Source organism: Chelonoidis abingdonii, chromosome 11, assembly GCF_003597395.2.
Source record: "Chelonoidis abingdonii isolate Lonesome George chromosome 11, CheloAbing_2.0, whole genome shotgun sequence".
Classification (NCBI taxonomy): Eukaryota; Metazoa; Chordata; order Testudines; family Testudinidae; genus Chelonoidis; species Chelonoidis abingdonii.
The window spans coordinates 49,362,816-49,433,912 of NC_133779.1; the positions used below are offsets into that span (position 1 = coordinate 49,362,816).

Here is a 71,097-nt window from a genome sequence, read left to right on the forward strand (position 1 = left end):
ATCAACAATATGCTTTCTGCATCTCTTTCTTCCTTGCTTATAGGAGAAAAAGCTCCATGGCTTATAGGCTGTTTGTTTATGTTTGCGTATTGAGTGGGTGTTTTGTATGTCTGTGTGCGCGTGTGCTTTGTAAGTGGGTGTGCAAGGTGCGTTTTGTGAGTGGGAGTGTTGTGGGCGGGTCTGGATGTCTGTGTGTGTGTGTTTTATGAGTGGGGTTGTTGGGTGTGACTGTGTTTTGTGAGTGGGGTTGTTGGGTGTGACTATGTGTGTGTGTTTTGTGAGTGGACGTGGATGTCTGTGTGTGTTTTGTGAGTGGGCATGTTGTGGGTGGGTGTGGATGTCTGTGTGTGTTTTGTGAGTGGGAGTGTTGTGGGTGGGTGTCTGAGTGAGTGGGTTTGGCGAGGGGGGAGCGTTGCGTGTCTGTGTTGAACCTGTTTTGTGAGGAGGGGGTTGCTATGGGTCTGTGAGTGTGTTTTGTGAGTGGGCGAGTCTGTGTGTGAGTGGGTGGGATGTGTTTGTGTGAATGTATTTTGTAAGTGGGTGGACTGTGCCTCTCTCCAGGTGTGTGTGTGTGTAAGCAAAGGGGTGCCGTGTGTAGGAGCCATGGATGGGACGCTAACTCAGCTGCTTCAGTGGCAGGACCCAGGCAAATGTGACACCTGGTCATAATTCGGGTCGTTGAAACCTTGGAATTTTGCCCGAGATCACAGATTCTCCCCGGGGCCACTCACAACTAGAGATGGTCCCAAACCAACCCCCTGAACCCGACTCCTTGCAACTTCAGGGAGTCAAAGTCCAGATCGAAGAGAGATGCTGGGCCGGGGTTGTCTGGGAAAGCAAAGTACTGGACTCCATGATCCATGCGGTCCTTGCCAGTCCTATGCTCCTTCAGAGCTGTGGTTCGGGCTCATGTCTCTGTGCTGAGCTCCTAAATCTCAACTTTGCAGCAAAAGCTGTGCCTAGGTTAATAGACCCTTCTGGTTTTACAATCTGTTAGATCATCTAGTCTGGCCTCCTGGATAACATAGGCCAGAGAATGTCACCTAATTACCCTGGGCCCTGTGAAGAGCCCAATACTTGTGTTTGACTAGAGCATCTTCCAGAGACGTGTCCACTCTGGAATTCATCCACACTTCCGTCCTTTCTGTGTGTTGGGGCCGGTAACCCCACTGAGTTATAGAAATCATATAAATGTACGCCTCGAAAGGACCTTAAGAGATCTTCTAGTCCAGTCCTCTGCCCTGAGCCCAAGCTAAGTATTATCTAGAGCAGTGGTTCTCAACCAGGGGTCTGGGACCCCCAGGGTGGTCACAAACAGGTTTCAGGGGGGCTGCCAAGCAGGGCTGACATTAGACTAGCTGGGGACCAGGGTAGAAAGCTGAAGCCCCACCACATGGGGCCGAAGCCAAAGTCTGAGCAATGTACCTTCGTGAGGGCCCCTGTGGCATGGGGCCCCTGGCAATTGCCCTGCTTGCTACTCCCTAATGCCAGCCCTGGCTTTTATATGCAGAAAACCAGTTATTGTTGCACAGGTGGGGAGTGGAGTTTTTACAGCATGTTGGGGGTGGGGGGAGCTCAGAAAGAAAAAGATTGAGAACCCCTGATCAAGACCATCCCTGACATGAGTTTGTCTGTTCTTAAAAACCTTCAGTGGAGATTTCCCACAACCTCTTTACCTAATTTGTTCCAGTGCTTAACTACCCTGACAGTTAGGAAGTTTTTCCTAATGTCCAACCTAAACCGCCCTTGCTGCAATTTAAGCCCGTTACTTCTTGTCCTGTCCTCAGTGGTTAAGGAGAACAATTGATCACCCTCTTCTTTATAACAACTTTGGACGTACTTGAAGGCTGTTAGTATGTCACCCATCAGTCTTTTCTCCAGACTAAACAAATCCAATTTTTTCAATCTGTCCTAGGAGGCCATGTTTTCTGGACCTCTAATCCTTTTTGTTGCTCTCCTCGGCACTCTCTCCAATTTGTTCATGTTTCCTTAAGTGGGGTGCCCAGAATTGGACACAATCCTCCCGTTGAAGCCTTGTCAATGCTGAGCAGAGTAGAAGAGTTACTTCTTGGATTGTTGGGTCTCAGTTCAATTCCGAATCCCCATGGTCATGCTATGTTGCATCCAGCAGAAGGCACTAGCAGGCCCACACACTAGGCAAGATACTAACCTCAGGTGTAGGTCAAGACTACCTAGTTGGACTGTATATGTCTGTATGCGGATAGTCTACCACCTTGGATATGGCAGGTGGTGCCTCATGGGAATTGTTGGTCATGGTGCATCATGGGAGATGTGGTTTGGCCCCTAGGGGACATGAGGCAATGGAACTACAATTCTCATGAGGCACTGCAGCCACATTTCCAAATCAAATTATGCAGCTTTTAAGGCATTTGATGTCTGATGAAAAATCAGAATTTCCTGTAAGAAGCTGACACCTTTCCGTGAACATTTTAATTTGATCAAAAACCCAATTCCCCATTAAAAAGCAGTTTCTGTGGAAAATTTCCAACCAGTCCTAGTCAGCTTTCATTTAAAAAAAAATAGGAGTACATTTCTAGCCCTTGTGTTTGCAGAGAAAAGCCCGAAAATGGAGCCTCTCAAGGTGACAACACCAGGAGACAGAGAAAAAGATCTCCAAATTACTATTATTATTTTTTAAAAAATCTCCTGATCTTTAAGCCAATCTCATGATTTTGGCAGCAACACTGAATAAAGGCGATGCCAGCTAATCCCCCTCTTCTGGGGAAGGTTCTGCTGAGGTGTCCCTGGACACCCACAGACCAAACCTAGCGTAAGCTTCATCTAGGCCCTGATCCAGAGCTCAAGGAAGTTTGTCGGTCCCAGATCTATTGAGGCTCCAAATTGCCATTCATGCATAATCACCCCCTGAGGATCTGGTCTGTTGTGACTTGGTTCTCACTGTTTTTTCCACATTCTCTCTCATGCGCTCCTTCTCTGGTTCCTCCCCCTGATCTAAGCTTCCCCCGGCCCTGACTTTCCAGATTTAGAAACTCCCTCTCAGTGCCCCCAATATATTCCTGGCCCCACACACATAGTGGCTGCTGTTGCTCAAGGGGGACGTCGGCATTTAAATTCATTCAAAGATCTGAGCCTAGGAGCCTTTCTCTTTATTTCTAGCTAGGTTTTTAGGATTTGGATCAGGCCCTTAGGACTTAGAGGAAAGCCCTTAATGTCCTTTGCTCAGCCAGACTCTGCTGCTCTCTCTCCAGGGACTGCTTCACCCTTAGCTCATCGGAGCAAACACTGCCAGGCCCCAGTGCACCTGGAGTTCTTCCTCCTGCCTCTTTGTCTCTCTCTGCTGAACGCTGGAAATGCAACAGGTGTGAACGGCAGCCAGTGTTGCCTCTCCCCTTGTAGCTGCAGTGTGCGGATGGGATTTCAGCTGGGGATCTAGTGAGCTAGGGCTGTGAAGTTCTGGCTGGCAGGGGTCTGGGGGTTTGTTATTGTAGGGTGGCTCGTGTGCTGTGCCAGCACCCAGCAGGGCACAGTCAGTGCAGTCGTCCCAGGAAGCCCAGCCAGACCAGTGCCCGTTCTCACTGTTGCAGAGGCAGGTCTGGATGACACCCGCTGCTGCAGATGCAGAGGGGCTAAGTGCAGCTGGGATAGCACGGGAGCTTGGAGCATCAGCAGGAAGGGAAGCACTGATGGTGACCTGCCCCAGGCAGAGCTGGTAAGTGTGAGGAGGAAAGCCCCATGGCAGGGGGCAGCTGTAAGAGGGGTGGGGGCTGGGAATGGCCATGCAGGGATGGTTCTGCTTTTACCTCTTGCTCTGGGCCCTGTAAAACTTGACTGCAGACCTGGGTTGCACCTACAGGTTTGTTGTTGTAGCTGGGGCTCCATCCTCTGGATTGTTGTTGTAGGGTTGCTTGCGTGCACTGGGCGTTGTGCTCTGGATTGTTGCTCTGGGCGCTGGGGCTGCATGCGCTGGTTTGCGCTGGGCGAGCCACTCATATCGGTTTGTGGTTGTACAGTTGGCGTGGAGGTGAAGTTTTCCAACCTGGTTTGTTGTAGCATCGCTCATGAGCCCTGGGGCTGCTTGTGAATTCTGACCTGTTCTGTGGCCCATGGCAAATCTCTTCCTTGCCATGTGCCTCAGTTTCCCCTTCTACCTTTTATCTATATTACCTGTTTAGACTGTAAGCTCTTTGCGGGGACTCTGTCTCGCTATGTATCTATGCATCAGCTGTCTGTGTGGACCTCTTGGCTTTACGGTGATACAAATACATCTGTAGAGAAATGGGAGAGGGTTCAGAGAAGAGCCAGGAGATTGATTAAAGGATTAGAAAACCTGCCTTAGAATGAGAGACTCCAGGAGCTCAGTCTGTTCAGTTTAGCAAAGAGAAGGTTCAGAGATGGTTTGATCACAGTCTATAAGTATGTCCATGAGGAAGTGAAGGATAATAATAGAGGGCTCTTCAATCTCGCAGACAAAGGTCTAACGAGACCGTATGGAAGGTGAAGCTAGACAAACTCAGACTTGGAAATAAGATGCAAATTTTTAACAGGAAGGATAGTTAACTCCTGGGACAACTGATCCAGGATTGTGGTTGAGTCTCCATCAGTGAAGTTTTTTAATCAAGACTTGATGCTTTTCTAAGAGATCTTCTGTAGTGGAACCCTAGCTATTGGGCTTGAAGCAGGAATTAATTCAAAAGTTGTATTCATTCTGCAAAAAATCAGACTGGATGATCATAATGGACCCTCCCGGCCTTAGCCACCTATTAATCTGTGAGGATAAAAATTCCTTGCACCTCCCTAAGCTCCTGTCTTAGTGAGTAACTCAGTCAGGAAACTGATTTCTCCCCCCGATCTGATTTCCTTTTTCGTCTTGATGGCATCTCGTTAAGGTGTGCGAGCGATCTGGATCCAGGAAAACATTGATGGGAAAACATACAGTGTTAAATAATCTGTGGCAATGTTATAAGAATTAAATGGTCACTCCCAATTATGACTGAGTTAAAATAAAAGGTACACTAATGGATTTAAAGCTGCCTCAAATTGATGTTGGAAATGTTGTCACGTCTGTATTTACTGGATTAAGTGTTGCTTTAAAATCCACTGAATTCCTGACTTAATGACTAGAATAAAACCTTAAGTAACCTGGAATTTTGGAAGGGCTTTTACGGAATTATATGTTTTCCCTCTGCTGTAAACAACATGCAGGAGGAACTAGTGACAAAAAGAAGTGAGATGCTCAGAGCGCTCACAGAGTGGGGTCAATACGTTTCTAAGGCCTCATCTACACTTGAAAATTAATTTGGCTGTGAATTTAAAGTGAATTTAGCTATTCCAGAATAACTCGGTGTGTGGAATCTAATTCTGCAGTAAAAGTGTCTTGGACACAGTTAGTTTAATCCATTGTCAAAGAGTAGCTCCATAGGTAGATGTTACCTACTGGTGAGCGTGTGGGAGTCTCCTGTGCCGGTCTGCAGAAGGTATGAGTTGTTACATCCAGGGCCGGTGCAAGGATGTTTCACACTCGAGGCGAAAGTTCCACCTTGCGCCCTCCCCCATCCACAAGCCCCCACCCTGAGGTGCCCCCCGCCAGCAGCAGCTCCCCCCCTCCACCCTGAGGCACCCCTCCCGCCCCAGCTCACCCCTGCTCTGCCTCCACCCCGAGCACACCGTCACTGCTTCACTTCTCCCACCTCTCAGGCTTGCGGTGCCAATCAGCTTAGGCACCACAAGTCTGGGAGGCGGGAGACGTGAAGCAGCCACGGCGTGCTCAGGAAGGAGGTGGGACAGGGGTGAGCTGGGGCTGGAAGTTCCCCTGCGTGCCGGCCTCCCCCTTACTTACTGCAGGCGGCCTTCCCCGCTCTCCCCTGCCCCAGCTCCCTCTGCCTAAATGCTGGCGGCGACTGGGGCGGGCCGAAGATCTGGCCACCACGGTCACTGCCAAAGAAAATGGCGACCCCCAAATCCTAGCTCCCTAGACGATTGCCTAGGTCGCCTAAATGGTTGCACCAGCCCTGGTTACATCCCTTTAACTACAGAGTTTTGATTCTTTGTCTCAAGCTATGGTAGCTCATGCTTTGAGCTCTTCACATACTAGTCCTCCAAAGTACACAGATTTTTCCATTTTTCTAGTCCTTTGTCTCTGAGATTGAGCTTTACCTCTTCCTTTTGTCCTCCAATCGCTGTAATTTTTTTGTCTTCTCCGTGCTAATCTTCACTCATAACGTTCTGCTTTCCCAGCCATTATTGCTTCTGGGACCAAGCTGAACCAATCTGGTGACTGTGTGCGTCTTTGTCTCACTCCTGCAGGCATCCTGAGCCATCTTGTCGGCTTCTTCTCCACTCTCAGGGCACTCATCAATGTGCTGCCAATATTTTCTATCAGCTTGATCAGGTTTTTGGGAATGCCATACCGTCTCGCAGCTTGCCACAATCCTTTCTGCCGAATGCTATCAAAAGCCTGTTTGACGGCTGTAAAGTGGTGGGTTATGTTCTGTGTACTTCTCCGATATCTGTCTTATTAAAAATAAACCTGATCTATTGTCCTTCGTCCTCATCTAGATCTGGCCTGTTCCTTCACAAATCCTGCTTCCCCAGCATGCTCAGTAAGCTGCATCCTCAGGAGTTCTTTCTCATCTCCTTTTTCGTAGATCGATACTATTAGTGTTTTCCCCCGATTCGCTCGGCACTTGCTCTTGTTTCTAAATCTGGTCAAATGGCTTGTGCATCCCCTTGGACATGCGGTCCTGGCCCGCTTGCAGCAGCTCTGCAGTGACATTGTTACTTCCCGGTGCCTTGTTCCTTTTTAAACTTTCAGTTGAAATTTTTACATCTTCTGCTACAAATCCCGCCATTGCCTCTCCCTCGTTGGTTGCCGGAAAGCTTCTCTGGACCTGTTTCCTCGCCTGTGTTCTGCACAATGTACAGCTCTTCAAAATAGCCTTTCCAGCTCCTACTCTTTCTTTTTCATCTTCAATCATCTGTGCCACTCAGTTCTATTATCTTGCCAAGGAACCCCCTGTGTTGCACTGTTCTGCTTCTTTACATTATTTACTTATCCAGTTGTTTCTGTCTCTCTTCACTTTATCTCTCCAGTCAGCCTATTCCCCAGTTTGTAGACTTACGTCTTCCTTTTTATTCCCCTTCAGCTTCCACACTTGTCATGCAGCTACAGCACTTCATCCGTTATCCACCTTGACATCTTCGCTGTGGCCTTGTAGCTGCCACTTGTTCAGTCTCTCTCATAATCTCATTTTTTAACACCGTTCCCTGCCTCTTCAACATTCATTTCTTCTTCCCTCAGAGACATGGCGTTTTCCCACATGGCTTCTTTGTAGTCTTTGCTGATATCTGGCTCTTTTAGGGCAACCAGATGTCCCGATTTTATAGGGACAGTCCCGATTTTTGGGTCTTTTTCTTATATCGGCTCCTCTTAACCACCCACCCCATTCCCTACCCCTTGTCCTGATTTTTCACATTTGCGGTCTGGTCACCCTGGGCTCTTTCAGTTTGTCATGTCCTAGATATTAGTTCTTAGTACTTTTTCTCAGTTGCGCTCAGGCTCAACATTACTAACTTATAATCTGCATGACAACACCTTTGATTTCCACCTGCGATTCACAAGCATAAAGTCTGTCATTCTCTTTGTTTGCCTATTAGGTTAAATCCATGTCCACTTCCTCTGCTGAAATAGCGTGTTTGTTATCACCAGGTTGTTGTTTAGGCTACTAAATTTCTGACTTTCTCCTCCTTTGTTTTCTTCATCTGGTCCAAATTTGCCTATTGCTCCAGCCCAGGAATGCCAGTCCAGTCGTACTATTGCGTTAAAATCTTCCATCGCTCAATAGCACCTCTTGCCATGAAACATCTCATATCGTTCTCTGTAAAGAGTTATAAAATTCAGCCATTTCTTCCTTGGGTGCTACTGGCATATGCTGTTGTAACTCCACTGGATTTGAATCTGGATTTGGGTCGGGCTCAGACCCACTGTCCAGGCAGATCCTATGATCCAGATCCTGAGTGCTTCCAGAAATGAGTTGGACAGGTTTGTACATGTACGGGGGGTGGGGGGGGAGGTGAAGGGGGCTGAGTTCAAACCTGAATCCAAGCCTGGATTTACAATGCAGTGTAAATATTCCCCCACTGGCCTGCTGGGTCACCGTGGGCGAGTCACGTCCCTCCTCTGTGCCTCAGTTTCCCTATCTGTAAAACGGGGATGGTGATACGGACTTTCATTGTAAAGTACTTTGAGGTTGAATGATTAAAATGCTCTATATAAGAGCTAGGGATTATTACTGATATTGCAGAATCACCTAGAGCTCGCAGCTGAAATCAGGGCCCAGTGCACTGGGCACTAGATATAGGGTGACCAGATGTCCTGATTGTTATCAGGACCATCACGATATTAGGGGCTTTGCTTTATATATGCAAATGTACCCCCCACCCCAGGAAAAAGGTGTCCTGATCTTTCACACTTGCTCTCTGGTCAACCTAAGTGGATAGACCCATGTAAGGCCTGGTCTTGTATTCAAAGTCGCATTCGTTTAACGTTTATTGTTGCTATCATTATTATTATTAATTATTATTATTTATTTATTCATTTGTACTGCGGTACCACCTAGAAACTCTAGTCAGGGCCCAGCATCCATTGTGTTAGGGGCTGTACAGACAAAGCACAACAAAAAATGTCCCCTGCCTGAAAAAATGTACAATCCAAGTATCAGCTTCAAAACTGACTTAGCTAAATGAGTGCAAAGCTCTGTGTAGACCAGTGGCTCCCAAACTTGTTCTGCCGCTTGTATAGGGAAAGCCCCTGGCGGGCCGGGCCGATTTGTTTACCTGCCACATCCACAGGTTCGGCTAATCGTGGCTCCCGCTGGCTGCGGTTCACTGTTCCAGGCCAATGGGAGCTGCGGGAAGCGGTGACCAGTACCTCCCTTGCAGGAGCACCGGCAGCCTTTTTGGCGCCCTAGGTGGTGGAAGATCCCGCCCCTGAAATACCACCAATGACTGTGGCGGCCGGATGTTCGGCCGCCGCGGTCGCCGTCCCCCAAATGTCAGCGCCGTAGGTGACCGCCTAGGTTGCCTAATGGGTTGCTCCGGCCCTGGTCCCTCGACCCGTGCGGCTTTCAGCAGTTCCATTGGCCTGGAGTAGCGAACCGCAGCCCACGCCACTTTCTGCAGCCCCCATTGGCCTGGAGCAGCGAATCGCAGCCATTGAGAGCCGCGATCGGCTGAACCTGCAGACGCGGCAGGTAAACAAACCAGCCCAGCCCGCCAGGAGCTTTCCCTGCACAAGTGGCGGAACACGTCTGGAAACAACTGCTGTAGACACTTTGAATTCAATTTAAAATCAGCTTTATCTGATATCGATAGACGTTAACTGGATCCTTTTTGTCCAAGGGCCCCACCTTGGGGCCTGATCCCACCCCCTAATTCTTGACGGGGGGTAGGCCACTACTGAAGAGATTCCCCCTCGTAAATCACACAACCTTATGCCTGAGTGAGATGGATAATGCAGCTTTAACACACACTTATTTGTCACCTAAGCAACTGGGGAAATCAAATCAAGGCTTTTTAAGCTCCTTCAAATTGCACCCGTTTATTATTATCTCTCTCTCTCCCCGCTTCCCTTCTCTTCCTTTCTGATGTCCTGAAGATGTGCTAATTACGAGCTCAGGTTAGTCTATTATCGTTTGGCGCTGTGAGCCAGCTCCGTAAAAGCATGACAGCGAACATTAGAACTAAGGGATGCAAAGTTTTGCTTGAGCTGACAACACCACGGGGAGAGTTTCGTTGCTTTTAGACGAGGCACCAGGGAGCTGACAATTCAAAATAGCCCCAGGTGGATAGCGAAAGACGACAATTTTACACTTTTTCTGGACATATTATCGACTATTAAGAAAGAAAAGGATGTATTTTTATGTGCACTAAAGGGGCGGGGGAAAGGGATCTGTATTTTACTAATAGGCGCTTGAATATTTAAAAAAAGTAGCATTCTTTTTATTTATTTTTAATTCCTTTTCTATTTGGTTCCCCATTTTGTTTTGAAGGCCATCTCTCCGCTCCACTCTTTGACATTGATTGACAGCTGTACTGATTATTTGAAATGATGCACTCGTTGAAGTAACTTTTTTTTTATTCAATATATAGAATAATTATTTTAAAGACTCTTTTATGCACAGCCACCCCTTGATGGAAAGAAAGTTCTGATTTTAAATGGCAGGCACAGATAAATGCAAGAATAGGTAAATACGAAAACAGAAAACTCAGTAATAATGGGGAATTTCAGCTATCCCCAAAGTGACTCGGAACATGTCACCTCTGGACAGGATGCAGAGATGAAATTTCTAGACGACTCCTTGGAACAACTATTCCTGGAACCCTCATGGGGGAGAGACAATTCTTGATTCAGTCCTAAGTGGAGCACAGAATCTGGTCCAAGAAGTGAATATAGCTGACCTGCTCGGTAACAGTGACCATAACATGGCACATTGAAACATCCCTGTAAGAGGCAAAAATACCAAAGAAACCCACCACTGTAGCACATAATTTTGGAAAGAGGAATGATACAAAGATGAGGAGGCTAATTAAATGGAATTGGCAAAGAACAGTCACAAGTGTGAAATGCCTGCAAGCTGCATGGAAACTTTTTAAAAAGACTATAATAGAGACTGAAACTATATGTATATCCCAAATAATAAATAAAAGCAGTAAGAAGACCAAAAAAAAAATATATGCCGCCATGGCTAAACAGAGTAGTCAGTCGGGGACAAAAAGACATCTTTTTAAAATTGGAAGGAAAATCCTACCGAGGAAAATCGAATGGAACATAAGCTCTGGCAAGTCAAATATAAAAGTGTAATTTGGCAGGCCAAAAAGGAATTTGAAAAGCAACTAGCAAAAGACAGAGCAAAAATGTTTAGAGGCACCAGAAGCAGGAAGCCTGTCAAACAGTCAGGGGGCCACTGGACGATCAAGTGGTGCTAAAGGAAGATAAGGCCATTGCGGAGAAGTTAAATGGATTCTTTGCATTGGTCTTCACTGCCGAGGATGTGAGGGAGATTCCCACACCTGACCCATTCTTTTTTGTGACAAATCTGAGGAGCTGTCCGAGGTTGAGGTCAATAGGGGAGGTTTGGGAACAAACCTTGGTAAATTCAATTGTAATAAGACGCCAGGGCCAGATGGAATTCACCCAAGAGTTCTGAAGGAACTCAAATGTGAAATTGCAGAACTAACTGTGGTATGTAACCTATCGTTGAAATCAGGCTCTGTACCAGATGACTGGAGGATTGCTAATGTAATACTGATTTCTAAAAAAGGCGCAAGAGGTGATCCTTGCAGTTTCAGACCAGTAAGCCTAACTTCAGTACAGGCAAATTGGTTAAAACTATAGAAAAGAACACAACGATCAGACACACAGATGAACACAATATGTTGGGGAAGAGTCAACAAGGCTTTCGTAAAGGGAAATCATGCCTCACCAATCTATTAGAATTCTTTGGGGATGTCTGCAAACATGTGGACAAGGGTGATGTAGTGGACACAATGTACTTGAACTTCCAGAAAGCCTTTGACGAGGTCCCTCACCAAAGGCTCTTAAGCAAAGTAAGCAGCCATGAGATAAGAGGGAAGGTTCTCTCATGGATCAGTGACTGGTTAAAAGACAGGAAACAAAGGGTAGAAATAAATGGTCAGTTTTCACAGTGGAGAAAGGTAAATAGCAGGGATCTGTACTGGGACCAGTCCTGTTCAACATTTTCATAAATGATCTGGGAAAAGGGGTAAATAGTGAAGTGGCAAAGTTTACAGATGATAGAAAATTATTCAAGGTAGTAAAGTCCAAAGCAGACTGTGAAGAGTTACAAAGGGAATCTCACAAAACCGTGTGACAGGGTAACAAAATGGCAGATGAAATTCAGTCTTGATAAATCCAAAGTAAGGCACATGGGGAAAATATAATCCCAACTCTCCATACAAAATGATGGGGTCTAATTAGCACTCAGGAAAGAGTCATTGTGGATAGTTCTCTGCAAACATCTGCTCAGTGTGCAGCAGCAGTCAGGAAAGCTAACAGGATGTCGGGAACCATTAGGAAAGGGATAGGTAGGTAATAAGACATTAAATACCAGAATGCCTCTATGTAAAGCCACGGGACACCCACGCCTTGAATACTGCAGGCAGTTCTGGTCATGCCAGCTCAAAAATATATATTAGAATCTGAAAAAACACAGAAAAAGGCAACAAAAATTATTAGGGGTGTGGAACAGCTTCCATACAAGGAGAGAGTAAAAAGACGGGGGCTGGTCAGCTTAGAAAAGAAACAACTAAGGGGAGAGATGACAGAGATCTGTCAAATCATGAATGGCGTGGGGAAAGTGACTAGGGAAATGTTATTTACCCCTGCAGGTAACACAAGAATTATGGATCACCCAATGAGATTGATAGGCAGCAGGTTGAAAGCAAACAGAAGGAAGTACTTCTTCACACAGCACAGTCAACTTGTGGACAGAGGCGGATTAAGTTTTTGTGAGCCCCTGAGCCAGAGCAAGTGGGGACCACTCCCCACCCCTTCTGCCTGCAGTCCCTCTGCCCCGCCACCATACTTCTGTTGGGGGAATGAGGTCAGGGTGTGGGGGCTTCCCCTGTCCACCCAGCGATCCTGCCAGGGGCCCCCAACCCTGCTCCCTGGTAGGAATGCTGGGTGGGTGGAGCAGGTCGGGCCATGGGGGTGCCCACTTTTCTAGGGCCCCCCCAATTGCCCCTTCTGGTGGAACTCATTGCCAGGGGATGTTGTGAAGGCCAAAAGTATAACTGGGTTTAAAAAAAGAATTAGCTAAGTTCATTGAGGAAGATCCATCAATGGCTATTAACCAAGAGAGACAGGGACACAACCCCTTGCTATGGGTGTTTCTAAACCTCTTGACTGCCAGAAGCAGGGACCAGGCGACGGGATGGATCACTTGATAAATTGCCCCGGTCTGTTCATTCCCTCTGAAGCACCTGGCACTGGCCACTCTTAGAAGACAGGATGCTGGGCTAGATGGACCATTGGTCTGACCCAATATGACCGTTCTTATGGCTTAAGTTCTTAAGTCATTATTGGAACTAGGTAGAAACTTTCTAGCTCTTGATTCTTTGGGTCTGTTGCTCATTTACACTAAGACCTCCTCTGCACGACTCTGGTAGCATGAAGGGGCCTTTGAGTGGGCGTATATAGCCAGAGAGGTGTAAGATCCTGAGTGTGAAGCCTTTATCTTTAATACAGATAGGTTTGATTATTGAGTATTGTCTCCCCCAGTGATAACTTTTCCCAGTGGCCTTTCCAGATTGTCCTTGAATTAATTCCAGAGGACGCCCTCCTGTTGATGCGTGTGACGTGTGTAATTCACCCTCTCGAATGTTTGTTTAAAATATTTCCCCTAGACGTTATTTATAGAAGGGTCACGCGAAGCCGTGCCAATGTCCTTTGGTTTGAAAAGGCCATTTTTGACTTTTCTCTAATGGGCTTTTAAAAACCTGTAATAAAACATCGCCGCCTTCTGTGTGGCGATTCCCCCCCGCTCCTCCCAGACTTTGATTTCTAAGAAGGCTGTGGGTCTTTTCTGCTCGAAACATAGTCTGGGCAGAGATGCTGCGGACGGGAAGGATGGTCTAGTGGTTATCGCCTATTGGAGACAGTGAAAGCTTAAGCTAAGCCAAAGCTATCCATACTTGTAATGCAGGGAGTGCCAGACTGGCTCAGAACCAGGGTCCATTTGACACTGTGTCCCATCTCCACCATCTGCTTCAGAGAATGGTACGTTAGCCTTTGCAGTGAAGGGATAATCTGCGCCCAGGGGATGTTTTCTTCCTGACCCCATCAATATGAGGTTGTTTTTGTGCCCTGAAGCATGAGGGTTTACAGCCTTTGGGGCCTTTTTAAATCCCTGTTATCATACCCCTGGATATTCTTGTGTGTCCTATCACTGTCCCATCACTCTGGAGTTCAGGCTGCTCGGCATCTTGCTAAAGTAGGTCCTAACAGAACAGCCCAAGGCCTATATTGGCTAATTGTTCTTTGGTGGTGCGTGTGTGTCATCATTTCTGTGGCTCTCAGTCCAGCCAGTACCTAGTAGCACAGTAGGGCTGAATTACTGCCAGAGAAGACACCTGTGACGCGTCGTCCACGTCTGTGGAACTGGCCACGAGAGCATTGGCTGAGTACAAGGGTTGCAGTTGATTGCACGGACAAAGCAATCTGTTGGTGTTATGGAATGCAAATAGCCCTGCATCTGCTGACTTGCATCCTCTGCTTGGCAAAGGTTTTGCACTGAATCCAACCACTACACTGTTCTCTCTTCTCTTCTCTCTGGGTTCTTGTACCGCCCCTAAGCACCATCCTATCTCAGCCCCTTCCAGTCGCACATTAAACAACAGGTCTAACTAACATTGATCTTGGGTCGTTCATCCTCTCATTCTCACACCAGCGGGAGAGTTTTGCTTGCGTAGTAGGGTGATTTATTTTGGTAGGGTCTCCTTTTTTTGGAATGCACTGCTGTGTGTTTATATTAGAAAAGGCAGGTCAGAGACACACACTGTGCGCTTAGATCAGCCCTCATCCCATGACTTGCGGTTCTTAGAGATATGCAGGATGACCCTGGGCACGTATGGGACAGGCCACTGGGTGATCCCAGGACTGGTCTCGTGCACAGCAGACAAGATTTCTGAATCTCCCTTGGCTAAAGCAGCTTCTCTGTTACGGTGCATCTCCCCTGCATCTCACCCAGACATCCCCAGGCTTACTGGCTCCGGACACCTGTGTTCCGGCTGCCCCACCAGCGAGTGCCCGAATCGTGCTCTGGGGAGGTTTTTTAAGCCGCCTTCAAGCGATCAGGAGACGGAGAATAACAGATAAACAAACAATTAGGCTATTGTGGCTCCCGGCTGACAACAGGCACGAGGGGTGGAAGATTGCTGCGTTCAGCTTGATTGTTCCCAGTGGAGCCTGCCCCTGGCAGCAGTTGCTGAACAGATGGATAATAAGATGATGAGTTCCTAATGGGATACGCTTGGTACAGAGAGAAGTGTTTGCAAACCCTACATTGTTCCCCTATTAGGAACTCAAAATGGAGGCCCCGGGCTGTCAGTTTTGCAGCCCCCAGAGGTGATGGATTCAGCCTGGGATGCACCGCTGCAGCATCATTGGGAGGGGCAGCATGGCCTTGTGGTTACAGCGCTAGACAGGGACCTGTCCCATAGCTCTTGATCTTGTTTAGTGGAGTGAAATATGCAGGGAAGACAGCATGGTTTAGTAGGTAGGAGACTCAGCACATCTGGGTTCTATTCTTGACTTGCGCGGTGACCTTGAGCAAAGCACATCCCTCCTCCGTGCCTCAGTTTCCCTGCTCACCTTTTGTCTACTTAGCTTGTAAGCTTTTCAGGGCAGGATCTGCCTCTCACTCTCTGTCTCGGCAGAGCCTAGCACAATGGACCCTGATCTCGCTTTCTAGATGCTATAATAATATTTCTTTTTTTTAAGTTTCTGTATCACTGTCCCACTCCATGGGGTTGGCTAATTGGGGTCTGTCATTTGCATAATGGGACACCTGGCCCAGGAGTTGACGACACCACTCATTGTTATATGCTCAGCATTGAACCCTGTAACCAAGGCATTGAATGAAAGATCCCCAGATCAGAGCCACAAAACAGCCAGATCTGGGGTTCTGGTTCAGGCCACTCTACAGAAAAGATCCAGTGATGCAGTTGAGACCCAAACCTCCCCAGGGGTCAGTGGCGTTTGGAGCTACGGAGTTAGTCTGAGTACATCTCGGTGTCAGATCTTGCCCCCGACTAGGGTGACCAGACAGCAGATGTGAAAAATCGGGATGGGGTGGGGCGGGGTACTAGGAGCCTATATAAGAAAAAGACCCAAAAAACAGGACTATCCGTATAAAATTAGGACATCTAGTCACCCTAGCCCCCGCTATGGTCCAGGTTCAGTAAAGCATCCGCATGCAGGATTCGGGAATGACACTTCCATGCTGGCTTAAAGTTAAGCACCCCTGGAATAAGTCTCCCTCCCTGAACCTGCATCACCGGCCCTGCTTCCTTTACATCCTTTCTACCAAGGTAACATGTAACAGTCGCGGCTGGGCTAGATTTTCCCCAAGACACGTGCTCCATCCCACTAGGTGGGACCATCTGTCTCCGCCGCGGTGGCTGGCGAACAGACAGCTCAGCTTCCCAAATGCGCAGAGCCCCAGGGCACTCCAGCAAGAAGAAGAAAACCTGGAATGAATTCAGCAATCATCAGTTTTAATTATAACGCCAGCTCCACCAAAAAAAAAGAAGTGGTGGGTTTTTTTTGGTTTTGTTTTGTTTTGTTTGTTTCCAAAGAGAAATCCACAATCCACAGCAAAATATCTTTACAAAGGAGAAGGGGAAAATTAAAAAACAAAAGGAGACGGGGGGGATATACACTTTCATGTTCAAGGGGAGAACAGAAGAATTCAGGATATAATATAGGTTTATTTTATTTATAAATAGTCCATGCCTCAGGCCTCTTTTATTCCAAGGGAACTGGTAAACTTCACCCGTCCCCATCCCACCACACACACGCGCGCGCGCACACACAGGCAATGAGATTGCAGGCTCAGCTTTGTGTGTGTCTTACCAAGCCCGGACACCCCCCGACTCCCCCTTTTTTTTTGACAACCCTCCTGCCCCCACCAAAAAGGGAGAGAGCAATTTGTCGCATGATCAAGGCCACTCCGGTAATGAGTCCTCAGTTCTCAGCTGCCGGACACCAAATATAGTCAAAAGCCAGAGACAGGCTCGCGAGGGCTCAGCTGCCCAGCTGCCAGGCAGTGGCAAGTCGTTGGGCGCTTGGAAGTCCCACGGATGGGGTGCAGGTTGTCCCTGGTTTGCAGAGTCCCCTCGCAGGCTGGGGTAGGAGGAAGGTACAGATTTTTCCGTGCGTACAGGTCAAACAGAAGCAAATGGGTGCAGGGAGCTGCATGATTAAATGTGGTTATGTCTGTGTCACGCTGGTAGATTAGATCGGGGCTGGGGGGACAAGTGGGAATTCCTGCCCCATTGGAAATGGAACAGGAAGGGCCTTTTGAGAATCGATCCCCTCAAGAATCAGTTCCACTCCCCTTTGTTCTCCAGAGCCCAGACGCTGGGCCTCACGCCCCACGCCCCAGTGCCGGGGACCGTCAACTCCCGCCCTCCAACGTGCCGGCGGTGAGTCCTGCCCATTCCTCCAAAGCAGGGAGGGGTCACAGCATCCTTCCTGCTCCGGATGGAATCCAGGGGCGCGTCTCCGCTGCCCCACAAACCCCAGCTCCTCCTGCCGCCCTCCTCACTGCATGGGGATGTAGGGCCAGTTGAAGCTAGATCCCGACAGCAGCATGTCCCGGATTAAGGTCTCAATGGGCGTCTTGCCCACCAGGCGGACGAAGAAGAGCTGCTCGATGACGGGTGCGGAGACGATGCGCAGGGAGGGCATGCGGAGCAGCAGCCGGCCGAAGCGACTGGGCTGGTTGGGGTACTGATTCCGGACGTACTCCTCCAGGGCGCACTGCGACTTCTCCTGGATGCTCTCCACGGGGCCCAGATCCGAGAGGCCCACTGCATCTGCAAGAAGAACAAGGGAGGTGGTGGGTGAGGGAACACAGCTCTCGGTAGCAGCCTGTACAGGGCAGTTCTGCAGGGCATGGTCAGGGTTAATCTGTGGAACTCCCTGCCGCAGGTCACAGTTGGGGATAACTTGTAGGACTCCCTGGCACAGTAAAGGTTAACCTGTGGGTCTCCCTGGCACAGCAAATTAACCTGCAGGACTCCTTGGCAATGGGGATCAAATCAATGACCAGAAGCTCGTTAGGCACATTACAGGGTGACCAAACAAACTCAGTGCTTGTCTCCAAGCAGTTCCCAACCCAGTTATGTACATGATGCAACAGGTGAGTATCAAAGAACAGAGAGGGACTGGATGTGGAGAGGCAAGAGAACCTGGGAAACTGAGGCACTGATAAGTCAATTGACTGTCACAAGATCACAAGTGGAAATAGAACCTAGAGACGCCTGAATTTCAGTGCCCCTTGTTCTAGCCACTTGACTGTTCTCCCTCCCAGGAACCCTGGCTCCCACTCCCCAATTTTAGCTGCACCCTTATTTTGGTAAATGAGCAGGTTTTACAGTTTGTATAATTCCTGAACCAAACCACTAGCCACCTGGGCTCGTTAAAGTTCTGAGACCTTCGGCCGAGTAAGGGAGCTTGCGTCAGAGTCTTGTTTAAACTGCAATATGCTACATAAGACCTTGCCAAAAGTTCTTCCCCCTCCACCCCCAAACATCAGCGGATACCAGCACTAAGTGAAAGATTCTAAATGAAAACTCTTCGGAGGCATAAAAATGGCCATTTTTGCAATAACGGAAAATCCATGGCTAGAGACTCTCAGCTTTTCTTTCTCTGTGGCACGTTTTTACCAAAATCATTCTCAAAAGCCAGATTTTTTCATAAAGGAAAATCTTCAATCGTGATTTCAATTGTTAAACAATCCTGGGAAAAATCATTTTCCGGGTGAGAAATGGATCTGTTTCAAACCCAGCCGAAAAGAAAGAACTGGCACTTCGGTTTGAAGTTTTCAACCCGCTGTGCTGCATATGCTAGTTTTCCCTTCCGGCCCTAAAATGTGCGCAGCGTTTTTGTGCGCTGTTCCAAAGCTGCTGCGTCCCACCCCAGCAGTGGCTGCATCGTAGCAGCGGCTGCTGCAATTTCCCCAGGGCTTTTCAAGACCCTTTGGGATGGAAGGTGCCGATAAACATCTCCATGATCAAAGAGAAAGCGACCGTTCCATTCCTCGCCCTTCCAAACTGCTTCGCTCAGTGCAGCCTCGTCCCCAATCCCCAAACGCCTCTCTGCCTTGCCCTCTAAATATCCCAGCAGCCTATTCTCTCTAGAGCAACGCTTACCCCCAGGTTCCTTCCAGACACATCTCCCCAACCCCAGCCATTCATCCTCGAAGCGGGAGCGGTTCCCCTAGGGCCCGACGTGCAAGGAGCAGGGTGAAGGTCGGTGTTTCCCAGCCTGCAATAAAGGACACCCCCGGCCCAGCCGAGTTTGCTCAATTCACGGCCTGAATTGAGGCAAAGGAGAAGGGGCTCCTTTCATAGCCCTGAATGAGCTCTCACCATTCAGTCGGGGGCCGTGACCACCATTGACAGCTCTGAAAGGGGGCTCGGCGCTAACACATTCACACCCGCAGCCTTTCAGATGCGGCCCCGCTATTACACAGACATTTAGCCCGGGCTGAAAGAACAACTCCAACGCCGCCAACAATAGCTGGCTCCTAAAAACTCTCATCAAGCCACCCTTCCTCCAAAGACCACCAAGGGGCCTGGTGGATGGGGTGCCCCTAGACGGTGCAGTGCGGGGGGCGGGGAAAGGACAGGCTGTTTGTGCCTCACTCCCTTGGGTGCCTTAGGGGTGCCTTGCAAAAATCTCTCCAGTGTTGTGGCTTCGTTGTTGTTATGGCAGGTCCTAGAGATCCCAGCTGAAATCAGGTCCCTGCGGTGCCGGGTGCTGCACATCCAGCCTCTGCTCTGCAGAGCTTAGTCTCAATAGACAAAACCGACCAAGCATGGGAGTGGGAGCAGAGGCATAGAGACCCTTCCCCCAACTGAGATCATGGCCCCATTGTGCCAGATGCTGTACATACATGTAGCAAGAGGCAGACCCTATCCCCAAGAACTTGTCATTGAAATGGATCAGATTGACAAAGAGTGGTTGAGGAAACTGAAGCAGAAAGGGGCAAAGTGACTTACCCAAGATCACACAGCAGGTCAGTGGCAGAGCCAGGATTAAAAGCTAGGTCTCGTGAGAGCCTCGCCAGACCTTAGGCACTAGTCCATGCTGCCTTCCTCTTATTGGTGTGAGCAACCGGGTTACTCATGCTGTTTGGCTCTGTCCATGCACCTTAGTCCTGTTCTGCGTCCCGCCCTGCTTCCTCCCAGAGCTCTGATGATGGCCCTTAGTGCTTCTGCTATTCCAGCCCTAGGACCCCCACTACCTACAGTTCTGCCCATGCACCTCACTCCTGACCCACACCCCATCCTGCTCTAGCAGTCTTGATGTTCCCCTGATGCCCCTCAGTTGCAACGTGCAGCCCCACCCGCTATTCCAGCCCTAGTCCCACCCCCAGCTTGGCTGATTCCCCTCAATTCTGACCTGCTTGCTCTTCTCTTCCAGGGCTCTCTGAATCTAGCACAGAGACAGCCAGTCCAATGGACTAGCAGCAACAGTTTTACAAAGGCAGGGGGAGAAGGACCTTAGCTATGATCCCCAAGCTTGCTGGCCCTGAGATATAAACAAAACAAAAAATCTGAGGCTCTTTTTTGATTTCCCTTCCACTGGGAGTCACATTTTCAAGCTTTTCTGTGCTCCTACAGGGGCCAGAAACTTTGTGGTTTTGGTAACTGAAAGCCGAGATTTACACATCGTCACATGACTCCAGGAGCAGGGGCTTTAAAAAAATGGAGTGAAATAGCAGGAGACTCGCGATAAAGCCACAAGAGCTAGCAGCACTGGAGGAGACCTCACTGTGTGTGTGTCAGGAAGGGAGGTGTCCCAGAAAATGAATTCCACGCTAGGAATTCCTTGACAGTGAAAATGTATTTGGGGGGAAAGTGGGGAAGCCTGGAAAATTTTCCTTCTAAAAATCTGTCCACTTTCTGGTTCTAAATGGTCAGGGGAATTAATCTGGTTTGAGTAAGACTGGCTGGCTCAGGGGATGGAGAAAGGGGTACATGCAGCTCGGCCTAGATGGAGTCGAGACCAAATATCACTGGTCAGTGGCCTGGAAACTGAGCTCTCTTCTCGGCTCGTCTGCCAGTCAAGGCTGGCAGCGTGCTGGGGCCGAGGGCAGTGTCCAGCTGCTGCGGTAGCTTGCTCTGCTGCACACATGGCCTTGACCGGAAAAAGGGGGTGCTTCTCCATGGGCCCTGCGTGGTGCTATCTAGCAGGCTGGCACTTGGCCCTGGCATGAGCGGCTGGAACAAATGACAAGTCGGATCAGGCTGTGTATAGAAGACACAGGAGATGGGATCTGTGAAGTGGCACACAGACGGATCACTGAGAGTTGCCTGGAGCAGCAAAACGCATGGTCACTCAGGCTGGGAGGCAGAGGCCAGTAAAAGCAGTGTGGTCCAGTGGTGAGGGAAGTGGTCTAGGACCCCTGGATTCTATTGCTGGTTTTGCTGGGTGGCCTTGGGCAAATCATTTCTCCATCCCCTCCAGTGAGTTATAAGCTCCTTGGGGCAGGACCGTTTGCTAGGCATGGTACAACACCCAGCACCATAGAGGAGCAAGGTCAGCTGGGGCCTCTGGGAAGCCAGCATGAAAGGCTGACAGGGCCCCCTATGAAGCAAACCTGCCCATATTCCACACTGAGATCAGCCTGATCGATGCCGTTTGATGTCAAAGTCTGAGGCCCTCTTTAGCTGCCTTCCCAGACAATTGCCATGAGGGCCATGCGGTCAGGCACGGTGGGATCCCTTGCGTAAGGGGCACACGCATGGCTATTCCCGGATGGAGGGGAAACCCTGCCAGACCTGAGCTGCAGCTCTCATCACGGCGTCGCCAGGCCTCTTGCGACAGCAGCTGATTTTCCTTAAAGCGGCAGCTCCCGGCATCAGGGGATGATCGGAGAATCTCAGCTTTCCTTCTTACTTCTGCTTGTTAATTATTTTTTTTAAAGTACCTTTCTCGCCCTGCTGGTTGCAGCTAGAAGCTGGAAAACGTGAAGCTCACATTTGCTATTGAAAAAGAAATCGTCTCCCGAAAAGCGGGGAGAGGTGAGGGGGGAAATGTTCATTTCTGTTTTTTCTTTGCCGGGTTTTTGACTTCCCTGATTCAGTGAACCTCCTTAGTGACACGGTCTGTTTTTAATCAGCTTCCCTTTCTCCTGAACTCACAAAATGCTGGCGATCTGTCAGGTCTCCAGCACTGCAAGAGAATTGTATAAAAACCCTTGTGGTTTTGAGCCAATCTTGTGATTTAGGCAGAGGGGGCTGGACTCAGCATTTTCAGTGACTCCTATCTGTCGGTAATAGAACAGGCCTACAGGTCACTAATCCATCCAGGCATTCCCTGGCCAGTACAATATCATCCCTTCCTGACTAGGATCAGATGGGGGATTTTAACCTTAATTGAGAAGTGCTGATTTTTCACCAGGTTTCCGCTTTAAAACCCCATCCGTCAGTGATCAGGGGTCAATCTATTCGCTGACTGGAATGCCGCAGCAGCGAAACAGCCGACTTGGAAATACAGGCCTGAACTGAGTGCAAATGTCTAGACTTTTTTAAAGACATCTGATCTCAGATTAATTTCCATGTGTGGCTAGGAATACCAGACTTGCCAAGAGATGAACAGACTATTGATCCATTGATCCTGCTTTTTGCCAGACCGGAACAAATGTCTAAGCTATCCAGTCTGTGGGTCACCTGCCTACCGTGTCCTCAGAGACTTATGATCCTGCTGGAATAGACCAATAACCCATTCATATTTCTCCACCTACAACCAATGCTGGATGACCCAACTTAAGTATATGCCTTGCTGCGCGGTTCAGCATGAAGGGAGTATATGCTAGATTCCACCCAGACCCCAGCTAGCACTTCCATGTGGATTTTCCGGCACCAGAGTGAGTGTGGAAAATCAGAACAAGGAAACACCCCCACCCATCACTGCCCTCTTGTGCTGCTGTGGGTAGTGGCTTTTTCTAACAACCGCTCTTCTTTGCACCCCACCTCCCAGTTCTGCTGTGCAGCGTTACGGTGAAGTCAGACCCCCCCAGTGCTTGTGACATCAGAACCTACTGCCCCGGCAACGGCTGATGTCACAAGTCCAACACAATGACTTTGCTGCAGGCACCCCAAGGGGCAAACCATCGATTTCAAGGAGAGCCACATAGCAAAGAGGAAACCAGAGCTAAGCCCCAGATTCCTGTGTGGACCGAGGCCCCTGAGAAACATTCAGCAGTGCAAAGTGAGTGTAAGATGCTCCCAGATCAGAACGGTAGTGGGGTGCACTCACTGTGCACCAGTCTAAATAACTGAGCAAGATGCAGGACAAATAGAGAATCCACAAAGTCTCCATGCAAGCCACGGTATTATCTGTAATGGATCCTCTTCTCACAGCTGGGCCACAAAGAGTTTTCCTGATCCATGAAAATTTTTGAGCTATTATCAAAAAATTTCCCACCCTGAATCAGGATGTAAAATCGAAATCTCAAAAATTTTTGCAAATCAAAATTATGGGGGGCAGGAAAATTGGGTCAGGTCGATTTGAAACATTTTGCTTTGATCATTTGTAAACGTTTTATTTCAATGTCAACCTTTTGATTAAAACACCCCATTTTTTTAAGCCTAAATTTACCAACATTTCAAAACAAACAATTGTTTCATCTCAGGAAACAGACTCTTTTTGGTTTTGCAAATGTCAGAAATGAAACATTTTGACAGTCTCATAACTTTCTTTCCCCAGTAATTGTTTGAGTTGGGAGGTTCATCAAAACTGACTCTGTTTTGAGAACAATTTGGGTTTGGGTGAATTTTCAGCAAAAAAAAAATTGTGTCTCTCAAAATTCCACCTGATGAATGTTAATTAAGCCAGAAACTACCAAGGGGCAGATTTTCAAACAGACTCAGCAACCAGCAGCGTCTACTGAGAATTATAATCCAGTAGTTTCCATAGAGAACAATGCAAGCTGCTGGGTGCTCAGCACAGTCTTGAAAATCTGGCCCCTTTGTTGGTGTTTAGGTGCCTAAAAGAGAGCTGCTGGATGTTAAATTCTTCTGAAAATCCAGAGGAAGGATTGAGAGAAATGAACTAAATCTGATTTCACTGCTGGATGCAGCTCATGGCCTGATCCATGGAGATGGGACTCTGAATGCACAAATCAGGGTTTAACTTTTTTCTTTAACTTTTTTTTGCTTTGAAGTTCACCTTCAGAAAGACCTTTAGAACCTCCTGTGTTCAAAAACCACTTGTCAGATCCCGCCCCCCATCATGCAATTGGCTTTAAAATGACTAAAGAAAAAATTTAAAGAGAAATTCATTTGGGTTTCTTTGCATTCACCGTCTGTGCTTCTGTTTTTGTATTTGGGGGCTTTTTACCCTTTCAGGGTCATGGCTTCAAAGCTTTTTTTCTGCTATGACAAAAGAAAAGCAGAGAAAGAATAAAGTTAAGAGTCCCACGTAGTCACATGAGTCCAGGAGCTGGGGCTTCAAGAAAACTAGCAAACGTTGTGAGACTCACGATAAAATCAATGAGTGTTGGCAACGCCGTGCTGTCAATTTAGCCCCGACATCCCCAAATTAGGGTTTTGTTTTAAAAACGAGGCACTTTAACAAAACCCGATATTAACGGAAACATTTCATGATTTTTTTTTATGCAATTCTCTTGTGATGTTGAAAACCCTAAAGAGTACCAGCATTTTGCTCTAGCAGGTGAAAGTGAACCTGACCAACAAAAAAAAAAAAAGCAGAACGTGAAACAAACATAAAATCCTGACACTAAAAACAGAAATGAACATTTTTTCCACCTCCCCTGCTGCCCACCCCCTTCTCTCCCCGGAGGCCAAGGGACAGAGGAGCTACCCCTCAAAACCAAAAGGCTTTAGATCCCACTAAGAAAATGTCAAACGAGGTGGAAAATTTGGGCTGAAAGCCACAATTTGTAACCAGCCCTAAGGATGGGGAGGAGGCAGCTACAAACAGGAGACAGCCCTGCCCCATCCCCCAGCACAACTCACCTGGCGTGCTCAAGACAATGGCTTTCAAAGACACCAGTCACCTGCTCTAGCTCCGCCCCTGCCCCTTGCTGCAACTCACCTGGTGCAAACAAAGGGAGGGGCTTGAGACAGGAATCACCAGTGGGGGGGGAGAGATCTGCCCTAGCCACGCCCCTGAGCACCACTCACCTGGCGTGAACAGAGCGATGGCCTTGAGGCAGGAGTACTCCGCCGAGTCGACGTGCAGGGCCTTGAGCTTCTCCACCTGCTCCTGGAAGACCCGGATGTGGTCCATGAAGGCCACCACCCGGTCGGCCGACATGGGCGAGGCGTGGAGGCCGGCGGCCGCCAGCAGTGGGGCTACATGCAGCGGCATGGAGCACTGGGCGGCGTTGAGCACAAACAGCTCGCTCCAGGTCATGCGCAGCAGGGACACCTGGTCGGAGAGCTGGAAGTCGGGGAAGAAGGGGATGTTCTTGGCCCACTCGATGGCACTGAAGAGCAGGCGGGCGGCCAGCTCACAGATGTTCTCGATGCCCATGATGTTGGACTGCAGGCACTGGGCCCCATAGCGGGAGGTTGGATAGGGCTCCGCCCGCAGCAGCAGGGAGATGAAGCCAGTCAAGTAGGAGTGGCCATTGTACGGGTCTCCGTTGTTCAGCAGGTACTGGCCCGGGCTGGTCTGCGTGTGGGCCATGCGTCCCCGTTGCACGGCTGCGGTGAGTGGGAGAGAAGAGAAGAGACGGGATCACCACAGGAATAGCTGCAGCGAAAGCTGGGGGCTAGCAGAGATGCTCTGGCTCTGTCGGTAACCGTCTGGCCTGAGGCTCGGGTAACCTGGTTCTAATCCCAGTCCTGCCCTTGATCTGAGCCAGATCATCTTCCCTTCTCCGGGGTCTTGCAAGACACCCAGGCTGCAATGACGTCCCATCAAAGCTTGCAATTAGAATTGGACCTTGGGACAGTCCTGGCCCAGGCAAATTGCTTCTCCGTTCTGTGCCTCTGTTTCCCCCACCCACCCTTTGACCACCTGGCCTATCTGGATCGGAAGCTCTTTGAGGGCAGAAGCGTCTAGCTGGGATTCTGAGCTTAGCCGGGGCCTCTACTCTAATATCAAGAAAGAAAGAAAGAATCACTAGGTTGCAGGGGAATTAAATGGGCTAGAACGAAGAGCGACTGGGGGAGGGGACTGAGATGCAGATGACACTTTGGGCAGGGCTGGCTGGAAAACTAGACCAGGAACTCAGGCCTTGCTCTCCCACATCTCCGATGAGCTCCCTCCCCACCTGGCTACCTGGGGTGGGTCCCACTCATGGAATTTTCGTATTTATTCCCCCACCCCAAAAAATAATAATCAAAACAGCAAGGTAAAGGACTGGGCTGCGACGGGGAGGGGGCAGGGAGAGGGAAGGCGAGTGACATCTTGGTTTCCATTTACGGGGGATCAACCAAAGCTTCCTAAAAGACTAAATCTTCTCCGCTTTGTCCGAGGTCTCTTTCGTCCAGCATGTTCCCCGCTTTTTAGCTGCAGGGTCGGCCGAGTCGCAGCGCCAAGCCTCTATCCTTAGAGCAGTGGGCTTTTCTTCCCTTGGCATTTCCCAATGAGAATTGTTTGGTTGGAAAGTTCCCAACCTGCTCTGGTTTAGGATTCGGGTCTGAGGCTGAACTGAGAGTTGGGTTAAGTGGGAAAGTTTGTGAGATTTGGGCCCAAGCTGCCAAGGGCAGATAATAATGAGGTGGCTGAAACCCTATGTGATCAGAGGCCTGTTCCTACAACCTTCGCAATGTCTCAGGCGTACGTGTCATGAGATTTCAGCGACCTCTGAATCCTCTGTGCCCTGAAGGGTGAGATTTAATCACCCTGGCACAGATACGACACGTCTTTCTGAAACAGGCCAGGCCTCCGATCAAAAGAGAGAGGAGTCAGGGAGGAATCAACCATATGAGTCTAGAGGGAGAAAAGAAATAAGGTCACAAAGATGGTAAGAACCACAGTGGGGGAAAATATCTGACTGCTGAGGTGGACAGATTTATACCTAGTTTAGATGGTGTTAAATTTATAAGGGCTATAAACTCTTCTGCTTCAGGGCGTGAGCTAGCCACTCCCTGATGAGGTCAGGAAGGAACTTCCTCCAGGGGTAGGTTATTCCACCGGTGTCCACTAGGCGGTGTCCTCTGAGGCATCTAGCCCCAGATGCTTTCGGAGACAGGTTACCAGATCAGATTCCTGCGTTTAAGGCCTGAGATTTTTCAAGAATGCTGAGCACGCACAGTCCCTGCCATGGCCATTGATCTTTATTGCCCAAGCTCTGAGTTCAGGGCGCCACCACACTCTAGCATTCCCTGCTGACGCCCCTAGGAAAATGAGAAAGGCTGAGTCTGTTCACAGCAGTCTACCTCTGTGGGCTTCCATGGAGTCGCTCCAGATTGACACCGGCCTGTGGGGAGAGCCGGGTCCAGACTGGGGCGTTAATTAGAAAAGCAAAAAGCAAATCTTGTCTGATTAGGAACACCAGCATTGCCAGATGGCAGCAGACCCTAGGTCCAGCTAGCCCAGTGGCCTGTCTCCTGCAGCGCCCAGCATCAGCTGCTTTAGAGGAAAGCGTAGAACCCTGTAGAAGGCAGAAGTGGGAAAATCTGCCCCCATGAAGGTCCCATCCTGATTCTTAATAGTTAGAGCTTCATTTGAACCCTGAAGCCTGGGGTTTAATCATTATTATTATTATCATCCCTAGCTGTTCTTCAGCACTTTTCATCCAGAGGTCTCAAAGCGCTTCATAAAGGAAGGTCAATATCATTACTCCCATTTTACAGATGGGGAAACTGAGGCACCGAGCGAGGCAGTGACTTGCCCACCGTCACCCACCCAGGCCAGTTTCAGAGCTAGGAACAGAACCCGGTACTGCTGAGGACCCTGTCTTCCATATACTCAGCCACACTGCCGTCTAGATGGTTTGCTAGAAATAAACATTTAAAACTCGGATTCTCCACTGCCCTGCGCCTTGTGCTGTCATTGCCGCTGGTGCAAAGTGCTACCACACCAGAATGGCAGAGTTTCACACTGGCGTTGCACTAGTGTAAATGACTGCACAAGGTGTGGGGCAAATGGAGAACCAGGCTCCTTCTACAGGAATAAAAAAAATCTTTTGTTGACTAAGCCCTGAGATGATTCAGACTGAAAGAACTTTTAAAATTAAATTTACTTTTCACCATTGATCCTGTTTTATTTGCTTGCATTTCTCCCAGCTCTCACAGGAACATTATACCATGAGGGGAGGGTGGGGGGTGGGTGGGAAATCTGGCTATGGAATGAATTCCCTGGGGAGATCAGTCAAATCCAGAGGCTGACTGTCTTAGCGCTTCCTCTTCACACTTGCAACACTGACACCCCCTCTACCTTTGAACCCCAAAACAGGCTTCCCATCTACCCCCTAATACTGCCACCCCGTCTGTCCCTTACTCCCAATGCAGACATTGTATCTACCCCTGAACCAACACTGGCACCCTGTCTGCACCCAAACACCTACAACCCCCCACCCAAAAAGGAAATTAATAAAATCTAAAAAATCCCAACCCCTAAAAGCACCCTGCCCCAAGCAGAGTTTTGACCCCCTAAAAGGGAAAAGTGCCAGAGACGCCATGAAATCCCCTAGGGATTTTGCTCGTGCTCTAGATTTTAAATGGAATGTGCCCAGATATTGCGATGGTGAGTGGCCATGTAAAACCCTGAGCTAGATAGAGTGACACTGGTCAATTTAACTTGTTTGTTACTAGTAGGTTTCACTCTCAAATGCCCCCGCAGGAGCCCAAGGATCTTGGCTTTGAGATTCCAGATCGAGCTGTGTATAACAGGTCTTTTGGTTTGCTGGCAGGTCTGAAAAGCTGTGGGGAGGGGAATTGTTTTCGGTGGACACGCAAACGAAATTTTTCAGCATTTTCAGCAAATCGAAAAAAAATATTTTCAGGTTGAACAAAATGTTCAACCCGACCCAAAATGTTTCCTTTCGACTTCCACCTTTTTAAAAATGGTTTTGCCTTTTTAAGTCAAAATCTGAAAAAATGGGAACAGTTTGTTACCAAAATGTCAAAAAATGAAACCTTTTGACTTGTTCACAATTTTGTTTTAACCGAAACAATTCAACGAAATTGACCCAGACCCGTGAATCAGTCGGCCAAAATCTGCACTGTGCAGTCAGAAAATGTTTCAGAGGCATAGTCTCACCCAACTCTATTTCCAGCGTGCAAGGGAAGGGTCTGAATTAAAAACCTGTTTGGGCTGAAATGAAAACACAGCCAGTGCTCTGAGGGTGTAAGCAGATCAAGTTTTGTAAATCTTTCCCCTATATGCTGGGTCTGATTCCCTGTTCAGAGCCGCTTCTGAATCACAGTTTTGGGAGGGAAACGGGGGTACGGGGGCAGGGGGGCACTGTTAAGAAATGGAAGAGACACAGGAACCCAAGAGCAGAACCAGTGACGTTAAGTGTATTGTGCTCCATGGAGCTGCAAAATTTGGATTTGGGTCTAATACAGGATTCAGCTCATTTGGGGGGGCTTCTGTTATTTGCTTTGCGATATTAAACCCCACAATCAGCGGTTGTTGGCTAGGACCAGAGTCGGGAAGTCCTGATTCTCCAGTGCCCTGCATCTTGTGCAGACGTTTACATCAGTGCATGCCAACTGGGTAAAAATCTGCTGTTCTGACGCTGACCACATGGGACACACGGCTAAGGAGAACCAGGTTCAAGAGATTCTGTGCTTGGTATTGGTAAAGAATCCAGGAGGCTCCCACAGGTGGCAAACCCAGGTTCAGAGCCACTTCCGGAGCCAGACTCTGATCTCAGTAATGCCAGGGTAAATGGGGAGTGATTCCACTGAAGTCAGTGGTGTCTCTGCTTTGTAAAACTGGTGTAAACAGGATCAGAATCAGGCCCTCTTTGTTCGCCTTGAATTCGGACTCTAAAATGGGACCTTCCCCCCCAAAGACGAAACTGATTAAAATAAAATGACCTGCCAGTCGGGATGGGGTGTCAGGTTCTGCAGTGAGGCTGATCCTGGGAACACTTACTCTTGGAAGTGAGGAATTTGCAGGATCAGGTTCTGAGTCCCCATTTCCCTTGCAGCCCAAAGGTGCTTCCCATTGGTGGAATGAGTTTGCCGGGTCTCCCCAGCAGGGAGGCCAAGGACTGCCTGGGCCATGGAGGCTGAACTCCTCTCTCTCCTCAGAGGCAGGGTCAAGGGCTTGTATGTGGGAAGCTCACCCTGCCGCTTCCCCAGCTGTGCAGAGAGAGGACTTGGGGCTCCCGGGACTTGTCAATTGGCGCTAGCATTGGGCATCATCTCAGAGCCAATCGCCCCGAGGACGCATCCGGGTGGGCGGGGGGAGAGCAGGGGTCTCCCCTGCTGTGAGAGGATGAACATCGATCACAGCTGGGCAGCTCGGAGGCATCTGAGCGCCCCACCCAACGCAGTCCGTGGGGACACCACGAGGCAGAACTTGGCATATGGAGAGTATTTAACAAGAGGCATTAGCTACTGCGCTTCTAGCTGGATGGCGCAGTTCTAAAGCCAGGGATCCTCTGCCTTAGTTCCCCACATCCCTGTAACTCAGTGGAAGGCGTGAGGTGGGCTGGGGGGGCATCTCGCATTGTTTCACTGAAAGAGACTAAAAGGACCAGGCTGAGGGGGAGGAAGAAAATGGGCCCAATGCCCTTCTCACTTACACTGGCACAAATCAGGAGTGACTCCGCTGAAATGAGCACAGGAGGTGGTGCTGGGTGCAAGCAAAGGGAGACGCAAACCCAAGGCGATTTACGCGTGTGCCGGGGTGGGTGTGACAAAGAGAGAGCGAGAGATGGAATACGAGAGAAATGAAACGAGGTGCAGAAGAGACAGGCCTGGTGGATGTGGCTTTGAAATCCCATGTGGCACTTAGCAATTAAGAGAATCTGTCTATGCCTCTTAATCGGGCGAGGTTGCCAGGATTCAAAGAATCTAGCGGCCGGACAGCTGCAGCATCCACCGTGGTCGGATGGTACCACGGTGCGGGGCTTTAAGGGTGGCAGCATAGCACAGCAGGTAAGGTACCGGTGTGGGGCTCAGGAGAAGTAGGTTCTAGTTGTGCCGGCTGCGTACCCTGGCTGACCTGCTTCTGATTCTCCTTCCACCTTTTGTCTAGCTCAGTGGTTCTCCTCCTGCGGCTTCCAGGCCACTTGTGGCCCAATCAGCACAGAGCTGTGGCCCATCTGACATCCTCAGGGCCACACAGGTAGTATTGGATGCGGCCCATGATGGTAAATAGGTTGAGAACCACTGGAGTTAAACCATGAGCTCTTTGGGGTAGGGGCTGGCTTTCCCCATGTCTGTGCAGCACCTGGCATGATGGTTGCCCTGATCTCAGGGCCTGTAGGATTTATTTCAGTGATGCTGGCCAATCACTCCCGCCCACCCCTGCAGCAGTTTGACCATTTACAGCACTAAATGGGGGAGGGGGGGGGTGATGCCATGATATTGAGAGGGGCAGATGGTTTCGTCCTAGGAGAGGCGCAAATGCCCCCTCCTGCCCATTCTGAGGTTTGGTTTTAATGGCATCAGGCTCCACCCATGAGTCAAGTGCAGCTGGTTGAGGGGTGGGTGGGGTAACCTGGGCAAAGAGGTTTGTGAATGAAAAAGGCTTCTCCTGAGTAAGTAGTTCCCTGGCAATAGGAAGGTGAAAATATTTGACACTGTGATAACACTTGGAATTTCTATCACTGCTGCCCTCTAAGGGCCTGAGACCATTGGCATCAATGGGTTTGGGACCCAGCCATAAACAAAGTCCTAGTATTAATTCATACACTGTCATGGTGATGCATTACAGACAGGGAAACTAAGGCACGGTGGCAGCATGTTCTAATCACACACATTAGGGACAGCGGGAGGAAGCCCTGCCTCCTATCTGCTTTTACCACCTTCCTTTCCAGAAGCAGGGCTAGAACCCAAGTGTCCTAGCTCCCACTCTGCTTCCTAGACAACAGCCTGGCCTCCCTGTTTGCTAGGAAAAATAATCTCCCCTGCCATCTCAAAGCTCTGCAAATCACTGATGATGCTTTCGCTAAGCCGCTGAATCTCTCTTTAGAGACCATATGGGCACAAGTCACAAACCTGCAGGTAAAGCCCATTGGTGTAGGAGCTGTTTGCTCCACATCTGACAAGCTTTTTATAAATGCACATGCATCCAACAAAGTGGGTATTCACCCACGAAAGCTCATGCTCCAATATGTCTGTTAGTCTATAAGGTGCCACAGGACTCTTTGCTGCTTTTACAGATCCAGACTAACACAGTTATCCCTCTATACTTTTTATAAAGGGTCGCTCTCATTAGGCATTGTTGTTATTGTTATTAGCCTTTCTGTAGTTAAGGTTACAAGGAGAGCTGGGTGGGAAATAAAAACATAAGAACGGCCTGACTGGGTCAGATCAAAGGTCCATCTAGCCCAGCGTCCTGTCTTCTGACAGTGGCCAATGCCAGGTGCTTCTGAGGGAAGGAACGGAACAGGCGATCATCAAGTGATCCATCCCCTGTCGCCCATTCCCAGCTTCTGGCAAACGATTTTCCCATCCTGGGAAAATTTCTGAGATTTTGGAATTTTTCCCTTCCTGAATCCGGAGGAAAAGTTGAAATTCCAAAAAATAAAAATAAATACATAAAATTGCTGACTGAAAAAAAAAATCTTTCATTCGCGTCAGTAGAAACATTTTGGTTTGATAATTTCGATGTTTCATTTTGATTTCAACCATCTTTCATTGTTTTTAATTGTGCTATCTTTAGTTGGAATTGGAAAACAAAAAGTCATTTCAAACTAGGAAAAAAATGAAATTTTTCCTTTGGAAAATGTCAAAGGGTCCCATTTTGACAAAAAAATTTCAAGTCAAAAACCTTGGTCCAAACCCACCTTTTGCTGCAAAAAGTTTCAGCTTTTCCCAACAAAAAAAATGTCCTTGAAAAATTCCCTCCCAGCTCTAATGCCTTTTGTGCTTCATTCCTACCCCTTTCCTCTGATAAAACGCTCCCTCTCTGTTGGCCAGGAACTTGGCCCGCACAATCCTGGAGTGATTTAATTCAGCTAGACAAGGTGGGTGAGGAGATCTCTCTTATTGGACCAACTTCTGTTGGTAAGAGCGACCAGCTTTCAAGCTTACACGGAGCTCTTCTTTGGGTCTGCGAAAGGTACTCCAGCTCCAGACAAGGTGGAACGGATTGTTAAGCACAAGGAGTTAACATGTGCTGTGAGAGACCATTAATTTAGCTAGTCAGAAGCAAATCAGCCATTTCCGACATGAAGTGGGGAGGGAGCAGATTTTCAAAAGCGCTCATCACCTGAGAATGCCGTTGCTTTCAGAGAAAGCTCTTGGAAATCTTATCTGACCAGTTTATTTAGGTGCCTATGGGGAGCGAAGATGTTAGCCCGATTACCAGATATTAGTCACCTCCCTTAGTCCACAGCTGGGGGGTTGGGGGGCAGGATTAGCACCCATAGCGAATGGATGAAGCTCTTTCCAAAAATCAGTCCCCAGTTGTTGGTGTTTGAACCATTGGAATTCTGGCCTGGCAGCCCTTGCGGGAAAAGAGATTTGATTTAGTTTGAATGAGTCTCTTCTACCCTGTTTTTTAAGAGATGGATCTAATGAAAGCCACGCAACCCTGATCTCACTTGCTCTGCAGGCATTCACAGAGAGATTTTCTCTGCCTCTTACTCAAATAAGTTCTCCCCGCTGCCCCACTATGAAATCCGGGTTCAAACAAACTCTGAATCTCCCAGCAAGAACCCAGCATCAGCTGGTTTGGTGTCTGAGTCACAGGACATCTGCACGTCTCCCATGGGCCAAAGCAAATGCTGTAGATCAGCCCAGAGGCAGCGGGGCCTGGGCTCTGGAGAGGAAGGGTGGACCAGTGCTAGCCAGGAAAGCTGCCTTTGGGGTTCCTGCTCCGCTACAGCTTTCCTGTGAGACCTTGGGAAAGTCACTTAGTCTCTCTAGGGGGATAATAGCACTTGCCTGCCTCACAGAGGGGTAGTGAGGGCAACTGCAGTGCGAAATGCTCAGATACAATGGAGGAGGAGCCAGGTAAGTACCACAGACAGGCTTAAAACAGTAGGAGAATGAACTCTTTGCCCAGCGCCTCTGATGAGGATTGGGGCTCCATTGTGTTGGGTGCTGTACAGACAAAGATCCACAGGGAGGGAGGCCAGATGGGACGACTGTGATCATCTAGTTTAGCTTTCTGCACAGCAGCGGGCCATAGGACTCCCCTGAATTAATTCCTGCTTCCAGCCCAATGGCTGTGCCTGAAATAAAGCAGGTCTTTTAGGAAAGCACAGATAACCACCACCACCCCTCCTGGCTCTATCGTCAGTAGATCTCACAGTGCTTAATAAAGGAGGTCAAGAGCACTGTCCCCATTTTACTGATGGGGAAACTGAGGCACAGAAAGGGGACGTGATTTGCCCATGGCCATCCAGTAGGCCAACAGCAGAGCTCAGTTGGGTCCCCTGCATCTTAGTCCAGTGCACTATGCACCAAGCCTCCCTTTCCTGTCTACATACGCTCTAAAAGACACAGAGCAGGTGGAGCCGAGGGGCTGGGGCACGTAACACGCACGAATTGGCCTCACTTCATCAGTGATGCACTTTTTCGTTTGGTTGAGTAATTGGAGGGGAGGGTGGGGAACAGCCCCACTGGAGGGGCTGCCGCCTCTCACGATGGGACTGCAAGTCTCATGATCTTTGTTGTTATTCGCCGGGTCCCAGCTCCCGGAATCATGGGAGAATCTCAGCTTTCATTATAAACAAGCAAAAAAAAACATCAAATGGTCTGGCCCTTGTGGCTGCGGAGGAAGGCTGGAAACCTGACCCCTGAAGGCACAATAAAACCAGAGGGCAAACGAAAAGAACCCCAAAGTTGATTGGTTTAAAAGTCATGACATTTTATAAAATAATCTCCTCATTTTTAGTGAGGCCCTGACTCCTGATTTCTGAACCCTTTGGATCAGCGACACTGAATTAGTGAGAGGGGTTTGTTCGGCCCCTTGTACAGTTCAAGATAGGGGCTCCTAGATGCTACCATAATACACCTAATAGCAATAAAAGCTACAGCCCATAGCTGAGGTCCTGGTCCATGACTTGGGGCATCTACAGTACCGTAATACACCTAATAGCAATAAAAATATATATGTGACCTAGCACAATGGGTTTCTGGGTCCACGACTAGGGCTCCTAGGTATTACCAGGAGACAATGACATCAGAATCATAGCAGAGCAATGACACAAGCCATAGATTTTTTGGCTCCAGACCCAAAGCTGAAGGGTGTTTTGGATCCGGAGATGCTCTGTGCTTTGTGGTTTCTCTTGCCATAGAGATCCAAGCAGGCGGCACCCCATGAGTCCAGTTGCAGCACGGGGGCTGAAACAGCCTGCGCTGGCAAGCACAGCAGCCTTGTCTGCTGCATGTCGCATTGAATTCTGCCGCCCTGCAGCTAGCGGGGTGGATCTGAGAGTTATAGATTCCAAGGACTGTTGTGATCAGCTAGCCTGATGCAAGCCAGAGAGCTTCCCCACAAGAACCCTGGAACAGAGCTTATCGAAAACCAGCCGATTTTGATTTCAAAATTGTCAGCGATGGAGAATCCCCCGCGATCCTTGGGAAGTTGATGACTCTCCTTGTTAAAAAGTTACACCTTATTTCTAGTCGGAATTTATCTAGCTTCAACATCCAGCCGTTGGATCACAACACACCTTTCTCTGCTAGATGGAAGGGCCTGTTATTAAATATTTGCCACCCCTCGTACGGACAGACAGACAGTAACCAGCTCACCTCTCAGCCTGCTCTTTGTTAAGCAAAATGGATTGAGCCCTTGAGTCCGTCACTCTAAAGCAGGTTTTCTAATGGCTCCTCTTGGCGCCCTCTCCAACTGATCAAACTCCTCCTCAAATGACGCGCACCACAACTGGACACAGGAGTCCAGCCACTGTAGCACCCATGGGTCTTGCGATAGCTTGATGAGCTCAATTTAATTTGATGGGGCAGCTTCACGGGATGCAGCTGACCTCACTCGAAAGGCAGAAAACTGCCTCTTGCCTGACTGTGGTTGTCATCTCCTGGACGAGCATTCAACGGTGGAAGAGACATGCATGGACCTATCTGGAGAGCGCCCCAAACAGCTGTTGGTATGACAGGTGCCCTCAGGATCAGGCCATTTGGTCTTAAACACTCCCATTGCAGGGTGCAAATGTGGGCCTTGCTGTACAGGTCGAACTCTATCCCCCATCTCGTTCAGAGCAGCAGGTTACCAGAGGGCTAAATACGATGCTCGGATGCAACTACTGGGCCTATTGCAAAGCAGGGGAGAGATTTAGCAAAGGCCGGCAGTGGGCTAAGACAGTATGTGTGTAGCCCACTTGGGAGCATATGTGACAGGCAATGGAGTCTTTGGTTTGGCAGCCAAACCAAAAAATCCAGAAAAAAATTAGTTTCAGGTCAATCGGAAACAAAAATTTTCATTTTTTTCCCTCACCAAAATTTTGTTTCATTCACTGCTCCTGAACTCACAGGGAGCCGTCCACTTGGATCACCGGGCAAAGAGAAACCACAAGACACGAGATACCCCTGGATTCAAAACACCCTTCAGCTTTGGATCAGCAGCCAAAATTTGTAGCTTGTCATTTCCTGGCTAACTATTTGTTACTATTTATCATTTTATTTGACCAAAAAAAAGAAAAAAATTGCATTTTGTTTTCTGCGTTTTTTTTTAAATCTTTGTTTGTTTAAAATAAATCTAGCTAAATTTCCAAATGAAATGTCATTTTGAAATGAAAAGTCCATTGAAAATGGACATTTTCTATTTAGTTTTTCCTGGCTGGAACTATTTGCTGAATTTGACCCAGATTTGCAATAGTTTCATGTAAATCAATAGGTCTATAAAATCATGAGTGATGTGGAGAAAGTGAATAAGGAAAAGTTATTTATTTGTTCCCATAATATAAGAACCAGGTGCCACCAAATGAAATTAATGGGCAGCAGGTTTAAAACAAATACAGTGCACAGTCAACCTGTGGAACTCCTTGCTGGAGGAGGTTGTGAGGGCTAGGACTATAACAGGGTTTAACAGAGAACTGGATAAATTCATGGGGTAGTTAAGTCCTTTAAATGGGGCTAGTAGGCCAAGGATGGTTAAGAAAATGGTCGTCCCTGAGCTCTTGGTTTGTGCAGAGGGTGGTGGAGATGGATGGCAGGAGAGAGATCACTTGATCATTGCCTGTTAGCTTCACTCCCTCTGGGGCACCTGGCATTGGCCATTGTCGGTAGACAGGATACTGGGCTGGACGGACCTTTGGTCTGACCCAGTGCGGCCATTCTTATGTTCTTAGGTTCATTGACCCGAAACTGCATTTTGCAGTGAATAAAGAATTTGACTGAAAATTTTTGCCCAGCTCCTGATCTACTGAGGATCTGAGTTCTCCTCCCTTGCCATGGATTTTAGCTCAAGCTGCAGCAGATCCTGGTTTTAGCTGTGGAGGAGTTCCCCAGTCTGATCCCCAGCACATTGGCCAAGAGGGCAGCCATCATCCATGCATCACTGTTCAATGTCTCTAGCGCAGTGGGTAGCAGGGGAGGCGGCTCCAACAGTGCATCCATGGCTGCTTTGTGCATCTGTTCTTATTAGCATGTGGGAACAGAGAGACTGGTTCAATGAGCTCAGCCTTACAAAAAAAAAAAAAAAATCAACATACCAGCCCAGGCACAAGATCTGCTCCTCCAGCTTCCCACTAGTGATGGAAAAATTGGTGTGACTTTGCTAACTTGTCAAAAAACGAGCTCCCGACCCACCCGCCTAGGTGAGTAGGCGCAGAGACTGTTTTGCAAAGCTGGGTTAGCTAATCTATCCTGCCAGAAAGGAGCGACTGAAAGAGGTTCCAAGGGAGCTGAGAACCAAAACGGCTGGGATTTGGAAATTCCACCTCTTTCCCCTCCCCCCCACCAAATAACCGGTATCTATTGCCTGCCATAAAGTTTAATCCCCACTCTAGCGCCATACAGTCGCTTTCTAGAACAATCTCTGCTAGCGCCTTTCCTCCGACGCACCCAAAGTGTCCCCTAAATACAGATGCCGCCTTCCTACACCATTCCACAAGGCAGAGAGCTGCCTTCCCATTGCACAGGCAGGTAAACTGAAGCACAGAGAGAGGAAATAACTTGCCGCTGGTTGCGTAGCAAATCTGAGGTAGTACTCGGAATAGAACCCAGGAATCCTGACTCTAATCTCTAGGCCCCACTCTGCTCCCAGAGCTGGGAACAGAAGCCACGTGTCCTGACCCCCACTCCCTGCTGTAGCAATTAGCTCAAACATCTTCCCTAAGGTACACGTGTCATTCCATTTTTCAAAGATCTTGACTGCTATTTAGGCAACTCAGTAAGGGCCAGCTTTTCCCAAGAATACAACATTTGCAGTGCTGGGCTCTCTGGATTATTTTGGTGGCTAAATGGGAGCTAAGCTCTTATGAAGAGCTGGTCCTAAGGTAGGACCTGGTTACGACAGAGCCCCCGTGCAAGAACCGCAAACGTGACATCCTGCCATAACGAGCAGGGTTGCTGCGACATGGACGCTCCAATCTGGGTTGTTTCTTTGGCCAAAACAATTGTTGTGTTTGTTCCACTGTTCCCCAAAGAACGAACAACACGTTTTGTTCCAATCGCACCGGCCAGGGATGCCTGGACATGTTGCACCTTTGAGAATACACGGAGGGTTTCCCTCCCTGACTTATCCACACACCAGGCTTCTCACAAAACAAATGTTTGTCCTTCTTCATCTGAACATCAAATAGCCCCAGTCTGGTGGACGAGGGCCAGATCCTCAGCTGGTGTAAATCAGCATAGCTCAAAGGAGCTCCATTAAACTAGATGAGATTCTGACCCAGACTCTTTTTTGCCCTCTGGTCCTCGACCAAATTGATTAATTTCGCTCACGTCTTGTTTGGAGTGGTGTCTAAAAGCCAAGACCTGCTCTGATCTGCCAGGAGAAAACCTAGCTGTTTTAAACTCTCCATTGCTAGGCATATTGGAAAGGTGGGTTCAATAGACCCTTCCATTTTCTGGTGTATTAATTAGAGCTGTGAGAATAGTTGAGTTTTTGGTTCACTGGCCATTCTCAAAGGAAATTTTTGGCAAATCGAAAAAGTAGCGGGGGGGGAATAATTCGGGGTTGAATGGCACTTTTTTTTTACTCTCTTGATTTTTTCAAAAATAAGACCACGGTAAATTTCAAAACAAAAAGTCATTTCAAATCAAAACGTTTCATTTCAAAAGCATCAGATTAAAACGTTTTGATTTTTTTCTTTGTTTTTCGGCCAAAACAATTGAACAAATGTGAGATCAATTCAAACAATGTTTTGGTCAACCTGCATCTGCATTTTGGAGGGGTGGGGGAAGGTTCCAGCCAGCCCTAGATTGAATTGGAAAAGATAGAACCCAAGATTTGGATCACGGAAAACTTCCGAGGCCACAGTCAGCTGACGCTGGTTGATTCTCATGCCCACTTTGCTTTGGGTGTACAGCTGCAGAAGGTGCAGGAGAATCTGGACTCGGTGGGTCTGGGAGTTGGAGTGGGGGTAGTAATTTATTTGTGAAATTCCTAGAGGGAGGTGTTTATGTATGTGTGAAAAGGGCCGGAGAAGGAATATGGGACAAAGCCCTTGATGCTGCTGACTGAGGAACACATCAGATTGAGATGTATTTGCATGATCATGTATTGAAATGATCATGCAAACCCTCAGAAAAATGGGGGTGAAGGGGAAGGGAATTTGCTTCTGTGACTTGGGAGAGATGGAGTTTAGAACTAGGGAAGAGTTTAGCACCCAGAGTTTAGATGTCTGCATTCAAAAGAAATCGATTTGGCTGTGCAGCTCTATGGGCAAGTGGAGGAGATAGGGGATTTTTCTTGTTCCAGGCCAGCCTACTCGGCATCCCAGCAACAAATGTGAAAAACCAGTAAGGGCCTGAAAAGCTGACAGCCATTTTTATACTGGTGGAAAACACCAAAAAAGGAAGTGCTTGCTTTTCCATTGGGTTCCCGCTCCTGGTGCTATCATTACACCCATGGATAGAAAAAGCAACTGAGGCAGAATCGGTGGACCTAGCTTTCACTTACTCCAAAGCCTTGTCTACATGGGAAAGTTTTTTTCAGTATAACCTAAGGCCAGGTCAGGTCTAGGCTGCAGACTTCTTCCGGCATAGCTCTGTCGGTCAGAGAGGTGTGAGCCCTGACCAACAGACCCGACCTGGCACAAGCGCCTGGTGTAGGCACCGGCGCGCCAGCAATGCTGAGTTTTTACCAGTATCGCTTGTTTCGCTCGGACTAAGAGATACTCTTTTGCTGGTACTTGCCTGTCTAGTATACTCCATAAGGGATGGGGCATAGACCACACTGGTAGAAGGCATCTTGATACTGGTCTCCACTAGGGATTGCACTGGGACAACTATGCTGGTAAAAAATCGCCCCCTAACCGGCTTAGCCCGAGAATGCCCACATGGAGGGCATGCCAGTAATGAAAGATGCAGTCTCGCAGGCCTGATTTGGCCAAGTCTCCCCAGGCAACCAGGATTGTGACTCAGTGAGGTCTTGGTAAGGGCTCTCATCACAGTTCTAGCACCAGCGAATTGCATGCTGCAAGGCAAGTAATCACGTCCTGTCTCTGTGCCTCAGTTTCCCCTTCAAGCCTTTGTCTGTCTGGTCTACTTAGACTGTAAATCCATTGGAGCAAGGATTCTCCTCAACGACACCCAGTGCCATGGAGCTCTGATCTTACGTAAAGCCTGTAGGTGCTACCATAACACACGTAATAATGTCTCTTCTCCCAGTGACCATCTTCCCTCTGAGGATCTCGAAGCCCTTTACAAACACTAACCCCCGTGGGGTTGGGGTGAGGAAAACCGAGGCATGGAAAGGGGAATGAACCCATCCACGTTCACAAAGTCAGGAAGCAAAACCCTTCCCCTAGCTCAATCCTCGGGATTGTGAGTGAACGGACTAACTTGACCGATTCTGTATTTGAATCCTTTTCGGGTCAAAGCCTAAAGGTCCTTTCAGTGAACTACAGCACAGGCTGTGGTTCCAGCTAGTTGTTGCACATAATACTGTGAAGTTAGGTGGAAAAAATAGAAAGGATTTGTTCTTTTTTAATGTACAAAAAATTATGTATACACGTCCGAAAACTCTTCTGTAGCAGAGAACAACTACAGTTTGTTAGCTACTAGGCATTGAGGATCTTAAAAATTGGGAAGGATACAGGTTTGACTGGATAGACAAGAGACAGAACTGGAGATAGAGAGACAAGATGGAATTGGAATTGACTAAAAACAACCAGTGTCTTTCCTTCTGCTGCACTGTAAATGGACTTTTGCTCTAATCATGTTCAATACAGTCGGGTTGTACCAGGCATGCTTCCCCATAAAGCCATGAGAGTAATGCAGGAGAGGGGGAGAGAGGGGCTTTGTTTAATGAAAATGTGAGTGGTTTCTCTACCGCCGCTGCCTCAGAAACAAGGGGCCCGATCTCCCTTACTTCCACGAGTAGTCCTATGCAAATCAGTGACGTTGCTCAAGTGAATGAGAGTTGCCTTTGCATTTCAGGGGCACAAGACCTTTGGTCAATAGTTGTCTTTGCTGTGTGAAAGGATTCCTAGCGCCGGGTTTTCCCAACCAGCTAACAGGCGACAAGGGACGTTTAGGCACTCGGGGGCCCAATGGTCAGTCGGTGTAAATTGTCAACACATAACATCAGAAAGGGAGGCTGACTGTTGCTGGCATTGAAGTCAATGGAGCGATGACAATATACACCCGCTGAAAATCCGCCCCTCAGTTTAGAAGGCTGCTTCCCCTTGCTAAAGTCTCACTGTCTGAGGATTTCACAGAATAATAATAATCACGCATACACTGTTATACTATGGACCAGATCTGCCACTGGTGTCAATTGTGATAGCTCGATGGAGCAAGGACAACTTAGCCCAGCTGAAGAGATACCTAAATCTACTGTAAGACCTTTCATCTAAAAGGATCTCACAGACATTAACAAATTAAGCCTAACAACATTCCTGAGAGGTAGGGGACATGCTGTGCATGCAATACCAGGGTACATCAGAGTTCTGTTGCCAGTATATTAACCGTCTGCCTTCTACAAGTACCGAAAAGTCTCATAATTGATTTGTTTGCAGCTATGGTAGGAACATGTTAAAAATCCATCCATGTCTCAGCAGTTAGGGTGAGCCCTGTTAGCAACACACTGGCTGAGAAAATACATGTCCCGTGGAGCGCAATTTTTTGTGGACAGCTTCTTCCACACAAAAAAACAAAAACAAGGCAGATTCTGATCCAAATGGCACCAGCCTAAATCAGGAGTAACTCCGTTGAGTGCAGCAGTAGATTTACACCAGTAGTGCAACTCCGATCAGAATCTAGGCAGAATCTCTACATAAGTAGATGGCGAGTGGGAGAGTTAGCTTAGAAAACAAAACATGGCTCTGTGTCTATTGATCAGAAACTCTTCCGAACAAGGAAGGCACCTTCCTCTTTGTCGTGAAATACCATGTAAATTTAGGGGGAATACAGCAATTAGTAATAGCAACAATATAAAGAAGAGATATCTAAGAACTAAAACAGACAAGTGATTTCTCTGTCGTGTATTTCCTAGGCCCTGAAGGAATTGTTTCTAATCTTTGGTGATTGCTCGCAAAATACTGGTTACCACCCAAAAAACTGCTGATTTTTTTAGGCCTAAAATCATGCCTTTATTATTTAAAAAAAAAAAATCAAATGGCTTTGAAAAAAATCAAAGGGCTACACAGACACTCAAATTTAAAAAAATTGAACTTATTTTTAAAATAAATGGCCCTTCTCTCTCTTCCCTAATATTACTATGCTTTACAGACCAACTTTTCAAAAGAGCTCAGTTCCCATTTAGGCACCTACCTAAACCATCCAGATTTCCACCAGTGCTTCTCAATAGATGCCCGGCACTTTTTAAAAATCTACTCCCTCAATCATGTGTAAAACCAGAGAGAATTGTGACATTCAAATTTACTTTTTGGGGAGGAAGCGACCTGCCAGTGTCACTTGTTTCTAGTCAATTTCACTTTCAGGCCCTGATGCACAATGCTGCAAAGGGGAAACCAGCGAGCCAAGGAAATGGTCGCTTGGTTAAAAAGAAAAAGAAATCCTATTCTCTCTGGCATTAAACAAACAAATAAATAAATAATGGAAACGTTTTCACTGGTCTTAGGTTTTGTAAAAAGCTTCTTCCTACGACTCCCTGGTTTATCTGTGCAAAGCCTAAATTCTGGACCAAACCTAGCAGATTATCGCCGTGGTGGATTAGCGCATAAATGCAATTTACCTAGTGAGTATGTAAAATCAGCCAGATACTATGAGCGCAGATGCTTTAGAAATGCCCTTAACAATAACACCGCAGACTGAGGCCAACCCTTCCTTATGACCCCAGTGGCAAATCCTTTAAACTGGGCGGTTGAACTTCAGTGAGCTGGCTAGTAGATTGCTAGCCGTTTGGCCACCAAAAGCGACAACGGTGTTTAAATGGCGAAAGGGGATTTCTCCTAATCGTTATAATAATTAACAAAAGACCTCATCTGCGGGGAACGCAACGTGATCCGTTTCCAATGCCAAGTGCAAGGGGCAGAAAAGCAAAAATTCAGACTATTCGATTGCTGGAAAATGGGCTGGGGAATAGAGCTATTGAAAGTTGACTCATATGCGGAGTGAATTCACCCCAATAAAATAATATTGATGAAGCTAAAAAAAAATGAAACATAACATTCTGCAAATCAGCACCTATATTGGGCCATTCCCCATGCCCTGGTTCAATCTATTTGTTTCCATATGTCCCTTTTTAAAGTTAAATGACTTTTGAAATGAAGTCATCACTCACGACCAAACCTTTGTGCAAGTCTATTTGTAATTAAATTTCCCTTAAATATTCTTGATCTGAGGAAAAGGGCTGCAATAAGAAACACCCCTTGTAAGATACAATTTGAATTCTATGTTTGTAATTCATTAATACTCTCTAGAATTTTTCCATAGAGCCCGTTTTTTTGTAAATTGCATTTGAGGATTTGTATGGAAATTTGATTTTTTTTTTTTGAGTGGGGTTTTGTGGGGTTTCTCCAGCTATCGTTCCCAGCCTACGATCACTGGCAAAGAATTAAAATATCATTTCTGAACCTACGCTCAATAATTTCAACTGAGTGTGTGTCTTCTGCACAGAAGCAAGGGAATCATTCAAACAACGCTTGAAATCCTTTGAATCAAAAAATTATCCCAAATTTAAACTGGCATGGAACAAATTATATAATGTATCATTGCATAATCGGAAAAAGGACAAGTAGATGTATCTTGATAGATAGATCTCTTTGTTTATTTTCACCTAATAGTTGAAGCTTACTTGCCACCGTAAATATTTATCTGGAATAAAATTCCAAGTAAAGGTGGATGTTAAAAAATCAAAAGGAATACAAAAAACAGAGCTGTTTACAAATGCCTTTGAATCTCTCAGCATAGATGTTTCAAATGTTGAGTAACCACTAAAAAAAACGTAGTGTCCACTTAACCAGAATTGTAATGATCCAAGCTCACCTTGGGCTATAAAGACACATTTGTTAATGAACATAGGCCAACAATTTTCTTATTATGCTCCCTAATACTGTGTAGGGTTATGACAGACATCGTGTTTAGCTCAGCAGTTCAATAAGGTGCATATATGGGTTTCCTGACCTGGCTTCTCTCTCTATTTACAAAAAAAAAGACTTTGTCAAATGCTCAGCTCATGTTGATTTCAGCTGAGCTGTACCAGTCTACGCCAAATGAGAATCTAGCCACTGTGTGATGCGTGTTTGGACTGCAGGGCTCCTTTTGCATTGACCACAGCTTGAACATCAATTTTATTTTAAAGAGTTGACTTCTAAGGCAGAGGTTTCCAGGTGTGAATATGGCTCCAGATTGCAAGAACTTTTGCCCTATGAAACTCTCTAACCTAGTGCTTTGCCAGATGCCCATCACTGTCTCACCCAAATGCGTTACGGGGGCCACAGTAAAAGGAATAATAGAGGTAAAACCATCCCCTCTCTAACTTCCTTTTCTCAAAGCCATGCCCGTGATCTGAGAAGACATAATCGCCAGATTTGACAGAGAGCTTAATAAAGAAATTAACACATGTAACTGAAAAGAAAATAAGGGGAGAAGGAAATCGGTTGAGCTATCCCAGCTCCCGTTTGGCTCAGGGATAAATCATAAGGATTTTATGCTGATGATTTGAATGGTCATTGGTGGTGAATGAACTTATTTGAAGCTTTCTTGTGTATATAAACAAACGAGAGTAGCAAGAATTGCTAAGATCTGCTGCTAGTAGAGTATCCAGTGGGATTTGCAGTAATCATCTCACCAAAAGAAGATTAAATGCCATGAGTGCATTATTGCCGCCAAATTACTGGGCACATTCATAGAATGGGAGGGGGCAAAGTTTTCAAAGACAAATCTTTACCCTTGGAAGTAGGGGGGGGGGGGGGAAGGGATTTGCCTTGATGTTTTTCTTAAATATGTCCCATCGTGGGAGAGAAACTTTGCCACTTTTTCCAATCCACTCCTTAACTGAGAAAATTAAATGTACAAGAGAAGTTTTTAATAGTCTGGTTGAAATGCTGGTCGTCTGTGAAAAGGTTCAAAAAGGATGTGATTCCTATTTAAGTCGTATGGATTCTTGATTGTTACTAGTCAAAGCAGGTATTTTGCATTAGGAATGAAGTAGCACAGATACTGAGTATTATTATTATATGCGTACATCTTCATCTGTGCATCTTATACTGAGAGGTACCCAGGCTGTCGCACGCTTTTTGCAATCCTACACTTGCTCAAGTGTAACTTGATAAAAGCATTTCTCCAGGGCTTTGAGAGCTGATGAAAGATGCTATCTGAAGGCCAGGTATGTTGTTCCTTCCACTCAATATATTCATGTGAGGAACCCATGAATGTTACATTACTGCTAAATTCTAGTTTAATTCTAAATCCGGAGAATGGTTACTATAAGGGCGATGAATTCAGTGTAGTCAGCTTTGGCCTTTTTTTGTATTCCTATCACAGACATACAGATGCATTTTGAAAAAAAAAACAATATTTCTATTCCCACTGTCTTCACTGCCTATCTTGTTCTAAATAACATGCATATAGGCACAGTGAAAATTCCTACCTCTGCGGAGCAACTCACTCTAAATCAAGCCCTATTTAAAAACCCAAGAGAAACTAAAGGCTCACTGGTTCAAAGGATTAATTTCGCTGATCAGATAGTCAAGTGAAATATGAATTAGGGTTATTTCCCATGATCCTTTTGTTGTAATCGACAAGTACAGGGACTTGGGGAAATTTAGCCTTTTAAGGATTCTGCTTTTTTCTTGCTAAAAAACAATCAACAAATATCCAGGCTTTACTTTCTCAGGCCCAAATGGGGAAGTACAGTAGACAACTCTGAGGAATCGGTATGCAGGAATGTTAAGGGGGAGAGCTGATGAATTTGGGATTGGCAAAAAGGCCAAACCATCTGATTTTGTTTAGATCAGAAATTTCAGCCAAGGGCTGGTGCAATGGTTAATTCAATGGAATGAAAGTTCCCTGATATTTGCCTTGCATCAGATACTGTGAAGTTTTCCCTTCATTTAAAAAACAAAATAGCTACATGGAACAAGAAAGGAAAACCAGTCCGAGCAGCAAATAAAACAGAGATGGGTTGAGACCTCGACACAAGCAATTCTGATGCATTTCTAGCCGATGGGTTTCCACTTTACCCTAATCCCCTGTTAAGACCTGGGATTCTCTTGGTGCTGGGGAATATATGGGGATGGGATGGGAATGATATTAAGAATATACTGAGTCCCTAAGACAGCAGAGTAGCAACTGTAAACTCCCAGCTAGAGAGGGAGAGCCCTGGCTAGGGCTTTGGGGATAGATAGCAGGGTGGCAAGTAGGGAAGGGAGAGAATACACAGGGAACCACAGGGCACTTGCAAGGAGGACAGTCAAGCGGAAGGATGATGCCTGGTACACATGACCCTGTTGCCTTCAGTAAGGGGGAAGCTGAGGAGTTCTACAGAGGTGGGCATCCTGTCTCAAGAGCAGGAAAGGAGAGAGTGAGAAAACAGATGGGGAAAGAAAGAAAAGAGAGATGTCATGAGAGAGGAGAGGCAGAGAGACAATTAGGGAAAGAGAAAAGGGGATGGAGAGAGAGGAGGAGGGAACGGGAAGGGAAGAAAGATTTAGAGAAGGAAAAGAAAAGTAGTGAGAAAAGAGAAAGTGGATGAATGAGAAAATGGTAGAGATGTAGAAAAAAAGGCAAGAAGAAATTCAAGAGAGAGAAAAGAGGGAGAGAGAAAAGAAAAAGAATAAAAAGATTTTCTCTCTCTTTTTCATTTCTTGTTTTTGGAATGAGAGAGAGGAATGATCAAAGAAAGAAAACCTTTCCTTCTTTCTCCCCTTTCACATTCCCATTTTTCTCTCTCACTTCTCTTCCTTCCTGAGAAAGAGGAAACAGAGAGAGAAGAAAGACTAGAGAAGGAACGTCAAAAGAAACCAGAGAAAAGAAAGCAAGATAACAGAGAGAGAAAGGAAAAAGAAACACAGAAGGGACAAAAAGAAAAAAAGAAAAAGAAAAGAGAGAACACAGAAAGAAAAAGAAAGAAACAGAAGAAAGATGGAGAAAGGAAGAGCAGAGAGAGCGAGCCCAGGAAGAGACACAGAAAGGGAGAGCAGAGGGGGGGAAGGGACCCCAAGAAGAGACAGAGAGAAGAGGACAGAGAAAGGGAAAGCAGAGAGGGGAAGGGACCCCAGGAAGAGACAGAGAGAAGAGGACACAGAAAGAGAGAGCAGAGAGGGGGACCCCAGGAAGAGACACAGAAAGGGAGAGCAGAGAGGGGGACCCCAGGAAGAGACACAGAAAGGGAGAGCAGAGACGGGGACCCCAGGAAGAGACACAGAGAGGGAGAGCAGAGAGGAGAAAGGGACCCCAGGAAGAGACAGAGAGAAGAGGCCAGAGAAAGGGAAAGCAGAGAGGAGGTCCCCCAGAGAAAAGACACGGCAGCCAGGCGAGGCTGGAAAGCGAAGGAGCGATGGGGCCTGGCCGAGCCGGGCCGAGCCGAGCCAGGCCCGGGGGGGACGGGACGACGAGGGGGGCTCACCTTCCCGGCGCATGCCGACCTTGAGGCACTTCTTGAGGCGGCAGTACTGGCACTGGTTGCGGTGGTGCTGGTCGATGGGGCACTCCCGGTTGCTGCGGCAGGTGTAGCTCAGGTTGCGGCGCACCGAGCGCTTGAAGAAGCTCTTGCAGCCCTCGCAGGTGAACTGCCCGTAGTGCTTCCCGCTGGACTTGTCCCCGCACACCATGCAGTCCACGCTCGGCGGGGCGCCCCCCTTCTCCCCCGCCTCCGGCGGGCCCGGGGCCACTGCGCCTTTCGGGGGGCCCGGCGGCGGAGGGGCCACCCCCGGCTCCGGAGCGCACGGCAGGCCCGGAGGGGGCTGGGCGCCTGGCGGGCCCCCGGGGATCTCCTCCTGCCAAGGGTTCACGACCATGGCCATACTAGCGCGGGGAGGGGCAGGGGCAGGAGGAGAGGAGTCAGGATGGGGGGAAGGAGGAAGGAGCGGGAGAGGAGAGAACTCGGGATGGGAAGAAGGAGGAAGGAGCGGTGGAAGAGAGGACTCGGGATGGGAGGAAAGAGTGATGGAGAAGACGACTCGGGATGGGGGAAGAAGGAAGGAGTGGTAGAGGAGAGGACTCAGGATGGGAGGAAGGGGTGGTGGAAGAGAGGACTCGGGATGGAGGGAAGGAGGAAGGAACGGTGGAGGAGAGGACTCGGGATGGGAGGAAGGAGTGGTGAGGAGAGGACTCGGGATGGAGGAAAGAAGGAAGGAGTGGTAGAGGAGAAGACTCAGGATGGGAGGAAGGAGTGGTGGAGGAGAAGACTCGGGATGGAGGAAGGGATGGTGGAAGAGAGGACGCGGGAGGGAGGAAGAAGGAATGAGCAGTGGAAGAGAGGACTCAGGATGGGAGGAAGGAGGAAGGGGTGGTGGAAGAGAGGACTCGGGATGGAGGGAAGGAGGAAGGAGCGGTGGAGGAGAGGACTCGGGATGGGGGAAAGGAGGAAGGAGTGGTAGAGGAGAAGACTGGATGGAGGAAGGGGTGGTGGAAGAGAGGACTCTGGAGGGAGGAAGGAGCGGTAGAGGAGAAGATTCAGGATGGGAGGAAGGAGCGGCGGAGGAGAGGACTCGGGATGGGAGGAAGGAGTGGTGGAGGAGAAGACGGGATGGAGGAAGGAGCGGTGGAGGAGAGGACTCGGGATGGGGGAAAGGAGGAAGGAGCGGTGGAGGAGAGGACTCGGGATGGGGGAAAGGAGGAAGGAGCGGTGGAAGAGAGGACTCGGGATGGGGGCGAGGGCAGGAAGAAGGGAAGGGGAAGCAGATAGGTGGATAGAGGAGGAGAGAGAAAGTTAATCCACCCAGCAAAGAAAGGAACCAATGAAACGGGAGTGGTATTTTGAAGTCTCTCCTCTGTGATCGAAATGGAATTCGGTCCGTTTCTTCGTGGCTCCCAAACCCTCCAGCAACCGAACGAGAGAGAAAGAGAAAACAACAACCTCCTTTTTAAAAATACCCACTCTGTCCTGGCGCGGGGGGAGCGGGAGAAATAAGGTTTTGTTTAGATTAAATTCTCTCTCCCTGCTGGATGTGTAGCTATAATAACAAATAATTAATATTTGCAGCGTCGATTTGGTCTTTGCAAAGAGCAGAATTATAATCAGAGGGAAAGGGGCGGGGAGGGGGGAGAGAGAAAAGAGCTAAAATGACGAAGCCAGATTCCTGGAGGGTTTTATTGTCATTTCAGCAACACCAAAAATCCATCGCTCTTGTCTTCCCCACCCCATTCAAACAACCCCAACCAAACTTTGCTGGACGCAGAAACTCCCAAGGGACCTCCAATTCCTTACGGATCTGGGACGGGGCGGGGGAGAGACAGAGAAAGGGAGAAAAGGGGGGAGAGAGAGAAGAAAAAAACCCATCAAAAGGCTACCAAGCGTTAAGTATTTCACAATAAACTCTCAGCCAATGTGGACCGTGGTTTCTCTTCCAAACCCAGCCGAATAAAATACCAGAAGCCGAACACACACCGCGCAGGTTGGCAACAGATCTTTAAAAAAAAGAAAAAGAAAAAAAGATTCTCCCCCTGTCTCTCTCACGTGCATCCACATTTAAAAGCCATTAATTCCTAATCAACCCCAGAGAACCCTAATTACAAACACAACCGGTCGCCAAGATCTAAAAGAAAACCACCCGTCCTCACCACGCACCGAGGGATCCCGCATCCACGGGGAGCGCGGGGGATTCCTCGCTTATCCTCAATCAATGCAAATAGGAACCCAGATATCCCACCAAATTGGCTTTTGGATGCAGAGACTAGGCTCGGATCCGCGCTCGGTTTCTTTCGTCAATTTCACCGCCTCTGATCAGGCGGACAAGTTGGGCGGAAAAGGGGAAGAGATAAAATAAACATAACATACAAAATAAGGCAGCGTTTAAATCCTCCAGGGCTTTGCGGAGTTTATCTGTCTCCGATTCCCCCTTCCCTGAATGGAAGGAACTATGCCCGGGTCTCTTTCACACACGCGATTATCTGCCAATACTTCGGTGCGTGTTTTGTTTAGTCTGAATCGGAATATTTCCCGTCGTTTTCTCTCCTTCCTTCGATTTCCAGCCGGCAAGCAGACGGGCTTCTTTTTACTTTGCACGACTCTGACCATTTGGTTTAAAGTGACTTTATTTGCGGGGGGGGGGGTGTCAAGCTGTACCAAACTACGTACATTGGAAAAGAAACGCGTCCAGAAGAGGCAAAAGTGGGGTGGGGAGGAAACAATGGGAGCAGAGCTAAACAGAGAGATCATTTAAAAGAAATCTACTGTACCTTGTGAAAGGCAATTTCGTTTCTCTTCTGTCTCAGCCTTGGGGAAGGATGGTCTACAGTGTAGCTGCTGTTTTGTGTCTTTTAAAAGCTAGATTATTAATCACACGCACATTTCACAAGATTTTCTCTCCCCCCTCCTTTGTGTGTGTGTGTGTGCGTGTGTGTGTGTGTGTCTGCGTATGACTTGCACGCTCATAAAAGTCAAGATCTGAAATGAGATGGAGACAGATTCCACCTTTGAATTTTCCTCTGTCTCCTGTTCCCACTCCTTGGAGAGAAGCAAGGGGTGTTTTTTTGGGGGGGGGGGGCTGCAGAGAAAGGGGGGAAATCGCAACACACACAAACTTTTAAAGTGAAAGAATGGCCCTTGTGCTTGTCAATTGCCCCCCCCCCCCGTCTCCTCCCCCTCGAAGATGGTCCCTGGGAGGATCACGTGGAGAGCGGCTGAACTCTGACAGTGGAATTCATTGACAATGTGGCCATGGAGACACTTTCCTTATAAGGCCCAACATTCCAAGTAGGGGAGGGGGCTGGGGGTGGAACCAGCCCTTGCAACGCGGCGGAGCCCTGCCTCAATCAACGTTGCGGAGGACCCTGATTGGTGCAGCCCTCGGGAGGCGGTGGATGGGCGTGGCTTGCCCTGGTCAGTGGGTGCAAAGTCAGGGAGGGGAGCGATTTAAAAGGGGTGGAGACGCCGCGGGTTAGGGCCACGCCTCCTGCTGTCACTTGGTCCCGCCTGCAAGGGCGCTGCGAGGTCTGGCACATGGAGGGGAGAGAAAGTGACACAGGGAAATCTGCCTGTTGCTGTGACTTAATAAACGCCCCTGGAGCTCAGTGCCACCTTGGATTGTCTCATAAGGTTGCATAATTCGAATTAGTCAAGACCAGGCTGGTTTTGCTGCCTATTAAAGGCAGAAAGCTCTGATTTAACCCGGAGAGTGGGATAGGAGACGTTAGAGAGGCAGAGGAGTGTCCCCCTGCTTGCAAATGCGAGATCTGTAGCTTGCCAGTTAGGGTGACCAAGTGTCCCGATTTTATAGGGACAGTCCTGATTTTGGGGTCTTTTTTCTCATATAGGCTCCTATTACCCCCACCCCTGTCCCAATTTTTCACTCTCGCTGTGTGGTCACCCTAATGCCAGTAGATCAATTATTCCACTGACCGATTAGTGAACGTTTGAAGAGGTAAAGCACTGGATGTTGTGATGATGCTTCCATAGATACCAGGGTAGTATATATGTATATACTTCTTGCATCTGAAGAAGTGAGGTTTTTTTTAACTATGAAAGCTTATGTCCAAATAAATCTGTTAGTCTTTAAGGTGCCACCAGACTCCTTGTTGTTTTTTCAGGGTGCTATAGATAGTCCTGAAAATAGATAGCTTAGTTCAGGTATTATCAATTCATTATTATTATTTTGTATATTATGCACATTCAGCGCCGCAATGGTGCTACACTTTTTTTTTTACAGCCAAATAAAATATACACAAACTCTTCACTGAGTGTGCAATCTAGCACAGTAGTTTTCAACCTTTTTTTCATTTGCTGGCTGCCAAAAAAATTTCAAAAGGAGGTGCAGATCCCTTTGGAAATCATAGACAGAGTCTGCAGACTGCAGGTTGAAAAGCCTCTGTTCTAAGGTAAGGACAACCTTTTGCGGAATCCTTAGACATAGTCTGTGGACCCCCAGGGGTCCATGGACAACAGGTTGAAAACCACTGGTCTAGCAAACTTTACTAAACTTTACTAGACAAATAATACTAGTTTAACCTTAGCTAGAGCAGGGTTGCTTCAAATTTTTAAAAGCTAAAACTCCTGATGCGTTTACTTACATTAATATTTCTAGCCTGCACTTATTTATGTTTGTAAAGAGCAGCCTAAACATATAGCCTAATAGAAATGATTTTAATTGTTTTTAAATAGATTACAAAAATAGTTTAGATAGGGTAGTCATATAACCCCACCGTTGCAGAATTGGTTGATGATCTAATATAATTATAATTAATTATCATTAATATAAATTTCAATTACTTGACCCTTATATTTGTGTTTATATTTTTAGATTTTTGACAAATTAAATTAAAAGAGAGAACTGAAAAGGACCAAAACTTTAATGTAAGGATGAGATTAAAAAAGCAAACCTCCTGGTGGGAAAACACATTTTCACAATAATACTTACAGGAGATAATACTATATTACTTGAACCCTTTGTTACTTTGATTTAAAACACAGATTTAATGCTCAGAACAGAAAGAATAACTGGCAAGATGAAATAGCCGAATGAAAAACAAGCTAAGGTTTTCACCGCGTTTTGAACAGGTAAAGCACGATCTCAGTGCTAAATATTTTTAAATAAGGACATGAATTAATCCTAAAGTTCCAAAAAAGGCTGACCACATGCCTAAAATGATAATAATAATAAGGTGACCTATTGTTAAGCTGATGGGAATCCATCTGCACAAAGCTGTCAAGATGTGACAATTTGAATGAGTGAAAAAAAAAAATCCAAGTGAGATTTTTAAGTGTCTAATTGAAGCTACACATTACATGCGGGCACACACATCTTTCCTTCTTGAACGAGCCTTAAAAATGTGCTTCAAAACACATCCAGAAGTCTGGGGGGGGTCCCCCTTCCCAGATGAGCTATCAGGAGCTAAAACGAAGTTTCTTGCCCAGCAAGAAATGTTACTTTGTTAACAGAGTTGTCCCAGGTACCACCTCCGAAATCACATGCTCTCACTACCTAACCTGGCCTACCCGTTACCCAGAAAATGAGTGCGGCAGGGGGATCGTTATTTTAAAATAAAGATTCCTGGGAGAATGATTGTAAGTCGACCAAGTGCTAGTCTCATCAGCATGCAGCTCCAGCGCTGTGCCGTGAAAGGTAGAACTGAGTGGGGGGAGAGGAGGTTGCAAAATTAAAACTCCACAGAAACAGGAGACTAAAAGGAAGATAAAAGGAGAGAGTGAAAGAAACCGACAGCTTCTCAACCAAACCGGGGAAGATGGCGAAGGCATGGCGGCGACATAAACCCGCTGGGCTCTTTGTCTGCCAGAGCCGAGAACCTCCTTCCTACAAACTCTGTCTGCCATGGTGCATCTCTTTAAGTAGAGTTCCTACATTCCAGATCACCCTGTGGCAAAGGAATGAATGAGCAGGGTCACATCCTGATCCCTTTGCCATGGGTGCTGAATTTGTGCCATTCTCTGTGCTCTATGTGGGCCACTGTCTTGCTTTCAATGGATTTTCCTTCCCTCCCATAAGAAAAGAGACTGCCATGAATGGTGAATTTAACAGGGGCACATATAAGTAGCTATGTCCTCTTGAGGCTGTCTACGCAGTGGTTATAGGATATAGCATTGATCATACTCATCTTTTACCTTGTGCCCCCTTCGTTGGAGCTGCTTGTTGTCTCTTGCTTTGTACCGTTATGGCAGGCATCACCAGGCGGTGCTGTTACAAAGAGTCTTTGTCTTAGCATGCGAGCAACATACAGTCTTACAAGAAATGCCGCGTTGTTGTTAGTGTTGCAATGTCGTCATTGGCAGGGGAGCTTTGGCAAGCAACAAGAGAGTTTCCTCTCTGTCTCTCTTTCTCTCTCTCCCCTAATGTATTTAACCAGGGTTAATTCTTGAGGCAGAATTGCTGCCTGGGAGCCTGGAGCTGCTAGTTGGACTGAGATTCCTTTAAGGGGCTTGCTTGCATGCTGTTTGTGACCACCTCTGTTCCAGGACTGGTGTAAATAAAATGAATCACACCAAGAAAATATCCAGACTTTGTATCACTAATTTCTCCTCCAGTAAGAAACCAACCTGCCAGGCCCCAATATCTGCTTCCCTTTGATAGAAGGGGGACAATATTTTAGATCAGAGCAGGGATGGCAAAACTCCCATTGACTTCCCTGGGGCAGGATTTTGCCCATAGATTTTTAAGGGCAGAAGGGATCATCTAGCCCAGTGATACTCAGACCTCAGTGGTTCCGGAACCAAATTAACGACCAACAGTGCCCAATAGAGCCACAGGAGTGTGAATTCATTGTTTCATTTACTATCGTACTATATATTCATATTTAGTTTATATGTGTATATTATTCTCACAGCAAAATGACTGACTAAGTATTATTATTTTATCAACTACAATTGACTAATAATACAGTAAAGGCATCCTGATTGGTTAATGACTTAGATTGGTTAATAATTAAATCCCCCAGTGTTTTAATATCACGTACTTCAAAGAGCCGGAGGAGATGCATTAAAGAGCCACTCGCAACTCATGAGCCATTTGCGACTCAGTCTGAGTATCACCGATCTAGCCTGACCTCCCGCGTAACATACAGGCCATTTCTTGCACCTTGCTTTGCAGTAACTGGCATTGGCCACTCTCAGAGACAGGCTACTGGGCTAGACATTCTGATGCTGTTTAATTTTTATAATACTGATACCAGATGCCATGGTGATGGGCACATTAGAGGTTTTTTCCGTATGGACCAAAATGCTACAGTCCTCAACGGTGTTGCCAAAGTGTAACTGTACCATTCTGGTAGTATTATTTGATACACACACCCAGCTGAGACTGTCTTTCTTACAAGATTGCTGTTAGGTGAGCGGAAGAAGATGCAAGCAGTTTACACTCTTATAAGGAGGTATCTGCTCTCTGTCACACCTGTTCACTGGATTCTTTCAATTCCATGCTGACCTTCATGAGACATCCCTTCCCTTTCCTGCCTGTCAGCAGAGAGTAGCTGCAGGCTCCTCACAGCTCAGATGTCTTGGATGAACTAGTCAAACCAGCATAGCCTGTGACACTGGGGCTTGGAGAATGCACCTCTGGGCCCGTGCTACAGAATGCAACATGCAGCTCAGAAACTGCTGGCTGGAAATCCCTTGCAGAGCAAATCTTTGCCCTATAGAGAGTCTTTGGTCAGGGAGGAGCTCAAAGCTCTTGCATTAATCAGTGAAGATCCCCACTGCCCTTTGGAATTTTAGAAATAAAGTGACTTTCTCAAGGCCGTGCAGCATGTGTGAGACCTGGTAATATGCCCTAGGAATTTCAGCTGCCAGCCGCTCGCTCACAGCCCACCCTCCCTCACCAGCGGCAGGAATAGAACCCAAGAGTCCAGTCACTAGACCCATGCTCTGTGCCAGAAACAGGGATAGAACCTGGGAGTCCTGACTCCCTGTCCCCCCCGAGCTGTAATCACTAGTCCACACTCCCTGACCCATTCTGCGTGACATGTTCTTTGTATTTTTCACCCCTTCTTGCATGAAAATAGGATCTTTGTTACTTGGAGATTCAGCCTATTCCCCATCTGAGGTCATAATCCTCTGACATCACTTCCATCTTCATGGCAACCAAGTGATGCATCAGAGGAGAGGGAGGAGTAGCCAGAATGAAGCGATGAAACAGAGGCCCCATTTTCGTGTGTCTGTTAGGAAAAGCGGAGGAAAGACAAACTGTTAAGGGCTCTGAGACCGCAATGGTACAAAAAACTGCACAAAGGCAATGGAGTGTCAGGTCAAACCTGGGAGCATGAGTTGGGTGCCAAAAAAATGCAGAGATTGGCTTAAAAATCATGCGATTTTACCCAAATAATAATAAAGGTTGCCCCCCCCCCTTTTTAATTTAATAATTTGAGTCATGCTCACTACATGTTTTCTGGCTTCCCTTCACAATCGCGAGTGCTAGAAACTCACTTAAAAAATAAATAAGTTCCCATGTAATTACATGTATCCGGGAGCTGGGGCTTTAAGAAAAGCGCCAAATGGCGCAAGGCTCATAAAAAGACCTTGAGAGTTGGCAACGCTGCAGCAGGCTGGAGTCTCAAGAGCGTCATCCAGAGTTCTTTATCAGCTCTTTTGACTAATCTGGCCTTACTGAAACACTGTCACTTTAACTTAGAGCTGGAATGGAGCTTTCCAGAGAACTTGCTTCTCACCTTACATTTTTCAACTGTAAATCACCATCTGGGGCTCTAATTTTGGTCGAGCACCAGGATGCAATGCGCTTGTGCTCCCAGGTCACAGGAAATTGAAAGGGCTCACCTATTAAACTAGCCACATTCCATGTGGTGGGAAAAGGAACTCTGGTTTTGCAGTCCAGCAAACATATCTATATATCATACACATGTGTCTAAATAGATATATTTAGCTTTGCTCAGGATTGCTTCAATGTCTTGATTGCATCATTAAGTGGCCGATAATTATACTTGTTGTGTCCATAGTTACCAAAAACTCTATAAATCAAGACACTGAGAGCCTGATTCATCATTGCCTGGCACCTCGTGCAGTCATCGACACCTGAATGAAGTGAGGGCAAATCAGAAAGGCGGCATTTTACTCTTGCCTGGCGCTGGTGTAAATAAGTGGGCAAGGGGCAGAACATTGGAGGGGCAGACCCAGGGGACTGAGCGGTGAGGTGTGTAACTCTGAGCTGTGTCTGCACTGCGCCAGCATGTATACAGCACTGATGAAATTCCCAAAGTCTGCCTCAGCTCAGTGTAAGAATGGAAACAATGGATTCTCTGTGTGTCTGGGTGGGGTGGGGTATCTAACTGATTCACTGGTTTGGTTTGAAATCAAGAGGCAATATCCCTATGACATGAACTTAGAACAATTAAATTCGCAGGCTGATCTATTTCTTTTCTTTTTTTTTTGCTTCTGGTCAGTTTCACTTTCTGGCTTTCCTCACATGCTATCAAGATTCTGTTGAGTTTGGATTCCCAGGAAGGCACACATCCAAGCTATGGTCTCGATTCTGTGATCAGATCCATGCCTTTCTTCACTTAAGACGGGCTCTCTGTATGAATCTGATTGCATTGTCGGGCTCAGAACTGTTTCCAATCCCTTTTTCACCCCTCCTGTCCAAGAAAATATCAGGAAACCACTTTTAGTTCCATTTCAAAACTTAAAAACAAACCAACCTTACATCTGAGGCTTCATCTTCTTGAGCCAGATCTTCATCTGGTGTAAACCAGCAAGGTTCCCCACTGATGTAGTTACACTGATTTACATGAGCTGAGGATCTTGGCCTTGGAGTGCCCCTTTAAGAATGCAAGGGACTCGTTCGAACTCAGCAGTCAGTGATGTCTTTAAGATACACACACATCTCTAGATCCTTTTAAGCTGTGTGGTTGGTCAAAGGAGACTGTAAATAAGCTGTTTCCTATAATTGCTCATAAAACCGTTCACTTGAAATTTCATTATTCATTCTCTGCAGGGCCAGAGGGCCATCAGCGCCATAAATTTGCTTTGGGTTCCCTTTTAGGAAAAATTCATTACCTTTTACCTCAAGATGGAGTGAAATCCTTGTATTGAGGTCAGAACTTCCAAGGGCCGTTGGGTGATTTATAAAGTCGAGGGGGGAGGGTGGTCTCAGCTTTCAAGATGATTCACTCCATCAGGTGTGACTTCAGCTTTGAATTAGGCTGGAGGAGGAGGAACTTACTTCGAGATTTTAAAAACCTGATTTTTCCAGCCAGCCTTTTAACTTCACTTGGTTATCTGTATTCCCCCCACCCTCCTTTCTAAGAACCAGATTTTCCAAAGAGCCTTTGGCCACATTTTCAAGTGTCCAGAACCCACAGTTGGAGCCAGATATTCCCAAAAGCTAAACACCCCATGAGCTGAAAATCCAGTGCCTGATGCCTGGACTCTTTAGAAAATCAAACCCCGATTTTCAGTGCTGATCCTGTTTGTAAATCTGACCTCCTAATGCCTTGATTTGGGACAGTGCTTAAGCATGTACTTAAGCCTATCCCTGTTCAGGACAGCAGTTAATAGGCATCCTTCAGTCTCGAGAGTCCATGAGTATGGACCTCAGAGAGGTAAAGATTTACTCAGTTGGTTTTATGGCACCCAGGGCCCTGGCTGAAGAGACTCACTGGAGAGAGACAGTCTCTGCAGCATCTGTCACATTTAAAGGTGATGTTTTGACCCTTTGGATGCTGCTTTCTGTGATCTCTTTTCTCCTCTGCTAAACTGGACGGCTTCCTCTCATAGCTCTGGAGGCCTTTGTTAAGCTCTTGCTTCCAAAGGCTGTGCTCAAAATAGGAAATGACTGCCTCGGACGGAGTACTGCAGAAAGGCATCTGGGGGTCGTAGTGGACCACAAGCTAAATATGAGTCACCAGTGTAACTCTGTTGCAAAAAAAGCGAACATCACTCTGGGATGTATTAGCAAGAGTGTTGTATGGAAGACATGAGAAATAATTCTATTCCGCTCCACTCTGCGCTGGACTCAACTGGACTATTGTATCCAGTTCTGGGTGCCCCATTTCAGGAAAGATGTGACAAATTGGAGAAAGTCCAGAGAAGAGCAACAAAAATGATGAAAAGTCTAGAAAACATAACCTGTAAGGAAATATTGAAAAAAATTTAGTCTGGAGAAGAGAAGACTGAGAGGGGACATGATAACAGTTTTCAAGTACATAAAAGATTGTTACAAGGAGGAGGGAGAAAAACTGTCCTTCTTAACCTCTGAGGACAGGACAAGAAGCAATAGGCTTAAATTGCAGCAAGGGAGGTTTAGGTTGGACGTTAGGAAAAACTTCCTGTCTGGGTGGTTAAGCACTAGAATAAATTGCCTAGGGAGGTTGTGGAATCTCCATCGTTGGAGATTTTTAAGAGCAGGTTGGACAAACCCCTGTCAGGGATAGTCTAGATAATACTTAGTCCTGCCACAAGTGCAGGGGACTGGACTAGATGATCTCTCGAGGTCCTTTCCAGTCCTATGATTCAATGATCTTCCAAGTTGTCCACATCCAGGTCCATTTCTTCGAGGTCTCACTTACATTCATCCTTGAAACACAATTTTGGGCATCCTTTGGGTCTTTATCCAGATGCCAAATGACCACAGAGGATGTCCTTTTGAATGCACCCATCGTTCACGCAGCACACCAAGTCTCTGTGTGAGGAGCGTTTGCATGCTGGGTATGCTGGCCCGCTTGCAGTTACGCACGTGACTTCAATGGGAGGTCAGAATATGCTTAAAGTTAAGCCTGCACTTAAATTTGTCCCAAAGATGGATGCTGTCCAGAATCGGGACCCTAACTAAGGGCTGTGTTTTCAAAGCTCCCAGCACCTCCCTCTGTGACAGCAACGGACAGATTTTCTCAAGAACGTAGCTCTTTGGAAAACCTCCCCACTTGTTTAGGTGCCTAAAAGGGAGATGGGCTCTTGCAAAGCCTGGGCCCAATTATGGGAGCCGAGCCTGTTCAAAAAATTGGCCTGATATTTTTGAAGTGATTCCTCCCCTGCGCACACATGCAATATAATTTGCCAGGAGGGGGAAAATATAGAACTAAGGATTCCCTTTTAATTAGGGTTAGAGAAGGTAACGCGGTGAGCTCATCCCAGACTGGTTTAAGGCCCCAATCCCACAAACACTTGCACTCATAAGGAACTTGATGCACTTCACAAGCAGTGTCGGGGGCTTCTATTGGACAGTGTTTCACCCCCAGGTGTCACCGGGTTTATAATGCAGAAAGAGAGAAATTAAGATGCAGGCTCCAGAAACTATCTGTCCGTGGAGAATCCTGGAGGTAGAGACACACAAGCGGGCAGCTCCAGACAGCAAAGGCTGCAGAGGAGAAGGCTCTCGTTCCCTTGGTGGTGAGCTCGTGAATGAGTAGACTAGGAGGTGACAAAGGCTGTGTAGTGACAATCCAAGCCAGGGCAACAGCCCCAGTTTCTCAACGGTCTTTAGGCTCCCAACTTCCATGGGATGCGTAGTGAGTCTGTCTGATGATTGTTTTCTCATGCTTTTATAACTGACAAACACTTACAGGCATGCTTAACTTCATCCACATGAATCCTCCTGTGCAAGTCAACGTGGGTAAAGTTAAATGCATGTTTGCAGGATCTGAGCCCAGGCGTCTCATGGAAAAAATATCCAGAGTCTTAGTTTGGTGAATTTGCAATGAACTATTGCCAAGCAATTAGTAGTATTATGGTAGTGCCTAAGGGCTCCACTGAGACTGAGGACTCCATTGTGCTAGGTGAGGTACAGACATAAAATAATCATCATCATAATTAACAAATAAGTATCTAACTCTTCTAGAGTGATGTCCATTAATTGATCTCAAAGTGGGTCCCTGTCCTGAAGAATTAACAGTCTAAACAGCCAAGACAAAGGAAGAATTACCTCCCTTTAACATATGGGGAACTTGTATGTCGTGAGACTTCCCCATGGTCACACAGCTGGCCAGTGGCAGAGTTGGGACTAGCCTGCAGACTTCCTGAGTCTCAGTCCAGTGCACTATAAACACTGCTGCCGCAATTGGTACCCTGAAGTTTTTAATCAAAAGGAAATGCTTCCTCCTTGCAGGTGGAAGTCTGTTATTTTTTCTCTATCACTAAGGCATCTGTCACTATGGTTTTAGGTGCCAAGAATCTCTGTATCTTTACCAAGAAAAGAGGATTTTACATTCTGCCTTCCTAAATATCCTCCCACAGAATTTTCAAATGGACATGGTATGTTTCACTCTTACCCTAAGATGTTGTTGCTGTGCGTTGTTATAAATCTTCAGCGGTTCACCCCAGAGGTGGCTGCATTTCAGCCAGGTGAAAAGATCCCATTGCCATGTTGCTGTATGTCATTAAACAGCTGCAACATTCCACCTTACAGGTGGCTGCATTTCAGCAGCAGGCAAAAGGATCCCAACAGAGCATTGCTGTGTACTGTTATACAATTGCTGCATCCCACCCCAGAGCTGTCTGCACCTCAGCAGCAGGCAAAGGAATCACAGTACAGCTTTGCTTTGCGCTGTTAATCAGTTACTGCTCTTCATTCTAGGGGAGGCTGCATTTCCATAGTGGGTAAAGAGATCTCTATATGCCTATGAAATTAGAGATGCAAGATGTATTTTTGTTTTTTCAGTATTTCAAAGGAATGCGTGAGATTTTAGCAGCCGCTCTGCTCACAGATTTTATATGCATTTATCAAGAAGCATGTGTATTTGCCACCGGGGCAGCACACACTAATCTCTTACCGTTGCCTTGCCAAGCAGAGGGAAAGTGTAGCCGCGTACAGGGTCGCTCCATTTAAAAAGCAATTGTGCAACTAATCTTGCTCCATTATTTCTGACAAGGAATCATCACCAGATCATATCTTAGAGCAACAGAGAACTATTTGCACATCTCATTCCCATAATGGATGGAGAGAGAATGTGATTGCAAGGGCTGATCGGCGTGATGCAGGCAGCCAAATGGGAAAATAAAACGGATGTAGGGCGCGAGGAAGATGGGGCGTTCGCTGCCCACAGAGGCTGTATCTGAACTGGGGAAAATACATCTTGTGGGTAGCACAGATGGACGAAGCAGCAGGGATGTGGGACTGGGGGCTAAACCTTTGGACTAGTCTAGGGGGGATGGTGCAGGTGGGTGGATACGGAAGCAGTCCATCACAGGCATTTGAAATTGCAATACATTCATCCCAGTATTTCCTAGGCCAGGGGTTCTCAAACTGGGGGTTGGGACCCCTCCGGGGGTCATGAGGTTATTACATGGAGGGTCGCAAGTTGCAGCCTCCACCCCAAACCCTGTTTTGCCTCCAGCATTTACAATGGTGTTAAATATATAAAAATGTGTTTTTAATTTATAGGGGGATCGCACTCAGAGGCTTGCTGTGTGAAAGGGGTCACCACTACAAAAGTTTGAGAACCAGTGTCCTAGGCACTGGTTCTGGTGTAGTCTGAGTAACCAAAGAGTCCATTCTGTCTGACAACCGCTTGCATGTGTTTTTCTAGCCCAGTGTCCCAGGTCCCATCCCTGCAGACAGCCCCACCGAGGGTTGTTACAAACAAGGCTTCACTTCCTGTCTTAAAATCTTGCCTAGCACAGCTGTTTAACCGGCGGATATGTCTGCACTGCTTTTGGGGAGGCAAATGCCGCTCAGGGAGGCCTACCTGGGCTAGCTTTAATCTAGCTAGCATGGCTAAAAATAGCAGCGAAGACATGGCCCGGATCCTGGTGCAAGCTAGCAGTGTAGCTGCATTGCTGTGCTGGGCGAAGTGATCTCTCTGTGCAGGGCAGCCTGCGTTCTTCCTGCCTGGAGTGTTGTCTGAGTGGAAGCTGGTTGGCCAACCCTCTTAGCCAAGACATTAAAATAACACTCCCAACGGGAATAGAATTTCAGCCCCTTTTCTTTAGAGGTGAGTTTTATTTCTCCAAATCAGATCGCTGGAAAGATATGGCAGCACTGTGATTGGTTGGTTGGTTGGTTGATCGATAAATAGATCTATCTCCCTCACTCTATCTGAACTCAGGCTGCCCGTTATAACTCTCAGCAGGTCTGGTTCTGAGTCACATGCTCCCATCATTTGACCCCCTGGACTCATTCCCATCACCTAGGGAGGTGGGCTACACCCGGCACAGGTGAGACTGAGCTCCAACCCTCATAAAGGGCCTGCACCCCGTGACACGGAGCCTGCAGGCCACCTGGAGCAATGGCTCAGAGAGGGGTGGACCACCGTGTTTGTCTTCTTTGGGCTACAGCGTCTCACACCAGCTGGGGATCAGGTCCAGTAGGTCTGACTGGTTTCATTGCTATGTGTCTTCCAATAGTCCGCTTGTGCAGGGCCCCGTGCGCACGTGCGTGCAGCGAGAGAGAACCCCTGCTCCAAGGAGCTCACCAGCAAAAGAGGCCCAACAGACATCACAGGGGGGAGGGCGGGGGGCAAGGCCGGTGCAACCATTTAGGCGACCTAGGCAATCGCCTAGGGTGCTAGGATTTGGGGGCTCCATTTTCTTCGGCAGCGACAGCGGCGGCCGGATCTTCGGCCGCCCCAGTCGCCACCGGCATGTAGGCGGAGGGAGTTGGGGCAGGGGGGCACGGGGAGGGCTGCCTGCAGCAAGTAAGGGGGGGTGGTGGAACGCAGGGGAACTCCCGCCCCAGCTCACCCCTGCCCCGCCTCTTCCCCGAGCACGCCATGGCTGCTTCACTTCTCCCACCTCCCAGGCTTGCGGCGCTAATCAGCTTAGGCGCCACAAGCCTGGGAGGCGTGAGAAGTGAAGCGGTGATGGGGATTTGGGGAGGAGGCGGGGCAGGAGTGAGCTGAGGCAGAGGGGTGCCTCAGGGCGGAGGGTGGGGGGTGGGGAGCTGCCACGGGAGTGGGGGACACCTCAAGGTGGAGAGGGGGAGCTGCCGTAGGCATGGCGGGGGGACGGCACAAGGTGGAAGTTTCATCTAGGGCGTGAAACATCCCTCACCCAAGCGGAGGAGTGATCAAGAAGCAGTGTCTCTTGAGTCCCAGCCTAACGTCCGAGATGCCACGCCATGTGATGTGCTTGAAAAGCTGCCTTCCCCCTCTATTCCTGCCGACTCCATCTGGAGTCGAGGGCTCGCAGCGCCCTTCCAGGATAGGGCCCACTGTTGTTTTTGGCGAATGCTTGGACCCGCTGTGTAGCCACAGAATGAAGAGCTGCTCCCCCACCCCACTAATGACATGCTAACCTGGGAAGGCCTGCTCACTGCAATGCGCGATATGGAGGCCTGTCTCCCTTAGAGCTGGGCTGGGACCTCCCAAATTCCTATCACCCAGGGCTGTCTGATAGGAGCAGCTTACAGACCAACGCGAGCCATGGGGTGACAGTGTTTGTACATCCGGAACCCGCCCCGTCCTCCCTGATCCTCATTCCAATTCCTCCCCGCACTCCACCGCCGTCTGACCACAATGCCTGCAGAGACAAAACGCTTCCACCCTCCTGGTCGCGAATGGGCCTCTAGGGATGGAGCCCATCCTCCTCCGGAACCAGCCATAAATAGAAACCCACACAGCACATTCCCACCTGAACCGGGCTGCCGGACGCGCAGAGTGATGGATGGTGGATTTCATGCTGTGTTTTTAAAGGCCGGAAGAGCGTTGGTGGGGGATCGGGGGTGGGGGCAGACCCCGTTTTCAACCACCAGCCCTGGGTGACCCGCAGAACGAACAAGCCCCTGATGGAACGAAAACAATCCCTTGCCTCTCTCCCGATAAAGGGGGCCGGTGCATGACAGCAGCAACTGCCTCAGCCCTGAGCAATGGAAGACTGGGTCGGTGTCACAGCTGGGTCAGGCCCAGGCAGAAGAATGGGATCCAGCTGTAATTTACGACCCAGGCTGACACCTCGAGTTAACACTTGGCTGGAGCTAATGGAGGGAAGGAAAGTTTTCAGGGATCCCAAGGAGCCAGCTGAACCCAGAGGGCAGAACTAGCGCAGCATATACAGGCACAGGAGGAGGGAGTGTTAAAGAGACAGGATCATCTGCAATAGCGCCTGTTTAAGGAGCCCCCAAAACTCTGATCCAGACCCCTTAGGAGTTCAGGATGATTCTGATCCAGGATTGTTGAGTCAGCCTGTTATAAGGAGCTGCAAGGTTTAGATGGAGGAAACTGGGGCACAGAGAGACGTGACATGCCCTGGACATCTGGTGAGTCAGTGGCAGAGCTAAGAAGGAAACCCAGATCGCTTCACTGGAAATCTTGTGTCACATCCACTCAACCATGTTGCCAATGGTAAAGCCCTTCAAAACACACTGAAGCAGTGTCTTAATGAGCAAAGATTGTCACAATCAGACAGGGTGGGGGACAGTCCAAGGGTGCTGCCTGTCCTAGGAACAGGAATCACAGTCCGCCTGGGACAGGAGTAAAAAATCAACCACAAACAGGCTTCCACGCAGTTCAAGTCCCACCTTGGATGTCCACTGTTAACCAGGGACCACACCCTACCTGAACCCTCAACAACCCACAGAGACCTCTAGAGACTGAACAGCATCCTGCACATAAACAGAGCGGGAAGCCAAGGAGCAGTCCCAATTGGAAAGTGAGTGGGTGGGATCCATACACCAAAGTGCCCCATGGGACAGGGAAAGGTTGTCATGATAGCTGCTTCACAGCCGGTCCTGAGGAGCCCCACACTGAGTCTGATTCCTTGGGCTGGCCTGGAAGATCAAGCATTTTGGAGTGGATGGGTGAGCCCGTCCTGGCGGAGTGGGAGGGAGAGTGGTGGAGAAGGTGCCCCAGCAGCCAGCCAGCCACGCTGCTGTATTTAGCTCGCGAGCGCGAGTCCAGCTAGTACCAGCCTGTCTCTAGGCAAATGGAAGCCCCAGCTGCAGCATAGAATTACCCTCTCAGAGCCCAAGTCAGCTGACTCAGGCTTGTGCTGTGAGGCTAAAAGTAGCCGCATGGACCTTTGGGCTCAGGCTGGAGCCTGGGCTCTGAGACCCACCCAGACTCTGAGGTTTGCTGATGCGTTTTGGGGGCTTTTTTTTTGCAGTGTAGACATATCCTGTGTGTCTTGGTTCCTCACCCGTGAAATGACGGCAGTGGGGGGGAATGGAAATTCTTGGGGCTTTAATCCAGCTCACACGGGTTCCAGGAGCAATGTAGATGTGGAAGGGCTGGCTAGCAGCCTGAATGTGTTCCCAAGATCCCTGGACTTGTTCTCCGATGGCCAGCCCCTGCCGCCACGTCTACACTGGTCTTGTCACCCGTGCTAACTAGATTTAAAGCTACCCGCCCGGGTAGGCCTGCCCATGCTACAATCGCACCTTTCCTTACAGAGCAGATGGACTCCACGGGGGAGCCCCTGTCTCCCGCTCTATGTCTGTGCAGCCCCTGGCACAAAGGGGCCCTGGTATCAGCCACTCTCATGCCAATGGTAATATTTAGAGCTGTCCCTGGGACCCTGATGTTTAGGTAGATTCAAGCCTCGTTTAGCCTTAACTTCACCCCCAACCCCGGTGGCCTCTCCCACTCTAGAGCCATCTGCCAAAGATGCTGGCGCCCGAAGCAGGGCTGCAACTCAGACTTCCCAGGGCTCGGAGTCCCCGCTGGGCTAACCTTTCCAGACCCCTCTCCACGGGAGCAGCAGGAGGGAGGGGCTGTTGATCCCAGAAAAGTGCCAAAACAAACAAGAGGCGGAGGGGGGACTCTGGTGGCCGGGGAGCCAGGACGCAAGGTCAGCGCAGGAACAGATCAATCCCGCCCGGCGACGCCAGCCCAGGCAATATTTTTAACGTCATAATTAACTCCCTGGCTGACAAGGAAACAGGAGGGTCGTGTGTCAGCGCTGGCTTAGCAAGTGGCGTTCACCCTTTCACGCTGCTGATGCGGCGACAGCAAAGAGAAACTGTCCTTTCTCCCACCTCCGGCCCTCTGGGCTCATTAGCAAGAAGCTGTGCAGCGAACAAGCAGAGTTGCAGGAAAGAGATCTTTGCTCAGCAAGCAGAGAGGCTGGTGTTACATGCAGAGAGGCCTGGGATGTTTGCCCGAGAGCAGTTCGGCCACTGGCTTCCATTCCTTACCACCGAACTAGACCTCCACTTCCTGGAGCCTTCATACGATGCCCCTTGTATCCCCCAGTCCACAGGACCACGGCAACGTCAGCCCCCTGCTCTGCTCTGCTCTGCCAGCTGCTTAGGACGCAAAGCACGTGGCCTGCTGGCTAGTCTCAGCCTTTTCCACTTCTCTCTTCAGGTGTGTCTACACTGCAAGCAGGAGGTGTGATGGCACCCAATGTAGCTGGCAGCATAGCCCTGGCAGGTGGCCACTCCAGTGAGTACCCAGGGTCCTGGGTGAGGCTGAGGCTAGCCCATGCTGCCAGGGCTTCGTGGCTATCATCACTCGTGCTAGCTTTGATCTGAATCACACCTTTGAATCACACCTTCTGACTGTAGCAATGGTTAGCCCTGGGCTCTTCTCCGCCCTCATGGGGTTTCTCTCATTCCTGGCCTGGCTACTCCAGTCATGGAAGGTGCTGTTGGCTACCACACAGCTTGAACTGATTGGCTAGTAGAGCGGGTCAGGAACCAGATTTTCCATTTCACAGGAAAGGCTGCAGTTTCGAACGGTGTCCCGTTTCGAAATGGACCGATTCAGGGATGAGGGAGCTAGCTATCGGTTAGATCTCAGGAAGCAGTTTCTAAGGCTTGTTAAGCACTGGAATAGGTGTCTTAGGGAGGTTGTGGTTTTTAAGACCAAGTTAGACAAACACCTGTTAGGGATAGTTGAGGTATTCTCAGTCCAGACTCAGCACAAGGGGGTGGAGTAAACCTCCTGTTGAGGTTCCTTCCTCTCCATTTCTATGAAAATAACAAAATGTCAGAATTATCCATGACATGAAATTCCAAGAGAAAGTGTTGATTTGGTTCCTTTTCTGGCCTTTTAAAACTTTCTAAAACGGGCAGTGGTTTTCTTTGGTTTTGTTTTTTTAGAATCGACAAATTTCATTTCAAAGGGAAAATTGAAAGGGCCCTTTCAGGAAAATGTCGAAACAGGAAGGTTTGATGTTATCAAAATGTTTCATTTTGGGGTGGGGGGGTTGGGGTTCAAGATGCAACTTTGCCGCCACCAACGCTTTTTCCAGCAGTTTCGGTTTCAACAAAAACTGCATTTGCCATTGAAAAAAATGTCTTGACGGAAAATTTCTGACCAGCCGGGCAGTTTCTCAGATATGCTGGAAAGGGAGTGGGCCATCATCTGCCCAAACTGTCCATCTAACCTCACTGCCCCTCTGTGCTATTGGAAACCACTGAGTGGTCTTTAGACCCCTGTGGCCCCCTAACCCCAGAACAGGTGAAGATGGAGCCATGCTGAGCGACTGGACATCAGGGTTGAGTTATTTAGCAACAGGTGGTTTGGTCATTGGCAGAGCTTGGGAAAATTCCCAGAGCCTCCTCCTGACCCCACCCCAGCCCCGTCCCTTAGATTTCTGAGCTGAGGGGACAAGGGAAAAGTGCCTGGCTGCAGCCCATTACCCCCAAGGGGATAACAAAGGGTTAAGGGTTGAATGAACAACAGGAGAATAGACCCTGCATATTGGGCAAACCTTGCTGGTGGACCAACATACAGGTAGGGGTCGGACTTTTAAACCAGATCCCTGGGGACTGGACTGTAGGGAAACTGACTGGCCAGGGCTCAGTCCTCTGTGATGCAGTTATTTCCCTTTTAACTCAATGAGCCCTGACCCCATCTGGCGTAAATCAGCGTCACTCCATTGGAGTCCCTGGGGCCCCCTCTTATCTGTGCTCCAGACTAGACGCCTTTCCACGGGGGATGGGAGCTCCCTACGGTTAATCTGCCTCCAAGCTAGCGACCACCTCGCTGGTTCGAGTCACTCCAACTCCCTGCATGTGTCCTCGGTTCGAGTCACTCCAACTCCTTGCACGTGTCCTGGGTTCGAGTCACTCCAACTCCCTGCTTCTGTGTTTGGATCTGATTTCTCAGCCCTGCAGCTGCTTTGCTTCTAAGGGGATATCCACACTGCAGCTGGGGAGTGCTTCCCAGCCCGACTAGACAGACATGCGCTAGGACACTAAATACAGCAGTGTGGACGCGGGTACGGACCTGGACCCAAGTACAGGCCTATGCCGCAACCTAAGGTTTGTCAACCCTGTCGTGTGTGTGGATATGGGCTCTGATACATGTCCTACCATCCTCACACAAAGCGCTCTGAGATATGCCTGCACCCCGTCTGCACAGGGGCTGGCTGACTGGCTCGTCCAGGGGTACAGGTACGAGCAACCTGCTCACTTTGCAGTGAGGATGCAGCTAAAGCTCATGTTTGGAGAGTCCTCCAATGCTGTCCCACAATCCTTGGGGCCCGGGTCTTCCTTTCCGGCCCTCCTGCCTCCCAGTGTCCCACTTGCCGCCCTGAACTCGTGGGCGATTCCTCCTGGTAGCTGCGCATGCCGGGGTTCCTTGTGGCTCAGCCACCTTTCCCCCCTGCCCAGCATATGATCCCGTCCTCCCGCAGAATAACCCTCCTTGTTGTCAGAAATGAAACAAGGGGCTCCCTTGTCTTCCCCACTCGCCTCCCTTCCCTCCCCCCCACCCCCAGCAAAGGTCGCAACCCCCGTGCCCTTTGCATGACATGCTCGGTCATGCCTTCTGTGCATTCCACAGCCCTGCATTCCAGCTGCCCCAGGGCGGCAGAGCCCCCACAGCCTGTTCACCTCCCCCCTCAGCTGAGGTTTTGTTGTTTTTTTTTCTCTGAGCTCAGCGACACCTGAAGATACCAGAGAAGGAGAAATACCCGCTCTGCCTCCCACACAGCAGCATATCCCTGCAGCATGAGTGTCCAGACCCATAAGCAGCCCTACCAATGCCGCGCCAGGCTGCCAGAGCCTGATGGCTAGAACGTCTGTATATAAAGAAAAACAGAGCTAAATTAAGAGGCAGTGTTGCCTAGTGGGTAGTGCACTCACTTAAGAATCGGGACATTTGGGTTCCAGTCCTGTCTGTGCTGTGTCACCCAAGCAAGTTGCTTCTCCTCTTCCCTGTGCATACATTTCTTCTCCCAAACTGTAGTGTGCAGGCTCGGGATGGCTCCTCTTCAATAGTTTGTGAGCCATCTAGTGGCGCATGCTGAGTTCTAGCTTTGGAGAAGAGGCCAGAGAAATCAGCCAGAGCAGCAGTACGCATGTAGTTAAGGCCCGCTCTGTTCATTTGGTGTTCCGTAAGCACAGCTATTTGCGACCCAACGCGTGGGTTTCTTTGTATTGCTTTGCTTGCATAAAGGGCAAAAGGCACAATGCAATCCTTGTCTGTATTAAGCTGGCGCTGTTTGAAGGAAACCCCAGGAGCTGGTTGCTGATGGCTCTTTGAAAAGCCAGGCATTAGATCGCAAGGGACTATCCCTGACTATGAGCGTGTGCAGCTCCGAGCGCGATGGGGGCCTTGCTCTCAGCTATGGCCTCTCAGAATGACAGGAATAGAAATCAGTAATGATGGATTGCTGTGGCTCTGCATGGTTCTAGCAGGACACCTTTCCCCAGCCAAGGCTGAGTCTCGCTACGTACAGAATTTGTGCTCACCAAAAAACAGGAACCACGGGAGATAAGGAGCAGAGCCTTAAATTAGTGGGATACAGGAGCTGATGAAAGTGAGAACAGCTTTCAAGGTACTGCAAATGCTCTCCAGAATAGTATTTCAAAAAAGCCGGGGGACAACAAGTTTCTGCTCTTGGCCACCCCTACGGGTGTAAATTCGGATTCTGCTCTCAGCCCCAGTGGGGTAGTTATTTACATCACTAGGGATTGGGTGTAAAATGAGGCAGAAATACAGAGCAACGGAGAAGCTGTATAATTTGGAGGGCAAGGAAAGAGACAGCAGAAAGATGCAACACTGCCAGGAGGAGTGAAATCAACGACAGCAGCGTAAAAGGGACCATCGATTTCAGACTGGGTTTGTGGTTGTGGTGGATTGAGGACCACATGGGCATTGCAAGCTATTGCTTTAATATTGGGAGGCTTTGCTGCTTGGCTTGCAGGTTAGGGGGCAAAGTGTGAGAGCAGAGTCAGTTTGGAAAGAGCCAGCCTTAAATCAAGATGGGGTGAG

At 48.1% G+C, this 71,097-nt stretch overlaps 1 protein-coding gene across 2 annotated transcripts; it reads right to left on the reverse strand.

The window, feature by feature from the left end:
• Positions 1-16,280: 16,280 nt before the first annotated feature.
• Positions 16,281-48,496, reverse strand: LOC116831863 (nuclear receptor subfamily 2 group F member 5-like). 2 transcript variants are annotated; one of them, XM_032792198.2, is made up of 4 exons: positions 48,008-48,496; positions 24,943-25,467; positions 24,775-24,853; positions 16,281-17,598 (listed from the first exon to the last, which is right to left on the reverse strand). In XM_032792198.2, the coding sequence occupies exons 1-4, from the start codon at positions 48,402-48,404 to the stop codon at positions 17,391-17,393; spliced, it is 1,209 nt and encodes a 402-aa protein (XP_032648089.1). In that variant the 5' UTR covers positions 48,405-48,496; the 3' UTR covers positions 16,281-17,390. The 2 variants fall into 2 exon arrangements, with proteins under 2 accessions (XP_032648089.1, XP_032648088.1); XM_032792197.2 differs by lacking the exon at positions 24,775-24,853.
• Positions 48,497-71,097: the final 22,601 nt, after the last annotated feature.

Coding starts and splice junctions, on each gene's coding strand:
- LOC116831863 (XM_032792198.2), bottom strand. CDS start 48,404: ATGGCCATGGTCGTGAACCCTTGGCAGGAGGAGATCCCCGGGGGCCCG. Junction 24,854..24,942: donor CATCGCTCTGTTCACGCCAG/GTGAGTGGTGCT, acceptor TGTTTGCACCAG/GTGAGTTGCAGCAAGGGGCA. Junction 17,599..24,774: donor CATTGTCTTGAGCACGCCAG/GTGAGTTGTGCT, acceptor TTCTTCTTGCAG/ATGCAGTGGGCCTCTCGGAT.